General features: G+C 32.9%; 3 protein-coding genes and 1 pseudogene across 3 annotated transcripts; 2 read left to right on the forward strand and 2 right to left on the reverse strand.

Annotated features, from left to right (window-relative positions):
• Positions 1-6,986: 6,986 nt before the first annotated feature.
• On the reverse strand, positions 6,987-10,387 carry LOC105141781 (uncharacterized). The gene has a single exon (XM_011049136.1). It carries the CDS (start codon positions 10,369-10,371, stop codon positions 7,237-7,239), a length of 3,135 nt encoding a protein of 1,044 aa, XP_011047438.1. The 5' UTR covers positions 10,372-10,387; the 3' UTR covers positions 6,987-7,236.
• Positions 10,388-11,426: 1,039 nt separating this feature from the next.
• Positions 11,427-23,958, forward strand: LOC105141780 (uncharacterized). The gene is made up of 7 exons (XM_011049135.1): positions 11,427-11,513; positions 19,642-19,816; positions 21,024-21,130; positions 21,598-21,686; positions 22,287-22,325; positions 23,250-23,275; positions 23,397-23,958. Exons 4-7 carry the CDS (start codon positions 21,676-21,678, stop codon positions 23,789-23,791), a joined length of 471 nt encoding a protein of 156 aa, XP_011047437.1. The 5' UTR covers positions 11,427-11,513; positions 19,642-19,816; positions 21,024-21,130; positions 21,598-21,675; the 3' UTR covers positions 23,792-23,958.
• LOC105141779 (alpha 1,4-glycosyltransferase family protein) lies at positions 23,822-25,668 on the reverse strand. The gene has a single exon (XM_011049134.1). The coding sequence runs from the start codon at positions 25,441-25,443 to the stop codon at positions 24,166-24,168; it is 1,278 nt and encodes a 425-aa protein (XP_011047436.1). The 5' UTR covers positions 25,444-25,668; the 3' UTR covers positions 23,822-24,165.
• Positions 25,669-36,956: 11,288 nt separating this feature from the next.
• On the forward strand, positions 36,957-40,431 carry LOC105141782 (probable LRR receptor-like serine/threonine-protein kinase At3g47570; annotated as a pseudogene).
• The last annotated feature ends 13,626 nt before the right edge of the window (positions 40,432-54,057 follow it).

Here is a 54,057-nt window from a genome sequence, read left to right on the forward strand (position 1 = left end):
GTGTAGGGTCATGGAGAAATTCAAATGGGAGTGTGAGGCTCGATTGAGTTGCTTAAACTTATTAGAAGTAAAAAATTAACTTGCCTTGGACCCAAGCATATTGGGCTCAGGCATGATAATACTATCCCACGGTGGTGCTGGATGGCATGCCTAGCACTGGCTGGGCTTGTCACATCTAACATGGACGTGCTCCTAACACTACCCACCTTGAGCTGAACATCCCGAGCATGTTCCTCTTAACAAGCAGTATGCCAAGCATGGACCAATATATTGCTTGAACCCACGTGTTTATAAAAGCATTTTTTAGGTATTTTAAGGGGCTTTGGGTTCATTAAATTTAGATTTATCAGTTTCAAGCTATTCAAATTATAAAATATTAAATTTAGATAGTTTACTTAGAATTTGCTATTCTTTCTTTCCTATGACATGAATTAAACATATTATGTAAAATTCATACAAACCAAGTAATAACATGAAATTTGATATAGTTTATCAAAGTCTATCTTATAAAAGTTTTATCATCAAATATTTAAAAAATAAAATAAAAGGCATGATATTTTCTCTCTAGAAACTCCTACAAATATAGTGTACCATGACAATGTTTTTCTTCTTAGGCTATTATATTTTTTCCATTTTGCTCCTTGAATTTTTTTTTCTTTCTTTTTAATTGACTTGCTGTGAGGTGCTTGAGATGACAATAACACACCTCAACATTATTTTTCCATTAAATTAAAACAGACAACAAGTAAAATTCAAATAAAAAAAATTAAAGCAGGCCAAGCACAATTTATCATTTCCCCTTTCCTTGTTTTTTTCCTTTGGTTTTTATTTTGACACTCTAAAAAAAATAATAATCAAATTTACTTACTTTATATGTTTCTTATATATTATTATAAATTTTTATTTGAATCTCAGTAACTTGTTTTTCAGTTATTATGTACTTGATTCAAAAATTAAAAAACTAATTAGTGCATTCGAAAATTAAAAAAACTAATAATAAATGGTTTATGAAATCTCAATTAAAATTAGTTATTTATTATTAAAATGTTTAAATAAATTTGAAATATGATTTTATCATATTTAGAATTTCTTTTTATCTTTCAGTCACATTTAATATGGATATATTTTTTTTTGTATCTTGCTTTAACAATCATATATATTAAAAAAAACAGAAACAATGCTTTTAATTTAAAACATTACATTAGCTAAGATGAACAAGAAATAAAAACCAATTGTATTTTCAAGTTTGAGGACAATGCCAAAAAAATTCATGAGACCTGAAAATTTTATTTATATTTTAAAAAATTTGGTCCCTCTGCATCATAGCACAAACTAGTTATTAGCTTATTTAAAAAATAAAATAATAAATCCCATCTTCATCCTCTGCTTTCTTCTATTTGTTTTTCATCATAATCTCTCATGTAACCTGGTATTTTTTTCTCAAGAAATAACAAAAATCCTATCCCTTACTTTTCCTTAACGAAAACCTTTTTTTCCTGTAAAAAAAGTAATCTAGATTTAAACTCTTTTATTTAAACTTTTTATCTAGATTTGTGTGTTCAAAAGGAGATAATATATAATTTTTATTTTTCAATATTTGTCAATATTATTCTTTTACTTTACATATTTTTAATGTTATGTGGTATTTTGTTTTGTTTATTCTAGATGCACTCGAAGCATTGTTAACCAGGTTTATTAAATAGATTTGCTTTTGAAAATATGTTTCTCTTTCTCTAAGTGAGTGAATCTAACTTCTGATAGACCCATAAAGCATGAATAATAGTTTTTAGATCCATCTTGCCTTAATAATAAACCATATCGGAATAAAACCTACTCACTTCATGATCTAGACCATTTTAATGTTATTTTTTTATGGTTTTAGATTACTTTAATGTACTGATATTAAAAAAAATAATTTTTAAAAATAAAAAATATTATTTTGATCTATTTTTGAAATTTTTTTTTAAAAAATAATCTTTACTATATTTTCAAACATCTTCAAAGTAATAAGATATTTTATTTTCCTTTCTTTCGATCATTTTTTTTTCTCTATCTATTATGAATTTTTAATTTTTTGATTTATTACCACGGTTTGAACTGTGTTAAGAAGAGATGTTCTCTATTTTTTCTTCTTCTTATAGACAAGGGTGAAAGTTTAATGGAGCTAATGCAAACTTAGAATATAAAAATCCTAGAATTCACACTCATAAAAAAAAACCTAATAAAACTAAAATTAAATTTGGTTGATTAAACCTAGACGCAACAATTACCTAAACTGCTCAAAAACATCTTCACCTAATAATTATAAAGAATTGAGAATAAAAAGTATAAAAAAAAACTAAAAAGACAATTATTCTTTGAAAAATTAAGATAATTCAATAAAAAATCAAAGATTTCAGAATTCTCTTTTATACAAGCAAACAATATATATATAATCTCCTATAGTACTTACATTGTAGTTTTTAATTTTTAAAACTTATTTACCTTCAAATTTTACTTGATTAATTATTTCAATTTAATTTATAACTAATTATTCTTATATATATGTGATGTATTAGGTTCTGGAATTAGTTAAACTGGATATAAATTACAATTCTAAATAAAATAAAATTAAATAAATTAAACAATTTAACTTATTATAATTCAACAAATTAATTAATTTATAAATCAAGTAAAATATATAGTAAAGAATCATAATCCACAAAATATATTCTATAACACTATCCTAAAATGTAAAACAAATTCTATACACGCATATATTTTTTATTTACAAAGACAACAAGAGACAGGAGACACCATTTAACAATATGATTATTATAAATTATGATTTTTATAAAAATAGTTATAATTTGATGTATTTTTTATTTTTTTGGTGGGAAATCTTGTTTTTTATTTTCAATAAATAATCATGTTTTTTATATATATATATTTTAAATAGAAAACTGTAAAATAAAAGAAAAGAAAATAATTCCATGTTATTGAACACATCGTAATTTGCCCTTTCAAGTCTTCCCTTAACCCCAACTATTTATGAGGTTTCTTATCAATTAGGGCTATTTTAGTGAAATTATTAGATGTGTTCGATTCATTAATAAGAATATAAATTTCTAAGATGTTGCTTGTTCCAGTGCCTTGAGTACGATTAGACCAGTAAAAGAACTCAACTCCTCATGAAATCCTTAATCCCACAATTCTTCAATGTATTTTACTTGAAACTCCATGAAAAACAAGTCAAACACAACTCATCCTAAATTCCCCCCTATGATCCCTTTTCAGGGGTCTCATCAACTAACATTTGACTTTATAAAAGTAGTTCTATAAAATTTGATTTTTATGTTTAGTTAAATTTAGTTTTATTATCACGATTATTTCATCAATTAAACTTAGTTTTATTTAAGTTAGGCAAAAAATAACTAGTTTTTGCATAAAAATAATCTATTTTTAACAAAAATAAATATTAACTTTAGTTAATTTATTTTTTTAACAAAAACAACAGATGGAATGATCATAATAATAAAACTAAAATTATCTATATAGAAAAATCATAGGACTAAATAAAGAAATGAGCTACAAAAAAGAAAAGGAAGATTTTTCTTATCCATAAATTGCATAGGTTAGGCTTTTGGGTCTCAAGTTACATACATTTGAGGCTCTGTTTATTTATAAAAACGCTATTTTTTTTAGAAAATAAATTATAAAAAAAATAAATTCCTGAAAAATGAATTATTTTTTGATGTTTGGTAATATTATAGAAAATAAATTGAAAAACACTTTCAACTGTTTGGTTATGTTATGAAAAATAAAGTGGAAAATAATTTATTAATATTTTATTTTTCTCAGGTTTATTAAAATAATAAAAAATAAATTTTACAAATTAAAAAGTTGAATAAGAATGAAATTGAAAAAAAATATAATTTCATAAATTATCTCAAATAAAATAAATAATAATCAAAATAGTAAAGATCAAATCTAAAAAAAAAAAGATGAAGAAATTAAAATAATAATAATTAACATTTCATAAAGTATTTCAAATAAAATAAGTAACAATTAAAAGAATGAGCACCAAATTTGATAAATAAAAAATTTCAATAAAAAATAATAGGAGAAAAGCAAATAATAACTATAAAAATGAGGACCAAAGTTAATATAAAAATTAAATTTTAAGAAATTAAATTGAAAAATAAATATTCAAAACAAAATATATATAGCAATCAAAAGTTTGATGATTAAATTTGATATAATTAGCAAATAATGACATTTCTAAATTTTTCACAACTTTCAGAAAATGTTTTTCGCCTAAATTTTTCAAGAAAACACGTTCCTGAAAACCAATTCAAATTTTTCTTTAACTGAAAAGTGTTTTCCGTTGATTAACTTTCTTAACAGCAAATAAACACAAAAAAGTTTGAAAAATGATTTTCTATAAATCACTTTCTGAAAAACAAATATAACAAAAAAGAAAAATACTTTTTTGAAAACCAAGTCAAATTTTTCTTTAACTGAAAATTATATTTCGTTGACCATAAAGTATTTTTCATTAACTGAAAAATATTTTTTATTGATTGGAAAATATTTTTTGTTGACTAACTTTTTTAACGATAAACAAATATAAGAAAGTTTGAAAAATGATTTTTTAGAAATGACTTTTCAAAAAATAAATATGGCCTTAATTATAAAACTAATAAAATTGTGTTAGTTTGAGAATTTTTTTTTTCCAGCGTGTTATTATGAGAAATATTTTTTTTTGGTCATTCCTTTAGTTTCCTTTTATATTTGTAATTGTAAAATGTAATTGCAATATCCTGTATGTAGATTGGAAAATGCTACGAGGCAAGTGAATTATGCAGAATCCCACTGGGCGTTTCTTTCCTTGCAAATGAAAAACAGTCATGCACACGCAATGCTAACAAGGTCGGGCAAAAGAAAAGATTTCTTTTGTAGATTTTCTTTGGCCTTTGCAATATTTGCTCCCATATGCTTCTGACGTAGGCCGAGGTACTCTCAAAAAGCAAATGATTCCTTATCTCTCATCTTGCTGTTGGCAAAGAGCACAATCAGGATCAGTTTTTCTTCTCCATCTAAGCTGCTTAGCTTCAGTGTAAAGCCTATCCGACGCACTGTGTTTTGGTATGAAAAGAGAACCCCACAACCAATCTACTTTTGTAGCTTCGATCCTCAAGCTACCCCATGTACTTTTGATCGACAAATTTCCCTTCGAGCCCAGCTTCCAGGAAATTATGGAGTCCTCTTCGTCGCTGTTAGGATAAATTATCCCACAAGCTGCTGCTATCGTTACTAGCATAAAGGCTAGCTATCCACAGGAATTTCCTATTATGATACTGCAGCCTTTGCACTATAAGATATACCAGTATTGAACATGATGCTACTCTCATATGTTCTCCTGGCAAGTGGTAGGTATGGATGCTCATTGTCCCAGAGAAATTTTTCCTCTTAGTGCATCATGGAATTCGATTCCCACTAGAGACTGAAGGTGGCAGTACATTTGTCCAGAAAAATTCTTCTCCCTATTAAAGTCTTCATCAATGCTTGGCTTTTGTCACTCCATTAGAATTCTGCACAACTGACTGTAAACGAAACCTCACATTAAGTGCCAACAAGCAGGCTAAAACGGATCCAAGCAAGTCTGATCAACCCTTTGAAAGATGAATTCTGGACGTGCTTAGATTTGTGAATAAGCTCAGTCATTCATCAGACTGTAGCTTTTATAGCCAGGAGAATCAACATTGGAGATACAGAACATGAAAACAGATCTTTACCCGAATTGTTTGCACAGATGATTCCAAGTAGAAATGTAGTCAAAAAAAGAAAATTCAATAACCAAGTGAACTAAGACAGCCCTCATTTTGGGTCCAAGAACATGAAGATCTACCTTGATCCCCGTATTAGCTGCAGTGCCTGTATGATTCTCAATGCTGGTCCAATGGGCGGTGCAATTCAAGTCTAGCAGTTTCTCAGTAGCTATTACATAAAATTGGTAAATCTTGAACATTTTAGAGCAGGGATGGACTCACATTCACCAAGACATGAATGCCATGCTAAGCAAAATCAAAAGTGAATTTAGTGATGACTGCAAGTCACGTACCCTTTGGAAACTGGAGAAAAACAGAACAAAGGGCAAGAGAGAGAAAAAAAATATATCAATCAGTTGGTGACAGATATTATACAAGCACACACGCCCGCAGCCTCAAGCAGCAAAACTGAAGCAGGAGGTATCTTTAAGGATTTTATCCTGAAAATAACACCATAAAAAAATAAATCAAAACAAGAAAAACACCATGTACCTCAAGCCAACAAAAAATCGACAGAAAAATGAAACTGCTAACATCATAAACATTAATCCTAACAGGAATGACAGGACTATCTTTACTTACCATACCATCAGTTCCTGCATTACAGTCCTTACAGTACAGTCATAATGCTTACAGTTTACACCCTCCGAACCAAGTGCTGGGCCTCCTGGCGGTGCAGGAGCTGCTTTCCCTTCCTCTAAAGCCAGTTTTGTCAAAAATTAAAAATTTACAAAATGAAAATGTAAAGGCTTTGCCATCTGACTTTGGAAGGGGCCATTGCTACAAATGAAAGGCTGATGAAAGAAGTGTTGTACACAAAAGTCCATCTCTTTTCAAAATTACTGTCAAGGCTGTCAGTTGACAGACTTGCCTCTTGACCTTGATTTTTTTGTGTTATTTTCATGGACACATTGGTTTTTATGTATTTTGATGATCCTCCATGGATACCTTGTTGAGAAGGCAAAATTCATGGCAAGTGATATACTGATGGAATTTATCATCAAACCAAAAACCAGCTGAGAACAATGATAAAAAAGATGTCGATGAATTCTTCTGTTAAAGAAAATTTGAATGTTAATTACTTTCCGTAACATCCATTACACAAGAAAAAACCTCTCACTAGTGTCTCCCGTTCGACTCCATTTTCTTGCCCCTCCAAACTCTTTTCTGCCTTGGCCCACCAACCCCTTTCTCTTATTTCAAGTTTTCAACCTCAATCGGCCTATCCAATCACTTAAAAAAAAAAAAAAAGACATACCTTTTACTCTCGTCCCACTTTTCACTCAAAATGTTTATTTGGGACAACTTTTTTCGACATCAAACAGTTGTCTTCACATTCCCCTCCATCACACCAAATTTCGGTGCCCAAATGGGGCTGCTCGTACTATTCTATTGCTATAGCTGTAATTTTTTTACTCTCCGAAACCTACATTAACCGATCTGATAAGCTCGGAAGCCGGCGGAAAAAGTTCAAGCTAGCCGGAGGCATTGGGTCTCTAAACATTGGGTGTCGTAAAAAATAGAATCCTAAGGCCACAGCTACCATTTTTGGTGGAACCACATATAGTATCAATGTTATAGCCAAACACACCGCTATGAACAATTTTGTGGCTCTCGGATCTCTCCAACTCACCAAAGCTTGAACCCTTTCCCCTTGGGTTGCAAAATCACCCAAAACTGTTTGGACTCGGGCTGCCAACATCCTTAACCTGTCATAACGGGCCCTTATAATTTCGGGTGGTTTCATGCTTGGTACTGTGTCGAATTCCTCATCTAGTTCATCCGAGTCAACGGTTTCTGCTTGTGATAACCGGATATCCATGCCTGCCGGTATCTTAGGTCTGAACCTATAGTACCAAACACCAATCAAGAACACATATAAGAACCCTGTTGGGACTACCAATTCCGGATACCAAACAAGCACCAAATACAAAAGATGAACCAATACAGTTGTGACCGAGTTTCTCCATCTTCGAATATCATCCAACCATTTAGCCAACCCGACAGCCCATGCAAGAACCGCTACGATTCGAAACCAATTGGCTTTACTCTTTCTCATGCTCCATGCATGAGAATCCGCATCCAGCATGTACCTGACCACCTCCGGTCCCAATGGTGGCTCGGACCGCGCAAGCCACAAAGAAACCATTTTGGTGGCGGCACCACGCAATGCCTCTTGCTGGGCTACCCCGAGTGGCCGAAGATAGTGCATTTTAGGAAGCAATGGCTGCCCATAAACTGCACAGGTATCCGGTAATAAACTGGGGCAAGCAAACCGAACTGCTAATTCTATCTCACCCATTTTCTTCAACCCGGTTCTTAATAAAACCAACAAAGGATACGAATTCATGTACACCTTGTTGCTCTCCAATGTAGATACTCGTATACGGATTTTCCCTATACGGCAATCAGGTTTATCATCAGACATTTCACCAAACATGTGCCAATTGTCGAAAACGCCAACGGTGAGAACAGTGCTAGGATCATAGACCTGCCAGGTATACTTCTCGTTCCAACGTGGCTCAAAGCTATCCCTGATAGTTCTTGTTCGGACCCATTTTTTGCCATACTTAGCCACACAATAGGCATCGGTCGAACCTGAGCCCCCTCCTTTGGGTTTCATGGGCAGTAACCCACGAGCCCCTAAAATCCCCAGCTCCAAAACCCCAATAGCTGGCTTCCATAGCTGCTTAGCCGTGGGTCTAAAATCACTGCACACGTGCGCCGCTTCATCAAGCACGTGATACCCTCCTTCCAAACAGAGACGCAAATGGATTCTCCCACGGCAGGACCCGCCAGGAGCACATCCTGCTCCCCCAGTGTCACCACCTCCTTCCAACGGGAACCATTTGGATGCCACGTGGCGCTCATCATACCGTTGCTCGATTGAGCTCACGGGAATTATGATGTACCCGAGGAGTACCGCTTCCGTGGTGGTACGGTCCTCCACTAGCAGAATCAATGACTCTTCCAGCGGCTCGCCGGCGACGAAAACTAGGTCATCGATCCATCGGAACGACGTACTATGATTGCTCATGGACCCTCGCCTCGTCCTCGCCGATTGGAATCCCAATTGAGCGTTGATTCTGATCTCCGGAACAGTCAAAGGTGGCAGATTGGACGAAATGTGAAGATCCTGAGCTTCAATGACCGTCACTCTCAAATACCACAGCTTAGGGGACTGGTAAACCTTTGAGCGCGTGTGAGCGACGTAAGGCGCGTCTGAGCTCCACGCTTCAGGAAACGCATCATCAGCTTGAGTCCCAATCCAGACAGAGAGCTGGATATCACCAGAAACCCTATTACAGCTCTGATCAGCGGCGGCGTCACTTTCCAATCGGTACCACTGAGGAGCAAGCGGACTGTCCGGTGGATCCCTCACCGGAACTTCAGAGATATCAAAGCAAACACCGCCGAGAAACTGCTCCGAATGTGCGTCCCAAACGGAGATCTCTAGGTTGCCAGCTGCATTGGGGAGCTGTCCGTCAGTCTTGTTATTATGACCCAATGCAAAAACCTGGTGCCACTCAGGCGAATCCGGTGAGGCACCAGGTCGGTAACTCGCTGGTTCAGACTTCATACGATAAGTTGTTGTCCTTACCTCGACGATAGGACTCTTGTTTTGCGATAAACCACGCGCCTTGACAATTCTGATGAACAAATACTGCATTGGTTCGACAAGATCGTAAGGATGGATCCTCTCCGTCGATTCCGACTTGAATCTGCCAGAAATTACTTTAGGAGAGAAATCTCCGATTGGCCTCCTCAATGTCTTCACTCTGTTATCACCACTGGACGCGACTCTCGTAGTCTGCATCCTCCTCACTTCTGGATGGTACTGAGTGTGGGTTTCCACGTAATGCGGCTCCTCTGGAAGAGGTACTTGTTGCGAACCTAGTGGTGGTTCCGAGTTTACCTGCACCACCGGCGGTGGAGACTCCTCGATAACCACAGAAGGAGGCGAGTGAGTCCCATTATGATGAAGATGTTGGTGGTGGGGGTGGTGATAGTCGTGAACTTCAAAAACTCTGCCTTGCTCCTCAATAACTGCCGGGGATTTTAGCAGCTCTTGATGTTGTAACGTATCTGCATCCTTCCCCGATGGAGCTGGAGCTTGTTGCTGATCCTCTTCAACTAACTCATCGTAATAACAAATTCTCAGACCGATTTCTCCCCTTATCCAGCTGAACACACTTTTCTTCTCAAGAGGGAAGTAAACAATCCCTTCTTCACCTCTTTTAGAAAACTGAGAGCCATACAGTTTAACCCTTCCCAAGAAATGGTTTTTACGGCCGCTACCATTGCCGAATCTCTTGTCATTAAAAACCTCGACTTCTAGCTCTTCGAACTCCATGTTGTTTGGGTCAGAAACGATGAACTCCAAGTTCTCGTTCCACACGGGGTTGAGGTCACGATATTTTGTGGAGGTTCGTTTTCTTTGACCGTCGAAGGTGGCGATGACATAGGCACTGGAGCTTCCCTGACCGTCTTTGGGGAGAAGATCCCGTGCGTCGAGTACTTCTACCAGTAGTTTCCGAACGATATATGGTGGTTGGGCCATGGCTTTTTAGTTTTGTTCTTTCATGGGGGGGCAGTAAATCAAAAACTGTCGTGGTCTTTTGATGGGAAAGTGAAGAAAAGAAAATGGCTTCTGCGGTATGAATTGAAGGAAGTGGACTGGAGAAAGGAAGGTAGAGAAGCGATGATAGCGGGGAGAGCAGCGAATGGGTGCCGCCTCTTCTGTAAGTGAAGGTATTATTTTATTCTTTTGAGGAGTTGCTTTTTGAATTTGTGTTTCTTTCTTTTGTTGCTTATTTGGACTTGTGTAGTCATGTTTACCCCTTTTTTTTATTATTATTCTATTCTGCTTTGCTTTAAGATTTTGAGAGGGAATGTTGGAGGGAAATCGCGAGAGAGAGAGAGAGAGAGAGATGGGGTGTGAAGGGTTGGGGATGAGATTCTTTATTTTATTATCTTTCGCAAGAAAGGGAATGGGATTCTATCCTCTCTTGCCAAGTTTTTTTTTTTTTTTTTCCCGAAAAGGGAATGAGATTTTATGCTTTCTCGCGAAGGTGTTTTTTTTTTTTTTTTTGCTTACAGAATAATTATAGCCCTCGATTACAATTATTCCTTTTCCTTTTCTTTTACCATCTTTGAACCCTAAACTCTCACGTTATTCGTGTCTCCTTGCATTTTTTTATCTCTCTCTCTCTATTCTGTACATCTTTGTGATCACTTGTTCTGTTTCCTTCAAACCCTTCAATGTCTATCCAAACCCACTAACTCTTTACTTTCTTTTCTTTCGGAATTTGAATGGATTTAGCACTGTTTGATTGGAATTTAAATGGAGTCAGTATTGTTTAATAATTGTTCTGGTTTTTTGAGACAGATTATTGATTCTTGTTCAATTGCAGACATGACAGGTCAATGTTTCTAGTTATTTTTCATATTTTATATTTCTTTTCTGATGTTCTGCTTTGGTATCTGATATTGGTATTTTTATCAAGGAGAAGCTATCAAGTTTATATTCTGTGAAGGACCTGATTTGATGTTTGTGTTCAAGTTCTGTACTCATTGTGGAGATTGCATGTCAACTGGTTTGGGACTGATTTTGAGTCAAGAAACTGCTTATCTTGGAAGAGAATCTCTACAAAGGATCCATTGGGTGTTGGTTCATACAATGACCAATGATGCATTCATGAGGTATCCAGACTGCTGATGTCCTTCAGTGTTTATTCAATAACTTGCCTTGTATTTTAGATTTTTCAGGCTCATTTTTAGCTCACTTGGACAAGATAGGAATTACTAGTCATCTAGAACCAAACTGTGTAATAGGTGAATTTGAAGGAGTATCCTAAAATGACTATATATTGCAATCCGTACACGCATTTCAGCTCCTTTACCTGTTCTACTCTTTCACTGTCCAGATATGCTTGGAGTGATGCAAAATATCCTCAATTCCTTAGGAAGGAATATGAATTTAACCCTTTGGAAAACTGGTTTTCAAAATAAAATTTGTTGTGGTATTTATCTCCTTTTATTAGACTTATATATGAATGTTACAGTATGGTTATTACTGAATTTTGAAGAGCTGTTCATATAATTATCATAGTGACGGCAAATGTGCAAACTGATACGGGGAGCATTTTTATATCTCACTAACTAGACTATAACATTATTCCCGATGATAATTTTGTTAATTATGTTGATTATGTTGTTACCAAACTGTAGATCAGAAAGAAAGAAAAACTTACTCGTGAGAATTTACTTTTTTATTTTTGGATTAATTATTTCAGTGCCACTTCAATTACTAGAACCAAAATAATATTCCACAGTATTTTTGTAAATCTTGTCAAGTCAATGCAGAGAATCAAGATGAGAGAAGAAAAAGACAAAACTTTGTTCTTTCAATAATGAAAACTTATCTTATTTCATATGAGTCATGTCACTTTATATATAATTAGAGGAGGCAACTCCTCTAATAACTTGGATCAGGCCCATCCATCATGGGCGGACTAGGCCTAGCCCAATAACTAACATCTCCCACTCACCTATGAAGGACTGAATCTCTTTAATACATTATACCTCAAACTTGCACAAGAATTTCATACTTGACAAACAGACCATGCGACCTGAAGCACACAGTGAAAGGAGCTCCAATATATAAACCTAATACAGGTCATATAGGAGACATCAACCTCATAATTAATTATTCCTTAAAGTGTACTAATATACCCCAAGCATTTTTAGTTACACATGACTGAATATAATTCAATCCCCTAAGAATTTTCATACTCAATCCATCCTTACAATTACAAGTATTCTAAATCATATCAAATCTATTCAAGTGATATGATCTCGACTGGTGAATACAAGTAACAGGTATAGAACTAAAATTACTTTTGCTTTCACTCTCATATCAATCAAATCTGAATTAACTCGCTTTCCTAAGAGTATTCCTTTAAGTCGAATAATTCCATGACTATAGGATATACTTCTAAAGTAGCGATCATTAATACATCACCTCATGATATAGTCAAAAGTCATAAAAGGTAAGACTTTTTTAGATCTTAGATATGATCTTTAGGACTCACATAATAAAGAAGCAGGAATCCATTTTTTTATTCCTGTAATGGTCGCTAGCACATGTAGTATGAAATACATGCTATAGTGGAGCTTACTCTTTTCTTTTCTTAAGACAAAGAGTGTATGTCGTTGCTCTCCTTGTTAGAGAAATACACTATACGAGTCTTAGTCTTGTTGCTAAATGCATAGACTTCAAATCAGAAATTCTCATTTGCTCATTTTTTATTAATGGCAAATGAATAATTTCATACTCGGCTTCAATCATAATAAACACATGAATGGCGGGAATTCATTCATGCCGATTCTTTTATTTAAAAACCTCATCTCGGTCCTAGTCAAGGTGACTTTTTAATAATCATTTTGAGTTAAAATTGCTCCCACTACACCCAAGTTGTTTCTTAAGCATTAAAACTCAAATAGTCTCATTTCTACTCACCTTACAAGTGCTAAAGGTGATTGCTCATGTGAGTGAGCCAATCTAAATCTATCGACATACTATAACAAATTATACTATACGATACTCATAATATATTCATGAAACAAATAATGAATAAAATGATATTCTAAAAGCATTTATTCATTACTTAATCACTATAAACTTTTTGTATGATCCTTAAAACTAATTACATTCTACATAGGCCAAGGGATCTCACATGTCTAACAAATGCATCTCTTGCTGTTGGTTTTATGAGTGGATCTGCAATAATAGAATTTGTAGAAATGTGTATTGCTTCTCTAATATAGTGATATCTTATTTTGATGTGTTTGGTCTTTCCATGGTATTTTGGATCTTTAGCTACAGCTATTGCAGTAGTGTTATCACAATAAATTGTCACTAGGTCTGATGCTGATTTGATAATTTTCAAATGATACATGAAATTTTTTAACCAAACAGCATCTTGTGTTGCTGCGGAACAAGCTACATACTCAACCTCCATGGTAGATAAGGTTAGGCAGGATTGTTTCTTGCTCCTCCATAGTATTGCACTATCATTAAGTAAGAAAACACATCCTAAAGTTGATTTGGATTGGTCAACATCTCCTTCCCAATCAGCATCAGAGAAACCAATCAATCACAAATCTTTCTTTCCTTTGTAACATAGCATGTAATTTGAAGTTTCTTTTAGATATCATAGAATCCTTTTGACTGCCATCCAATGTTTCTCACCAGGGTTTGATTGATATCGGCTAACCAATCCAACAGCATAACATATATCGAGACATGTGCACATTATTGCATACATCAAACTACCGACAACATTGGCATAAGATACTGTGGACATTTTCTCCTTTTTTTCTAGAGTCTTGGGACACATATCACAGCTTAAGCTCAAACTTTTATCAACAGGGGTGTCCATTGGTTTGCTATCTTGCATATGATAACGCTCTAACATCTTTTTGATGTAAGTCTCTTGAGTTAAACCCAAAGTTTTTTAGCGCGATCTCTTATAATTTTCACACCAAGTACATAGCTGGCCTCACCCATGTCTTTCATTTCAAAGTTTGATGATAACCATATTTTAGTAGTATCAATCATCACTTTGTTATTTCCAGCTATTAAGATGTCGTCAATATATAAGGACAATATTATAAAACTATTGTTAGAACGTTTTAAATACACATAATGATCTTCTTCCATCATTGTAAAACCATCCTTAAGGATAGCTTGATGAAACTTAATGTTCCATTGTCTAGAGGCTTGCTTAAGACCATATATGGATCTTTTAAGCTTGCAAACTTTGCGCGCTTGACCTTTAGTCTCAAATCCTAAAGGCTGATCCATATAGATCTCCTCATTTAGTTCTCCATTGAGAAATGCAGTTCTAACATCCATTTGATATAACTCTAGGTCTATATGTGCGACTATAGCTAAAATGAGGCAAACTGAAGTAATCTTCACAACTGGTGAGAATGTATCTTCATAATCAATTTCCTCTTCTTGTGTGTAACCTTTCGCTACTAGTCGAGCTTTATAAAGATCTATTGACCTGTTCACCTTACATTTAATTTTAAGAACCCATTTATTTCCAATGGATCTTCATCTTGATAGTAAATCAACCAAGTCCCAAACTTGATTAATTTTCATTGACTCCATTTCTTCTTCCATAGCTTTAATCCATTCACTTGCTTTAGGACCAGATAGAGCATGACTGAATGTTTTAGGTTCTTCATCATCTTGTGGAGTAATCATGAACGCTTCCCCCTCAATCTCAAATCGACAACGAGGAATTGGTTCATGAATACTTCTTCGAGGTTAAGATTGCTCATGATCTTGCTCCATGAGAGTAGGAATAGATAAAATATCACTCCCACTATGTTTAGGAGGATTAAAAATTTCATCTAAGTTCTCTATTTTATAGCTTGTTATGCCATAATCTAGATTTTTCAATTCATATAATTGAAAATCTTTTTCAACCTCACCTGTCTTTGAAAAAACCTTTTCTAAGAATACAACGTCATGCGATTCAATCTCCGTCACTCTTTTATCAGCTTTTTCACCAATAAATACAAATCCTTTGGAATATTAAAAATATCATATAAAGATACACTTCTTCCCTCTAGGATCAATTTTTCCATATTCATGAGAAGTATTGTGAATATAAGTTGCACACCCCCATGGATGGAAATAATCTAGATTAGGTTTGACATCATTCCATAGTTCATATAGGGTGGATAAGATAGATTTAGAAGGCACACGATTAAGTATGTAAGCAGCAGTTAACAATGCACCATTATCGACCTAACCATGTCAAATAGGGTTCTATTCCTCCTTTCTGCTACACCATTTTGTTGTGGAGTATAAGGAATAGTTAGCTGTCTAGCTATACCTTTTTCATAACAAAAGTTTTTAAATTATTCAGACAAATATTCACGTTCTCGATCAGTTCTTAAAGTTTTGATCTTGACACTTAGTCTATTCTCCACCAAATTGGTGTATCGAATGAAGCAATCCAATGCTTCAGACTTATATGAGATCAAATAAACATGACCAAACTGTGTGAAATCATCTATAAATGTGATGAAATAATTTCCTCTATGTTTTTCTCTAACATTCATTGGACCACAAATGTCTGAATGAATAAGTTGTAATTGACTACTAGCTCTTTTAGCTTTGCCAAATGGTAATTTAGTTGCTTTTCCAGCAAGGCAATGCTCACAAACGGGCAATTTCTCTTTAGAAAGTGATCCTAAAAGACCAACTCTTGCTAATCAATGTAATCGATCTTGCCTAATGTGTCCTAATCTAGTATGCCAAGTTATGATATTACTATCATTAATAGTACTAGAATTTTAAATAATATAAATTGAAGCATCATAATTAATAGATACATTAACGGTGTCTAACACCATAATACCAGAACCATAGAAAATATTATCTAGATGTATTTTTACACAACAACCAACAAACACAATTTTAAAGCCCAATTGGAGTAAAGTAAGAACAAACACAAGATTCCGTCGAACTTCTGGAGCGTAGAGCACATCATGAAGATAAAGTGTGCAACCACCCCGCAAATCCAGTTTGTAGGTACCGATCCCAAGCACAGCAACAGAAGCATTATTCCCCATATATATATATATATATATCTACTTCCTTTTGGAATTCGATGGAATTCCATAAAAGTTGTTCGATCCCTTGCTATGTGGTCAGTTGCTCCTAAGTCTATGGTCCAAAAAGGAACAGATTTAGCAAGCAATAAACAACTGCTAACGTATAAGTTAGAGGGATGATTGTGGTTAAACATTACCTTTGACTCAGTACAGTTACGAGCAAAGTGACTAGGTTTACCACAATTGAAACAATTCATATTCTTGTCTTTCTTACCGCCGCGTTTCCCACGCTTGCGTTTATGTCCACTACTACTTGCTTCTATTCCTCTCTTGCCATATTTGGGACCTTTAGCCTTACCCTTTTTATATTTAGAACCATATGCTTCACGCATCTTTATTTCAGATATAAAAGCCTCGTTTATAGGCTTTTCAGCTTGAAGTCGATCTTCTTCAACCTCGACATGACGAGCAACATCGTCAAATGTTTTAATGTTGTCATTGTGGGTAAGGTTAACATGTATGTGTTCCCAATTACTTGGCAAAGAGCGGATAACTGCTTGGACTTGTTGTTCATCAGTCATCTCATGCCCAACACCCCTTAATTCACTAATCATGTTAGACATGACTGTAAGATGCTGCCTCATCGTTTGATTTTGACGCTTCTTATATCCATTGAATTTGAGGGTTAACTAACGAAGTCTAATAGTGGAGGTTCCTCCATATTGAATCTTTACTGCATCCTAAACAGATTGAGCTGAACAATGCCTTTCAAAACGTAGCATTATATCATTTCTCATGCTGCTCAATATCAAAATGCAAGCTACACGATCCTTGCGTTTATAGGTTTGATATGCTTCTATATCAAGCTTGTGCTGAGCAGTGTTTCCTTGCTCAGGTTCAGTCATCGGTTGTGTGATTGTTTCCAGCATTTCTTGCTCTTCCAGGAGATACTTAATTTTACGATGCCAAACATCGTAATTCTTTTCACTTAGTTTGTCTCCATGGTTCAAATCAGCAATAATACTCTTAGATGCAGCCATATTAAGCTTTATTGACAAGAATTACAAATATTAGTATTTAGTACAATTTAATTGATATATTTTGCCACTCAATTCCAAATTAAATAAATAATAATCTAACACATACAATAGAAATGAAAAGAATGTTAAACACTTAATCAATTTCTATTTGTATGGTCTAATTATTATTGGAAATTTAAACGAGTGCAAAATTATAATTATTAGTTTCAACTAACAACTCCCACTAATATGGTTGCAGATATTATCATATATATGCATATAATGTAATTAAACTTGAATTACATAAATATTCAGTTCACAATTAAATAACCAATCATTTTTTTAAATACAATATTAAGAATAATAAATTTCAGAATTATTTTATATTTTAGGCACATAAGTAGTGTCTCCAATTACGTCATCTACTTCATAAAAGTCATCTCCTCCAAGTTCATTTTGCTCAAACCATGGAATGAATTTAGCAGCAGCATCCAAACGACCTGCGCTTCTTCCAGTGAGTCGTATACCCTTTTTGGCATACTAACATTCCCTCTCAAGTAGCATTTCATCTGCGAGATTGTTGAAATCTAAGGATTCCAGCCTATATTCCAACGATAGTCGCATCAGCATTCATTCTTCAGGTAGAGAATTGAGAACGATTAACATTTGATATTCTATGTAGAATTTATAAACACCACTTATAGCCAGTTTGCTCATTCAATGATACATATAATCAATGTGCTCTTGAATTTTGTGAACAGGATTAAAGGTATAACCCAACAAATGATACCAATGTTGATTAATTTGTTCTTGCCTATCCACAACAACAAAATATTCTAAAAGCACATAAATATTATATTTAATATTTAATTAAAGCATGTATCATCATATATATTAAAAAAATATGAAAAAATTAAGTAATTTATTTTAACAGTAAATTGACACTACTATTTAACAATTTATATTAATAAAAAATATTAATTTTTTAAATATTATTGTTAATATTAATAATTATTAATATATACTAGCTGCCACACATCTTTTAAAAGATGTGTTCATTCAATTTTTTTTTAATAACTGCCAAATGGCAGTTATCATGTAGCTAAATGGAAATTTACAATTTCCATTACCAAATCATTACCTGATGGGAATATCAAATGGAAATTAGTTTTCATTATCAATTCACTTAATTGCCGAAAAATAATTATTATTAATTTTTTTTAATTATCAAATGACAATTAATTAACTATCAAATAACTCCAATTGACTACGTAAATTGAAAATGAAAATGAAAACATTCCTATCTTCATTTTCATCGTCAATTTATACAGGAATTGATAAGAAAATTATTCAGTTACCATGCAAATTTTTTTTTCTAATTTATTATAGAAAAGACAAATTTATTATTAAATTACTTCATAAAATTTTATAAATTCAAAATTCTCAATAAAAAGAATTTTTTTAACACAAAATTTACATCTACCGTTCATATAATAGTAGATATACTGCATAAAAGCAATATTAAAAAAAAATATGGCTATGATACCAATGTAGATCGGAAAGAAAAACTTACTTGTGAAAATTCGTTTTCTTATTCTTAGATTAATTACTTCAGTGTCTCTTCAATTACTAGAACCAAAGTGATATTTTACAGTACGAACGTCTTTGTAAATCTTGTCAAGTCAATGCAGAGAATCAAGATGAGAGAAGAGAAAGATAGAACTTTGTTCTTTCAATAATGAAAACTTATATTATTTCATATGAGTTATGTCTCTTTATATATGATTAGAGGAGACGGTTACTTTTTTCAGTAACTTCTCTAATAACTTGGATTAGGCCCATCTATCATGGACGGACTACACCTAACCCAATAACCAACACAAACAAATCAAAAGGAGAGAAAATTTAAATGAAAATTCAATACCCTTTCATTAAAGAGATTAGTGCAGGAATAGAGGTTGTGCTTGTTCTCTGAACTAGAGGCTTCTATGGATTGGTCCACTGCTCTGCTTCAGGCGAATACTGTCAACTACAAAAACTTCATCTTGATTATTATGAGAAAAAATTTCTTCCATAATTTTATTTGTGCAGGTAGAAGACACATTGATCTGAATTTAATCTATCCACGAAATTTCCTTCATTGATAATTAATCTCTAGTTTTCTTGTTTCACAGGTGTAATGCCTTTCAGACTGCACATTGTCCCCCCATCCACAGTCAGTTCCATTGGCTGGCACGCAAAAGAGCATCCATATCTAAATCTGGTTAGCTTGATAAAAAGCCGTAGGTAGTTTATGGTACCATCATAACCCGGCACGCTTCATATTCTTTGAATCACTCTAGAGGTCAGGTACTGCCCGTCGTGGCCCTTGTTTATTTTTATTAATAGTTGCAGCAAATTTGTTGGCTAGGAGATCTGATTTGTAGCAAGGATCATATTGCACTATTCATTCCTGTCCACTGAAACCTTTATCTATGCTTTGAGCCCCAGCTGCATTCTTCAACCCCACAAACTCTTTCAGAATGAGTAATCTATGTCCTAGTAAAACCCCTCTATACTTGTAAAGCACCACTACCCTGATTAAATAGGAAACATCGATAGATAGTGGAATGATAACCAGTATCTTTCCTCCAACTTATCTCATCAAGCCAAGCTTCTACTATGTTTTTTCTTTCCTAGAAAGGGCAAGTCTAAGTAGGAGCTAGTACTTTGATCCCAAGATCTTGTAGCGAGGTTTTAAGAGCTTATAGCCATGTATGGAGTCCGTATATATCTTGACACAACAATCAAGTCTGCATGAGGGTTATTTTTGAACAGAGCGTCCACGACTGAGAGTTCCCTTGCTCTGAAGATTTTTGCTAATGAAAAGCCACATCCAGTGGAACTTTATAGTGCACTTATTGTCGAAAATTTCCAGATCTTGAGCATGAGATTTCTTGCTCAAGTCGTTCAAATTGAGAATATTGAGTTCTGGCAGCTTTTTTTTTTTTTTTTCCCCTGAACCTTCCAATCTTTTCTTGTGACATCTAAATTTACCAATTTCTTGCTTCCTGGCAACCAGTGGTATGCTTCTAAGTGGTGGTTGGTGTTGAATTTTGGTTATAAAAATACTTTGGTGGTTGAAAATTTCTCCATTTCTTAGGTCTATGGTGTATATAGAAAAAATTAGTGATGATACTGTCAGCATAGATCATGAAGAATATAGCATTAAATCAAGAGGTTAAGATTTGATTTTTGGCAGTATGGCTGCTTAGCTGGTAATTAGAATTTCGAGATAAATTTTTTTCAATGTCTTGAAAAGTAAATTGGGATAGAATTTTCGTGGAAGAGAAATTTTTCTTGAGGAACTCCAATGATAATTACACTGAAGTGCCAATACATGCATAGGATGGAATGGTTTTAATGGCAAGAATTTGTGTAGCTTAATCTGAACAAGTTGTCTGGGTTTGAACATTCTAAACGTGACAAGTCATTTAATAAAAATCATAGAGTGGTTGATCTGCATAAATGTGGAATATAAACATTTGTTTATGATCGTTTAAGCCCTGTAATGCAGGTTACAGAATGGATTGGTTGGGGACTCCTTATGGGGGTATAAACCTGCTACAATTTGACAAACTATATCCGTAGTTGCGGGTTTCAAGATGATATTCTGGTTTATTGGTATGCTATAAAACCTCATGTTTCATCCTGTTTCTGCATAAATTTGATGATTTTATTGATTCCATCTCATCTTCAAAAACCTCGGGAAATGATATCAGTACATCTTTTAGATTTTTATCTTGGTACGATTGGTTTAATGATTTTACAAGTTTACAACTTCAACAAGGGTGATTTCCGTTTAGTGAAGTTAAATTATATTCTGGTTTTTCTAAGTTAGCATTCATATAAATTTATATTCTGGTTTTTGTACCCTAGCATTCATGAATTCTCTTTCTTTTTCGTTGAGGTATTCCATTTCTTTTACTGCATTGTATCTTATTTTGCATGCAATGGTACAATATCCTGTTTAACATTTTAATCTACCAGTAAATTCTTAAAATCAGTCGAAGGATAATATGACATATGACTGCGAAATTTATACATTTGGTTTACGTGCTTACGAGATTGTCACCGTTATTTGGTTCCAGGATCAAAATGCTACTTGCTGTTCCTAGTGATGGTCAATCACGGAACTGGTTGAGCCTAGAAGCTCTCCAACCTAGTAGATGGCTTTCGGGTGAATCAACGAATTTTTCAGCCATTAACATTGATGTACTGATAAGAATTACCTCACAGACAAGACTCGCTAAAACTTGATGAATATCTAGGAACAGAGATTCAACATCCGGATTAGACAATTATTTCTAACAAAATCATCAGATTTATCCAATTTGGACGGGTTTTACCAGGAGTTTGTACATTTGTCTTGAGGGGATTGTTTATTAATGCATCTTTAAAATGCCTGAATAAGTTGTTATCATCTCGTTTCTCTTTCGAAGCCAAGAGTAGTTACTGTAAGCTTTAGTTCCAAACTGAATCTATTCATTCGAGCTAGCTTATGCATTTCTGATCTGACTGCCATTTAAATCAAGCAATAACTTGGAGATTAATACTCTCATAACCTCTGGATGATGATGTTCAAGACATGGATGTTATCAGATACCATAATCCTTCGAAAGACACGAATAATCTACTATTGAAGTCAACTGGCATGGTATCCTCTTCTGGAACTACCTAATTAATAATCAAGTCCAAAACAACGTAGGTGCACAAATGCAGCTTGCTATAAAATATATCCATGTTCAGCTCCTTTCTATAACCTGCAAATTTTCGTCAGGTATAATCTGGGTATGCAAACTCAAGGCATCGACAGCAGGTATGATTCTATCCACAGATCTATGGACAGTCAAGTGCCTGGATTATACCATCCAACTCTTCTGTCAATTTGTATCTGCTTCTGGATTTGTTTATTTATTTCCTTTCTAACCTCCACGACATTATCAATTACAGAGGTCATATTTTAGGGGTGTTGTTGTATCCCTTGTTCTGACATCGTATCTACTCTGCCAGTGCAATCTTGTGGAAGCCTCTTAACTTGACGCCCTAGGAAGTAACTTTACTCGGTGACCAAGCCCATCTTATGGCTACCATAGTCATTTCTTCTTTAAGATGATGAAGTAGGTTCGGCCACGGCCGTTGGTTTTTGAGCGAGGATTTTGAGATGAAAAATGGTAAAATGACTATCAGAAACGTTTCTAACCAGCTAAAAGGACACCCCAGGACTTCTGAATTCTCCATTATGTTTTTTGCGTATTTCTTTGGTCAAGAAGGAGAATGCATTTCTCATTAATGGTCTAAATGTGTCAGCATGAATGGTCTTCTTTTGACGGGACGTTTGATTTATATTTTTTTGGTCAAAGTATTATTGTTTTAATTTTTTAATTTTTTTTTAATAATTAACTCAGGTAAATTCAGGCTTTACTCCAGGTTTAATAAGTATAATTTTTCCTACCAGATTAAAAAAGAAAAAAGAAAAAGAAAATCCTGTTGTGTTGATTATCAGTATTGAACTCTGTCATATGAGCGAAACGCGTTGAAGATGGTATTGTTTTCATCTGGACGCAACCATTCATCTGCCTTTATTTCTGATTTTCTGCAATTATTTTCCTTGTGTTCGTGGTTTGACGAATACTTTCGATGGCTTGGCTTGTTTGCGAAGTAACCCTTAATAATTATTTCGTATTCAATTACGTTTCCAAGTTCAGGAGTGATTAATTTCAACTGCGGCTGTCTATTACAGAAGTGTCAAGGATTTGCTAGCGTTAGGCAAGTGATCTCTGCTCTTGTATTTTTATGCCCGAAGTGCCCACTTTGATTTCTCAAAGATACAGAATAGGAACAACATTTTGCTATGGCCGGCTTTCCTAAATCTCTTCATGGATTTTAGAATTAGCGGCATCTTGTTCTTCATTCTCTGCCTCTCTCAAAAGTAGCAGTGTGCCGGACTTGATGAAAGTTGAAAGCCTATCTCTGAGGAGATTATTTGACATGGAGCACACTAGTTTGGCAACCCATTTTCAGGATTCCAGTGGCTCGCCGATAATAAATCCTATCCCTCTATGGGGCAGTGATACTGATCCATGGGCATCCATCAGACAGACTGGGACTTCTGGGTCCGATGAACCTAGTAACTTTACTTCTGGCAGCAGCAGGCATGGCGACTACGAATCCAAGGATGGAAAGGCAAAGAAAAGCAATCGCAAGTTAACCAGGAAAAAATCGTTTCGGAGTTTGCCAGGACTTCGTTTATGGAGATTCAGGCGGTCTAGTGAAAAGGCTTAGGATTATGATTTGTGGTAAGATTTCCTGAAATTAGAATGTAACCTTAGTTCGTTTCCTGTTCAAGAAAAGAAAAGATCATAACCTTTTTTTACAAAATCAAAATGTTGAACGAAACAATCAGCTGCCCATAATTTGGAAGAAAGAATGATCTTGCAACTTCGTTGCAAGAGATTTGTTTTTATATTATTTACGTTGGAACAAAAAAATAATGAAAGATAATTAAAAGGGAGATAAATGGAATCAACATAGAAAACAAGTAAAACACCGACGAGTGTGCTCGTCTTTTAATCAACTGGAGGATCCTGTTGATTCTGCGTCTGATGATTCTGTACCGGTGCAGCCATACTCTACACATTTCTGTTCATAGATTTTCTTCAAGAACTGTATTTGTATTCGCAAATTACACAGTGATCTGATATCAATCTACCCATGACACTTCCTTCTTCAATGCTGAATTTACTGCTCTGCCTGTTCCATAAGTGTATCCCATAAGTCTCCCCACTTAGCTGAAGTAGCTTGGCATTTACCCATCTTGATTCTACTTTGTTTTCTGGTTTCTTGAAAAAACCACCGATCCTGTTCCAGCCAACTGGATAGAATGCCATTGGAGGCAAGATTGTAAAGTTATACCCCGGTCTTTCAGCCACTTTCTGCACTACTCTGGAAACCAAATAGGGCCCATTATGCCCCCATTTGTTTCCATCAAAAGTCGAAGCAAATTCTTCTATGAACTTGAGTAGAAGTGGATGGTTCATATCAAAGACAAGAACCGCATTGTTCAATCTGGTCCAACTCCTGGACACATCAATGCTTTGTGCTCCAATTGCGTTCCTCAAGTCAGCAAAACTTTTCAGGACAATGAAATCTGTATCCAAGTAAATCCCTCCAAACTTGTATAAGACTGCAAGTCTAATGAGGTTTGATAGATTCTGAGCCAAAGGAATTTCACCAGGGTCTTTGTTCCCACTCTTTATCTCCTCAAACCAAGTTTCAGCTGGGGTGTTCTTGAACAAAAAGGACAAGTCAGGTGTGATTGCAGCAACTTTGAACTTGCGGTCAAGAAGTGGTTTCAGAATCCTATACCCTTGTATGGAATCCAGCTCTCTTGATAGAATCAATAAGCAACCATGAGGGTGGACTTTGAACAAACTTTCCAGGGCCAGGAACTCCCTTCTTCCAAAGGATTCTACCGGCGAAATCCATGTCATGAAGAATTGAACATCGCACTCACTGTTGAAAAACTCAAGAACTCGACCGAGAAATTCCTTGGTCAGGTTGTTTGACTTCAAAATCTCAAACTCCGGCACCTTCTTCCGAAACCATTCGATTCTTTCTTCTACTGTGAGGCTAAAAGGCGGAATTACAGAACTCTGATGTTCACTACGATCAACTTCCTTAATCTCTTCTTGCATAGAACGAAGTGGTTGCTTAATGACAGTAGACATGATTTGTCTTTCAGTTATGCGAACATGTAGCTCCCCAGAAATTTCGTTGGTGCTAGCAGAAGATGATAGTAAGGCAATGGTAGAAATGATACCGTTTGCATAGACAAAAAAGATCGTAGCAGTGAATGCTATGGCAGACAGGATAGGGGTTCTGGCACGACAAAGTTGCTGGTGATCAAACATCTTGTGAGAAACTTTTCTCATCATGGCTGTTGTTGAATGAAAGATATGGATATGAATATCAGGGATATAAATTCTATAGAAGAAATGTCAGATGTGAAGGATCTTTCCCAGTGGTTGTGAATTACATGAAGATAGAAGTTCCAAGGAGGCTGCGACACAAAGTCTGTTGAATATTCGTGGCTAGTCTAAAATTTTGTGCTGTGGTCTGAGTTTGAAATATTCTTCTAAGCCTGGTTTATGCCCCCAAAAACCTAATTAATTACTCTAATTGATTTATAAATAACACAGAAGCACAAGAGGGATTTTAGTCAATTAATTACTCTAATTAAGTCATCCTTATGATAATTAAATATTATAAAATAAAAAATATTCGGCTGAAATTCTTTAACTTGGAGAAGCTGCCAGCACCAATGACACAGCTCAAGACTTTCATTAATTTTAAGTTTTGGAAGTGATTATATTTTAAAGTATTTTTTATTTTAAAATATATTAAAATTTTATTTTTAACATTAACACATCAAAACAATATTTTATCCTCAATATCAAACAATATCCAAGACAAGAAGACGAGATGATTAAAATATGTGTCTCATCGATCTTGTAATCTCAGGCAAACTACAATGTTTTACATGTCCTTAATTTAATCAATATTTAATTCTTGGTTGCAGATTCATTTGATTGGATGATCTCTAGCATGATCTGACCCCATGTTCGGTTGATCTTACCTTAATTTTCATATAATTCACCTCGAAAGATGGCCTCCCAGGAAGGCACAATTAATAATTACGGAAAAAAATATATCAAATAAAGTAAACATATATTAGATAAATCGGAAAGTATGATTAAAAAAATCAGATGTAGTAAAAAAAAAATTCGATCTAAGATTAGTGAGAAACAGAAGAAAAAGTCTTGCCGCTGGTGATTAATCCACTAATTTCCATTGAATTTGTTCAATGAATGAGTTTTTCATTTTACAGGTTATTCTTTAGTCTCTAGATTTTAAATACAAGTATAAATTAATTTATTGAAAATCTATAGTTTATTCTTATAATTTTCGTTGACCATTTTTGTTTTATTAAAACATCTAGATTTTCTATGGAATCTCTCGTTATATGATTTTCTTCATGAATTTAAATTGTCAAATGATATATTGGGATTTAGAAAAAAAAAACTAACAAATATTTTAATAAATAAAAACCTAAGAAACAAACAAAGTTTAAATCTTTCAAATGTATAGTTCAACCCAGAGACAAAAATAATAATTTTTACTCAAAATCACATATCCTTTTCCAGTCGATTCGCCGTTATATCCATTTAATGGTGTGAAGACAGGTTGGCCTCTCAATCTAGGTTTAGAATTTCGGATCAGCATATATATATATTATGATTGACCTGCACCATTTTACAGATAATTAAGTTTTTGTTTATTTTTATAGTTTATTTTAAAAGTATAGTTAAAATTTATTTTTTTTATGTTTTCAGATGATTTTAATGTACTAATATAAAATATTATTTTTATAAAATAAAAAAATAATATATTTTTAAATAAAAAACACTTAAAAAAAACAGTTAACAGATATCCCTTTAAATCATTTTGGTCTCCATTATTTGGCAGAGGAAATGTCACCAACACCAATTTCATAATATTATTTTTTTCGAAGAAAAGTTAATTATCAAGTGGATTAAGAAAAATAGCGAGAGGACACCATATGAGTGTCACACACTCTCGGCATCCCATTATAATTAAATCCAAACACACCGACAAAGTATGTTCTGAATGTTTTATTAACAAGTTGAACCGAAAAAGGACTTAATTTTGTTCTAAAATGATCTAAAAACAACTAGCCACCTTCCTAGTACGTGTTTTGTGTTTGGTTGTGGATAGAATTAAAAATTAATTTATAATATATAAAAATATGTAGATGATGTTTATTTTTTAATATAAAAAATATTAATTTGAAGTGCAAATTGAAAATTTAACGTGTGTTTTTTTATAAAAATAAATCAATAATTGAATAATAATTAATATATCTAATCTCGTGCAATGTGAACATATTTAATTTTTCTTATTTACTCTAATGAAACAAAATTTAGCTATTTGAAATGAGAAGAAAAAATGTATTTCTCCTATCTAAATATTTTTTTTATTAATGCACTCCAAATTGTTTTTAGTAAAAACATGCTTTAAAATGTGGTAAAGTTATATAAAATTGCAAGTACTGTTTTTTAAATAAAAATCCATCTTGGTTTAAAAAAATTAATAACAAAACATTCAAATAAAGTCTGAGTATTTTATATAGGATTAAAGTGAAAAACAAATGTGATAATGTTATTTAAAAAAAGCCATTAAAAAATTTAAGAGAACTAAATTCTATTTTAATTGAATATTCATTTGTTTTTTTCATATTAAATATATAATAATTGAAAATAATATTAATATTCCCATAAAAACCCATGAAAAACTTGAATAATGATTTAAATATAATGTTAATTTTTCATAGTGAGTTCAAATGTAAATAAAAAAGTTAAAATTAAAAAATATCATCAAAAAATCAAAGTTGATTGGGGTGTACTGCACGTGCCAACAAATAAAATCCATAATCTTTTGGTATATGTAACATCACTTGACATCTAAACAATAATTCTCATGATGGCAATGTAAGAGTCGAGACGTCTCATTTGGTGTGTGGTGACACGTGTAATTATTAAAAAGCATTGTATTACTTATAATTATTTTTTTCTCTCTTTAATCCTTTTAATATTTACATTGTTTATTTAAAATTTCAGAGTTATCCTCTCATTTACTAATATTTAAATTTTTATCATTGTTATTTTATTTCTAATTTTTATTCTTAATTCTTTAATTAAATTTAGATTTTTTTTTCAATTTCATCATTGAATCCATAACCATAATTTATTATTGTTTTCAAATATAATCCTTATTATTTTGATTTTGATTTCTTTTTTTTTTTTAATATTTTTGTAAATTTATTTTTTCTTTTCAATCCCTTCCTTCAATTTAAAATTTTAGGTTGGCCTCTTATTATTATTTTTATTTCAAATTTGTTTCTAATTCTGTTAGTTACTTTTTTTTTCTTTGGTATAATTATTTCTTTTCAATTTTATCATTTGATATTTGATTTGTTGAAAATTAAGTTTGGTGGTTTTTTCAGATGAAACGCTATAACATAGCGATTCAAGCCATGATAAAAAAGTTAACATGGGTTACATTGTTTATTTTTCAAAATGGGTTTCATGATTTTCTTTCAATCAAACTATCTTGATCTCATAAATTAAGTTACAAGTTTGATTGGTTGACTTATATATTTTTTTGAGTAATTTTTTTATATTTATTTTTAATTTCATCCTTCACAATTGAGTTCTTTTTAAAATTAACTTTTATTATTTTTCTCATTTTACTTTTTATTAAGTTATCTTATTTGTATGATCTGACTCACAAGGTTTGACGATCTTATCTATATTTGTAGGTGTTTTATTTTTTAGGCCATTTTTTGTAACAAATTTTATTTTTTATTTTTATCATTTTATATTTGAATTGTTGGGGATTGATTATCATTACTTTTTTCAATTTGCTTTATATGAAGTTGACCCAGCCTTACGACCTTAGTTATGAGTTTTTCATACTAGCTCGAGTTGACTCAAGACATTTTATTTTTTATTATTTTTTTTAATCTCATATTTTAACATTAAGTTATCTTGAAATTGAACTTTGTAATTTTTTCATTCTTGATAAGCATTGGTTTCATGACATGGTTTTGAGTTTGCCATACTAGTTCGGGTTAATTCAAAACACTTTATTTTTTATTATTTTTGTTCCAATCTCTTTTAACATTAAGTTATTGTGAAATTTATCTAGCTTTGTAATTTTTTCACTCCTTATAAGCATTTTTTATTATCTAGCTTTGTAATTTTTTCACTCCTTATAAGCATTTTTTTAATCTTTGTTATCACCTTTTTTTTTAAAATTTGGTTTATTTATTGTAGTTATTTTTTTCCTATCATATATATTAACCACCTTTTTTGGAATAATAATTAAGAATATTTTGGATATAAAAAAATATTTCTATTAAATTTTAAACTTTGGGCAGGAGCTCAAGGAAGCTGTTATAATATGTTTATAGCTTTTTAAATAACTCGTCCACGTAGACCTTCAAGATAGTTTGCCCCTTGAGCAATTAAATGTATTTGGGTTAATTAAGATATGCTAAATGAGCCAACTTCTACTTATAAAAAAAAAACCTGCCTGTACACATGTTGATATATATATATATATATATATATATATATATAGATCTTGGATTATGGTAAAATTATGTCAAGTATTATTGGATAGATTATTTGTGTGTTGATTTTGTGAAAATTCTCTCTGAGCACGCATCCACAAGGTTTGTGAAGGCCACGACACGTTATGTTGAAATTGATATATAGTGATGATGACTCTTGAATATAAGAGCAAACCATGGCTGTCATCACTTAGCTACAGCGTTCTATACTCTTTTATTTTTTATTTCCTTTTTGAGACCATTATTGCTAATTTCCTAACCTAATCTTCAGACCCTACAAGTTTCTTTTTATAGTTCTTCTTGTTCCAACATTAGGTTTTCTTCTTCTTCTTTTTTTATTATTTAAGGTATATTCTATAGTCGTATCAAGACCAAGTCCATGTCTGTAATCCTATAAAAAACAAAGCATCCACGTCTGGACTTAGATAAATCATAATTATTTCAGAAAACCAGGTTTGAAGTTATCCAAGAAGCATAGAATAAACGAGGAATTACATCACCATCGTCTCAATCATTGGTAATGGTCTCATCATTCATGTACGAAAATTTCAATCCGTATTTCTATTAATAATTTATTTATAATTATTTTACCTATAGATCACAAATGAAAAATATCTATTAAAAAACACTAGTTAGTAATTTCTAATTTATCAATAAATCCATTATTAATAAATTTATCATCATTAATGTTATAAATAAAAAATTAATGCTAAAAAATGAATCCACTTCATTTCATAGATAATTTTTTCAGTATAATGTAACATATCATTGATTATAGAACTATATATAATTTTATTATTAAAATTATATATTATTGATAGAATATTATTAGTAATTTTATCAATGAGTTAATAATAATAATAATAGTATATGCAGTCATTCTCTTATAACTTTGCTTATAAAACTTACATATTATTGTAGTGTTTGTTTTTTTATGTTAGTATTTACTAAAAGATTTAATTAATTAGTAAATATTACTGTAATATATTAATAAAACAATTCTATCAATATTTTTATTTTTATTTATTAATTTTCTAGTAATAAATCCCATCCTTTCGAACGCAAGTTTCCTCGGCAACGTTGTCTTATGGGATGATGAGTGCTTGCAATGTTCAACAACATCTCATAAATTTAGGTGTCCTCTCCCATAGCCTCTAAATCTTAGTCCATATTGGTTTGCATTATCAGTGCTTCGACACAAATTCACTATCAGTTTTTAAGGCTGCCATGATCAGTCGGGCAGCTTTAGAATATTAAGACTAAATGACAACCACTTTGTAAAGGGATTGCAACAAGAAAAAGTTGATTTTTTTCTAAACTCTTTTTTGTCTCTTTGCAACTTATAACAACTAAATGCATTCGGTCGCAGAAACAAGCTGTAATGGAATTGCATTTTGAAACAAAAATTTCGTTTGCTAAATTAAATTGCCCGCCAGGAACACTTGTTATTGGACTTTGGCTACCTTCGATTCGTGGACAACATTGAGGTAAGATGTGGTTTCTTGCTTTCATTTCAGCTATATTATGATGTTATTTGTATATGTGTGTATGTATTTTACCCTATGAATGTTGCTTGAATTAATTTTTAGCTGCCCCTCTTTGTTAACAGTATTGATTATAATGTATAATAATATTTAATTTAAGTAATAATTGGTTGAAGTTTCTCATGTTAAGTTTGAAACAAAATAATTTTGCTAAAACATAACATTACTATTTAAAATACCATATAACTTTGTAAGAATAAACACTACAACCTTAAGAACAATGCAAACATTAAACTAATCATGAACAATATATCTCAAAATTAAAGTGAATATTTAATCTTAAACATAATATTTAGTATACTTGCTTAACTTAGGATGAATAACAAAGATTTAAAATCATATGTTACCAAGGATTATATTCTTTATTCTTAAAGTTTATTGCCCACCACTTGGTGCAAACAGGTTGGATGAAATTAGCCTTCTAAAATTCTAACAACACTACCTCAAATAGTTGCACTGTTGATTAAGGTCTGTGAACTTAGTAAAACTTATAAAGATTTCTCTATAAAATACAAGAACCTAAGCTCTAGAATAAAAGAAAAAACAAAGGAAAATAAGGCAGAAAAAACAAAAGAGATAAAGGCAGAGGATTACAACTTATAATGCAAAACAACACTCTTTTTTATATTGAGTTCTAAAACCAAAACTAATGAAAAATTAATTAATTATTGATAATAATTTTCCACTATTTTTATCCTTAATTACCTATAATAAAATAAAATAAAACTCGATAATGCTTGCCTTAAATACAATTGTTTCCCTTTAAAACAAATTGTTCAGGTAGTGGAAAGAAACTAATCATACATGTTATCAATGGGCTAGCTAAAAATTATTTTATAATAATATGAGGCTTGGACCTTGGCTCAAGTCCATGTTGAGTCAAACCAAGAGAATGAGCTTGTATGGCCTAAGCTTAAAGCATTTAGCCTAGAAAGCTTCTCTCATCTAAAATCTTTGGTGCTTCATCGATCTAGTTTTAACTTTTCAACTTTATTATATAAGTCATGGGAAAATTTTATATATAAACTATAAGAAAAATTTATAATCTTTTAATGTTGAATAAGGTTTTTTAGGTTTGTAAAAACATACCAATAACCAAAGGTTCATGAGATCAACTTCTTATTCATTCATAATTGGTTTGAGTATGTTAATGTTTTATGTTATCATAGTTGTGTTAGAGAATAATTTCAACCAAGTATTAACCCAAAATACTAGTGGATCCTATTTTTAATTTGGCTTCAAATATGATCATGTTTTAAAACTAGATTCTAATAATCCTCTGTATAAATGAAAATTGTTTGACCAATATGCAAATACTTCAAGATTCATAAAGACAAAATGAATTGATAGAACACTACATTGAGATACACAACTTTTGGTTTTGAACCTTTTTTTAATAAAGTATCATTGGATTTAGTTAACTAATTAGTGAACATGTTATCGTAGAACTATTTTAGCCTTTTATGTAAACCAAGACAACAAGAATCATATAGTTTTGTACCTAAAGGTTTTTTTCCCCCTAATGATTGTGTTCATTATGGTCATGAACAACTTTTGGTTTAATAAGTAATTAGAGAATTCAACCTTTCAAAATTCTAAAAAAAAAGGTTACATTTCTCACTAATATTAATGATCTTTTATTATAAATATTCTATATTTTACTTAGTAAACCAAAATATAAAAATCAATAAGAGCACATTTCACCTTTATCATGCTGCAACTAGAACCCTTTTTATTATAAGAATAGACATGAAATTATTATTTATAAATGTTATTAAAAATGCCACATAACTTAGTTTTCTCTTAAAACTTATCATAAGATCTCTACTCAATTAAAATAAGGTTACTATCATGACACTCTTTCATCTTTAAAAGCTTTAATCACATTCTTCTTGATGAATATGTATAAGCTCTCTTGTTAAATATTTAGTAAGCAAATCTATAATATTTTTCTTTAACCTTACATAATCAATGAAAACAATTCCACTAGAAAGCAAGTTTTTAATAGTTTATGTTTATGATATATATGTCTAGATTTATATATACACTAGTTTGTATCTTTCAATCATTATTTGACTATTGCAATGTATATAAATCATTTGCATTGGCTTTGACGAACATTGAAATATCCTCTATCAAATTGTAAAGCCACTTAGCTTTTTTATCCATATCAAGAACTATAAACATTGATTTCATCATGGATCTTACTTTTTACTTTTTATTTTTGCTTGGAGGACTTCTAACATAAATACTTCTTTAAGTATGAAAATATATCCATTAATGGATTTTAAATCATTAGTATTAGATATCTAATTTGCATTATGATAACTTTATAAAGTACCATTGGATATCTTGTATGGTATAGCTTATAATGTAAGACATATCTTAAATATTGAAGTATTGTATTTATTATTTTCTAATGATCTAGACTTGAATTATTATTTTTTTCTCATATTTTTTAAATTTCTTTTCAAACTTGAGCTATAGTAAGAAATATATAACTTTGGTAAAAAAAAAGTTTAATATATATGTAGATAACTCTACGTGTGTGTGTGTAGAAGATAACTATCGTGTTGTTTGTTTTCATAGCCATCATTTTATTTTGTACAAGTATTCTTCATTAATAATAAAATATTTGAAGACTTTTACCTCATGAGAAGAAAACTATTTTTTACTATTGAGTTGATTATACACATGTTGTAACTTTTTTTCCAATATAGAAAGTAAGGCTTATGTATAATATTGATATAAATATAATTCAATATTAAATAAATACTATTATTTTACTTTTACACATATATGCACTAAAACAATTAGTAAATTTCATGAAGTTTCAGTGATTATAAGAATAATGAACTCTTTTTTTTAGTTTTTTTTTCAATTATATCTTTCCATGTAGCTTTTTTTTTTCCTCTAAATTTTCTTACTCTTTCAATCATATCCTTTTATAACCTAATTAGATGAAATTAGGTATGGAATTATGGTATAAGTACTAAATTAAATGTTAGAGGACTAAAAAGTAAAACACAAAGAAAATATATTGCTAATTCATTAAAAAGTTTATTTTTATACAAAATTTTATTTTGACCATTTTTAGTCCCTGAATTAGAGAAAAGGGAGAGAAACTTATCAGAAAATAGCAAAAAGAAAAAAAAACCAAGAAAATAGTCGGTTGTCACCATTCTAACAATTGAAAGTATCAATTCATTTGTATATGACATCCATGTAACCTATCAAAACATATGAAATACTTATATTAGATAACAAATTCAATCTAAATAATTTATGTTTAAATAATTTTTTTTTATTTGTAACACATACCTAATATGATAGCTATGCATCAATCTCATCCTAGTAAAAGATGTGGTCACAAGTGAGATTTATCTTAAAATGTCTAGCCCTATTCCATCTAGCATGACAAGCCAGAAAGTTAATACCCTTTTTACATCCAATTTATATAAATAATATGTTGATTTTATTTTATTATAACATGTAACCAATGGATAGTGGCATCTGAGTGATATTGTTAAAAATATTATTACCCTAGCTTTCTGGATGTTTGATATGAATATGCTCCCATGATAAGAGCTATATTAATCAACATTGATAATTATAAGTTTGTATTTAAAATGCCATTAATTTTAATAATCAAATAATTTAAAATACATATATTAGAAAAAAATAGTTGGCACTCAGTAATTTCTTTTCTTTTTTAGACATATTATAATTTGAAATTGTCTAAAAATACTCAAGTGGTGTTAGAAAGAATAACGACATTGCATTACTAGCAACACTCATGAAAATAAGACCTTTAAACATATGTAATATGCATGCTCGAGTATACATAATAAATTTTTTCTCTGTTGCATTTGCTAGGGGTCTTGAAATTAATATCCAACCATGTTAACTTAATGCAATTGCCCTTATATAGATAATCAACTCTAATATAGATAATCACATAAAGTATCTATATCAATCAACCTTCCACGACCTGTCATAAGGGTTCCATTTATCGGAAGACCGATCAACATGGTGACATCCTGGAATATAAGTGTCATCTCACTAACACTTAGATGAAAGGTGTGTGTCTCATGCGTTCATCGCTAAACTAATACAACAATCAATGCGTGGTCAAGATGTATGTCATATAAGTTACAAATATTATAAAAACCAGTGTCGATAGCAAATAAGCAGACATGCTTATACAACTCTATAAAAGTATGTTGTCGAGGTGTTATAAGATCACTGCCCTGAAAATCAACCAATTTATCTATTTAAGAAATCATTAAATTTTTTAATAATTTCAAAGCTTCATTAAAATATTTATATGACCTCTTTACTCAAAATATCATGGGAACTATATTGATCCTGCCGCATATCACTCGTGTGGCGTTCGATGATGATTTTTTTTTTTATTTCAAGTTTTTATGTTTTTTGTAAATAAAGGAGTTGCCACCTAGTATTATGGTCACTAGAAAACCTAACTGGTCTTTCAGAGATTTTAAGGCAAGGAACTGATTGCGTAAAGAGAAGATATTAGCACCCCTAATACGCCTTACCTAAGGTAAGCAGCTTGATGTTTGGTTTGCTTTATAATTACTATGGTGTTGGTGTTTTCCTAGGATACGTTTTGTTATGATGAACAAACTTAGACTGAAATTATAAAAAGAAAGAACCCTTAGTCAATGTGGAACATACCCTTAGATATGTCTACAAAGTATCAAGGAGAACCGAGGCAGATCTCTTGAAATCTGTGTTTGATTCAGAATAAATTTATTAAGATAAAAATTCAAAGAGATTCCATGTGCTTTAAAAACTTATTTTTTCCTTAGTATTTCAAGCGTTTGCGACTTGTAAATCACAAGAAAAAGGAACAAAGATTTAGAAATCTAAGGAAATTCAGAGTGCTTTAAAAGCCTTTTTTGCCTTTAGTATTTCATACTTTCACGGCTCGTAAACCGTGAAGTCAAAAATTGAAATGTCCTCAATTATAATTAAGACTTATTTCAAGGATATGTAATGATTTATTATTCCTATAAAATTATTTTGGATATTTACCACTTAAGGTTTTTTTATCCAAATATTAATAATGAATAATAACAAACTATTCCCATTAAATATTTTGGATATTCATCGCTTTGGGATTTTTTATCCAAATATTAATGGTGAATAATAGATAATTTCCCCCACAAAATAAGATTTTAACATTTTTTTTAATATTTGTACTATTTATTTTTTGTTTGAAAATCATAATCTAACCAATAAAAAATAACAATAATCATTGAAAAATAACAATAATCATTGAATCCCTGTGAAACCTCAAACCAAGGTTAATACTTTGAGTGGAAGGGTAAAATAATCATTTCATTATAGTAATCTACAATAATCCATGTCTGTTACTATGAAAAGCCTAATCTAACCAACAAATAATAATAATAATCATTGAATCCCTATGCAAAGATGATCCAACCCTTCAAACCAAGACTAATTTTTTATGGGTAGAGGGGAGAATAATTATTTTACTATAGTAATCTATTATGATCTAGTGCATTAAAATGGCCATGCCCTTTAAAGTTTCTTTTAATTTTAATATCATTTAAAACTTTTAATGAAAACTCTGTACCACACTATTTAATTCTCTGGACCACACCATTTAATTTTGGTTTCAAACTTTCACCTTAAGGGGCATTAGATTATTTTTTTTGGCCTCTGCATTTGCATCAACATGAAGCATTCTTGCTTGAATTCCAAGATGGCTTTGTGTAATCTTTTCTATGGAATTCTCCTTTTATGCATGAGCTTCAGCTCGGAAACTGCTATAGCAGCTACTTTTTCGAATGTGTCCGATCGACTTGCTTTACTAGACTTCAGGAGACTGATAACTCAAGATCCACACAAAATCATGAGTTCATGGAATGATTCAATCCATTTCTGCAATTGGGTTGGTGTTTCATGCAGTTCATCTAATGGAAGAGTTGTAACTTTGAACCTGGAGTCTCAGATTTTGGTTGGCTCTATGCCGCCTTCTATAGGAAATCTTACATATCTTACAGGCATCAACCTGCGAAACAACAGCTTCCATGGTGAACTTCCTGAAGAGCTGGGTCGTCTATCGCGCTTGCAGCATATCAACGTCACCTTCAATTCCTTTGGTGGGAAGATTCCCGCTAATCTCACTTACTGAACAGAACTTACTGTATTTAGTGTTGCTGTCAACAAGCTTACTGGGGAGATTCCACACCAGCTTAGTTCATTGACAAAGTTGGTCTGTCACTTCCACTGAATAATCTACGAGGAAGCATACCAAATGAACTTGGCCAGCTAACTGGATTGGGTTATTTTCAAGTTTATGGCAATTATTTGTCTGGTACGATTCCAACTTCAATTTATAATATTTCTTCTATATACTACTTCTCTGTTGCTCAAAACCAGCTGCACGGGCAGTTACCACTCAGTGTAGGTGTGACTCTTCCTTCCTTGGAAATATTTGCTGGGGGTGCTAACTATTTTACAGGACCCATACCTGTATCACTGACAAATGCTTCTGGACTTCAGATTCTTGATTTTTCTATAAATGGTCTCACTGGAACTATTCCCAAAAATCTAGGAAGCTTGAAAAGGTTGGTTAGACTCAATTTTGGTCTAAACAACCTAGGAAACGGGGAAGTGGATGGTTTGAATTTTCTTAGTTCTTTGGTCAACTGCACCAGCCTAGAGGTGTTAGGTCTTTCAGAAAATAATTTCGGAGGAGAATTGCATAACTCCATAGGGAACCTTTCAACCCAGTTAAAAAGTTTAACTTTAGGACAGAATCTGATCCATGGAAACATCCCTGCTGAGATTGAGAACCTAGTTAACTTGAACCTCCTGGGATTGGAAGGTAACTACCTGACTGGCAGTGTTCCTGATCTTATCGGGAAGCAGAAGAAATTAGAGGGTTTGCATTTGAATGTCAACAGATTCTCTGGATCCATCCCATCAGCCCTTGGTAACTTGACCAGATTGACTAGGCTTTTCTTGGAGGAAAACAGATTCGAAGGAAACATACCGTCAAGTCTCGGAAACTGCAAAAGTCTGCAAAATCTGAATCTTTCGAGCAACAATCTGAACGGAACTATACCCGAAGAGGTTCTTGGTCTTTCATCTCTCTCAATTTCTTTGGTTATGTCTCATAATTCCTTGACTGGTTCCCTATCATTAAAAGTAGGTAACCTACACAATCTCGTGGAGTTGGACATATCAGGAAACAAATTGTCAGGTACAATTCCTAGTACACTCGGTAGTTGTATCAGTTTAGAACGCCTTCATTTAGAGGGGAACAAGTTTGAAGGGCCGATTCCAGAATCTTTGGAAACTTTGAGAGGTTTGGAAGAACTAGATCTGTCAGAAAATAATTTAACTGGGAGGGTCCCTGAATTTCTTGGCAGGTTTTCAGTTCTCAGGCATCTCAATCTTTCTCATAATAATTTAGTGGGGGCAGTGTCAAGAGATGGTATATTTGCAAATGCAAGTGCCTTCTCAGTAGTTGGAAATGATAAGCTCTGTGGAGGTATCCCAGAATTGCATTTACCTCCATGCTCCAGGAAAAAACCCAGAGAACCTCTTTCCTTCAAGGTAGTAATACCAGCAACAATTGCAGCAGTATTCATTTCTGTTCTATTGTGTTCTGTGTCAATTTTTTATATCAGAAGAAAGTTACCAAGGAATTCCAACACACCTCCCCCTAAGGAGCAGCAAGTAGGTATTTCATACTCGGAACTCATAAAATCAACCAATGGATTCGCTGCTGAAAACTTGATTGGTTCTGGAAGTTTTGGATCTGTATACAAAGGAATTCGTTCTGGTGAGGGAAGAATTGTTGCGATTAAGATTATGAACCTTCTTCAGAAAGGTGCTTCAAAAAGTTTCATTGATGAATGTAATGCTTTAAGAAGCATAAGGCATCGTAATCTCCTGAAGATTATCACTGCTTGCTCGACCGTTGATCATCAAGGTAATGATTTCGAAGCTCTCGTTTTTGAGTTCATGTCTAATGGCAATCTAGACCAGTGGCTACATCCAACAACTGAACAGCAATATCGAACTAAGAAATTGAGCTTTACTCAAAGGCTGAATATTGCCATTGATGTTGCTTCTGCATTGGATTATCTCCATCACCATTGTGAAACCACAATCGTTCATTGTGATTTAAAGCCAAGCAACGTGCTCCTTGACGACGATATGACAGCCCACGTTGGTGACTTTGGATTAGCAAAATTCCTTTCTGAAGCATCCAAGAATCCCTCTATAAATCAAACAATTTCTGCAGCTTTAAAGGGTTCAATTGGCTACATCCCTCCAGGTATGGGTCTTAACCTGACGAATCATCTTGAACTCATGATTGCTAATTTTATCCCTAAATTGCAACTACTTTTGTATAACTCTCTGCTGAAAAGTTTTGTATCCTTTAAAAAACTTGCTAAAATCTATGAAACATTCTTTTGTACATTACAGTTCATCTGCTTTGTTTATCTTAGTGTCTAAATTAGAATTGCATATGAATCTCTCAAAATGATAGTATACTGCCACTTGCAGAGTATGGGATGAGAGGCGAAGTTTCTGTACTTGGAGATATTTACAGCTATGGAATACTACTGCTAGAGATGTTCACAGCAAAAAGACCTACCGATGACATGTTCGAAGGTGATCTAAATATTCACAAGTTTGCTGATATGGCTTTCCCTGGCAATGTCATGGCTATCATTGACCCATCGATGCTAGCTGAAGAAGAGATTTATGAGAATGAGGTAAATGAACATGGCATAGAAGAAAGAGCAATAATCCACAATAATGATTTTCAAGTCAACAAGACAAGCAACATTGAGGAATGCCTAGTGTCTCTTATGGAAATCGGACTCTCATGCTCTAACAAATCACCTGGGAAACGGATACCGATGAACATAGTTGTGAATAAATTGCAAGTAGTAAGAGATTCATTCTTTAGATCTATTAACAGGTTAGGTAAGAATGTTGCTGTAGATTTTAAATGAACATAGTGTGAACTCGTAGCGTAGGCTGGACTGTCAGCTTAGTTATTACGAGGCCAAAAACTCTCATGTTGTAATTATATTTCTACCACTATGTGATATTGCTATGTGCCTCACTATGATTGGCGTGATCTAAGGGTCATTGAGTAGCCCACTTTAGATTTCCTTAATATGATAATAATGATCCATCTACTTGCTATTATTAATGGTGTTGTTACTTATTTTTTATTATATAAAAAATCAAGAAAAAAAAATTCCAAATTATAAAAGAATATACATGAAAAAAACTTAGAAGATTATCCAAGTTGATGGTGAAGAACTACAACGAAAAATGAAAAATGAAAAATTTACAGAGTTATAATGTATAAGATTAACAAAATTAACAACTCAATTCTAATTGACAAAGGACCTCATTAATTGACAAAGGTCTTATTAATGAAAATATTTTTATTTGGGATGAATAAATACAAATTTGGATAAATAAGTATTCAATGAGAATTTTAAATGGCTTAATTAATCTTGTTGAGGACTTGATTGCAAGAAAAATCAATTTTTGAAGTCAATTTGTGTTAATTGGAATAAATTAAAGTCTAGGGACTTGATTGGTTTTTTGAAAGGTTTAATTGGATGAATCAGGGGCTTAATTGTAATAATATTAAAGTTTGATGGACAATTAGAAACTTGATTAAAGAAATCTAAAATCAAAGACTAAATTGAAAAAGGCACGAAATTGTATGGGCTAAAATTGATCAAACTAGAAGCCAAATTGAATAAAATTGATAATTTGATACAATCAAGGGTCCAATTGCACAAATAAAAAACCATGGACCAAAATGAAAATGGCGATGAACTTTAAGGATGATGATTGAGTTTAATAGGAGTGAAATTACATGATATTTAAAGCTTGGGAGGCAATTACGACTACCATTAAAGGCAATTGGAAGAACAAAGACTAAAGTGAAAATTTTCAAATCCCTAATTAAAAACCCTAATTTCTAGGGTTTAACCTAAATGATGTGTTGTTCGGCTACTGTTTAGCTTCTTCTTTGTCAATTTTGGTTGATCGAGTGGACACATCCAAACGAATAAGTGTGGCGTGCTTAACCACCTTTGTGGCTATAATCACCACCATTCAACTGAGAAACACCCCATTTACAAAGATCAATTACTCTCATCAAACGTTTACATTCCATTTTCTTCAATGAACTCAATAACATCTTATCCTTGATCACCCATCATTGAATTTTAAGATTGTTAGCTAATCAAGTTAGCACCTTTGAACAAATAAATGTGAAACTAAAGACCTCCAAATTGAGCAAAAATGGATCCAATCTAAAGGTATGCTTCTCTTATACCAAGTTTAGGTGGTCTCCGACAATATTTACATCGAAGTTGCTTTAAGTCTCGAAATTGCCACAGACCTCCAAATTGACATATTTATTTGTGCAAAACCACTCAACTTTTTCTTATATTCACACTTAAAAATTCTTAAAGGGTTCTTATCAAGGGTCATAAATCTTTCATCCAAAATCAGAAAGTGAGGGATGCATGCCTTTGTCTCAAAGCAAAAGAAAACCATCTAGGCAAATTTATTATAAAATCTATATCCCAAAACCATTGAAAGACATAGGTTCCAGCTATTAACATTTGTCCAAAACTCTCTTATTTTGATCAGATGACTAAGCTTTGATCAATTTATGGAATCCATCAATAACCCTAGTGAAACCCTATAATACTCCCTAGAAAATAAAAAAAGAAGAGAGAGGAAAAACATGAAGAAACACACTATAAAAAAGATTATTGTGTAAAGGTTTGAAAGCTTAATATAGAAGGTCTCACAAGCTTTTGAAGGAAAAGATAATGAAAGGAAATAAAAGAGAAGGAAAACAATAATCCATAACCAATAAGCTTAGAGAAGATATAACTATGTAAAAGTTCAAGGGTGGAGTCCATATAGCTTGCCTATTCATGATTTCTTAATGTTTAAACATCTTTTGATGTTGTTTGATCTTATCTTGCATTTTTTAGCTTGATTTTGGTGCTGGAATAATCTGATGTTTTTTGGGAGAGTTTGTTTTGTTTTTGTTTGTTAGGATATTGGCATGCAAACCTGACAAGACAAAAGGTAAGGAACAAGATAAAATAAGAAATGGAACACACAAGAATTTACGTGGTTCATCCAATTAGGCTACGTCCACAGGTAAGTATAGAAGAATTTTATTAAGTAATGTGGGAATACAACTTCTCTCTAATAATAGGAGAACAACCGAAATCTCTCTATTACTAGGAGAAAAACACATCACTTACTATCTCACAAATACCTCATAATTTTATGGGATTACTCTCTCATTACCCTCTCTTCTTTCTCTCTACTTGCTCTCAAGTTTCTCTCTTGTGATGTGTTTATAATGCTTGGATGCATTGTCTATTTATAGGCAAGCATCCATGCAAAAGATAAGGGATAGGACAAGTAGCACTAATTTGGTGCCTATATTTTTTTTAACTATGGTGTAAAGACTGAAAGCACATCTATCTTCCTTCTAATTGGATACACCCAACATCTCTTAAAGAAGTCATCTATGAATGATATAAAGTATCTTTCTCCTTCCAAGGATACAACCGGTGCTTGCCATACATCAGAGTGAATCAGGTCTAAGATGCATTTGCTCTTAGTTGTTGATGTGCCAAACTTCAACATGTGCTGTTTACTTGTGACATAGTGCTCACAAAAAGGTAAAGTAACCTTTGTAAGCCCAGGGAGTAACTTCTGATCAGAGAGAACCTTTAAACCTTTTTCTGACATGTGACCTAGTTTTTGATGCCACATCATCGTCTTATCTTCTGAAGAACTGGCTGATGCGATTGACGTTTCTGCCTCATAATGTGTTTCTCCCATTAATGCAAATATATTTGCAACTGTCTTTCTTGCCTTTAAAACCACCAGCGCTCCTTTGATGATTTTCATAATTCCATTGTCTGTTCGGATCTTACAACCAAGGCTATCAAATTGTCCTATGAACAAAAGATTCTTTTTAAGTTTTTCACATGTCTCACTTCTGAAATAGTACAAAGTAGACCATCATATATCTTCAATTTGATGGTGTCAATGCCAACAATCTCTAAAGCATGATTATCACCCATGAACACTTTGCCTCCAGAGATAGGTTTATATGTATGGAACCAATCTCGATTAGGAGTCATATGCCATGTTGCTCCTGAATCCATTAGCCAGACCTCAGTGAGCTCTTCTGTATCTGTAGAGATTGTCGCTGCTTCACTATATAAAACATCTCCATCTTCTGAGGTGCTCGCAACACACCCTTGAGATTTTGATGACTCTGCAGAATTCTCTATACCCTTTTTAAACCAACAATCCTTTTTGAAGTGCCCCTTTTTGCCACAGTTGTAGCATTTCACAGCCTTCTTACTTCTTGATTTGGACCTCCCCTGCCTTTGACTCCCACTAGAGCCACGCTCCGTTGATCTTCCTCTTGACACCAATAATGCCTCTGCTTGGTTTGAACTGTTTCTGTCTCCTTTGTTTTTGCGCCTATTTTCTTCTTCCACATTCCATTTTGCATTATCAATGATCTCCGCGGGTCAATCCCCAATTGCTGCCAAGCAATTATCTTTCCTTAAGATTGCCTTGATTCATAAAACCTCTCAATCTCGTACTTTGTTGCCATTGTATTCACCGAGATCTATTCAACTATCACCATTTCACAGATCTGTAACGTATATAGAAATAGTATCGTGTGAATAATACTTCACTAAGTAAATCCCCAGAAAAGATTGGAGGGGTCACAAACGGTCCCGCTTAAAACCCAATCTCTTTAGATAGAACTTCCTAGACTGTATTTAATCACTGCACTGACTTTCTATATACGCCAACAGTAACGTATGTGAACAGTACTGTATAGATGAATAGTGTTGTATACATGAATAGTACCGTATACACGAATAAGTTTTGTGTATTAACAACACCAACCATGAAGCTCTGATACTACTGTTAAGATACTGGCATGTAAACCGGACAAGACAAAAAGTAAGGGACAAGATAAAATGAGAAATGGAACACACAAGAATTTACATGGTTCACCCAATTGGGCTACGTCCACAGGCAAGTATAGAAGAATTTTATTAAGTAATGCGGGAATACAACTTCTCTCTAATAATAGGAGAACAACAGAAATCTCTCTATTACTAGGAGAAAAACACCTCACTTACTATCTCACAAATACCTCATAAATTTATGGGATTACTCTCTCCTCACCCTCTCTTCTTTCTCTCTACTTGCTCTCAAGTTTATCTCTTGTGGTGTGTTTATAATGCTTGGATGCATTGCCTATTTATAGGCAAGCATCCATACAAAAGACAAGGGGTATGACAAGTAGCACCAATTTGGTGCCTATAATGTTTTTTACTATGCTGTAAAAGGATGGCTTCACCTTCTCCCACCATTGTTGATTATGGTATAAAAGGATGACTTCACCTTCTCCCACCATTGTTGGCTTAGGTGGTTGGCTTCACATTGTTATTGTTTTAAACATGTTTATATTGTGCAAGCTTTCATTATGATAGTTTTGTTTTTGGTTTTGTTCATTTTTAGGCTTACACTAAAGGCATGATTTTGTGTTTTGATGTTTGTTTGATTCTATGTTTTTAGCCTAATAGCGTGTTGATGATGTATTTGAGGTATTTTGATTGGTGTTTAAATCTATTTTGTAATAAAAAAGTAAGTTGTTTTTGTTTGTAGGTTAGAAATTTTGGAAGCATTTTGATCAATTTGATGTATTTTAGTGCAAGTCCATGGTTCATACAAGTATGTTTTGCTATATATATGTTAAAAATATCAAGTTTTGAATCCAAATAGTATGAATATATTTGTTATTTAGCTTTGATAGTTTTGAACTTTAGAAATTCATGCATGTTATTGAAGTTTTGATATTATTTATTACTTCTTTGGATTCAACTATGCTTATTATAGGTAATATGGTTTGTTAGGACCAAAAGCAGCATATTTTAGAAGCCTAAAAGGCTAGTTTTGGGTTTAACAATAGGTTGGGAATTTCTGGGCTGCTGGGTTTGATTTCTTCATGTTTTTTTAAAGAACATTGTCTTAGCCCTATGATTTGAACTAATTTTGGTCCAATTCTTTGAATTAAACCATTCAGGTAACTTGACTAGTATATAATGTAGAGTTTACTTGCATCAATAATAAGTTTATGAGGATTTTAATCATAGAGTTTTTGTTTTGCACCAAAACTAATTTTGACAAAATCATGTTGGTTCTTTGATAACTGAAGTGAATGAATGCTAAATTATGTATTCTTGCATTATTTTGAATAAAACTCTGCCCTTGATTGCATGAAAACTTGTCTAGATTGAGATTTGTGTTTGTTGGGTTCTTGATGAATGTTCTTCGTATTCTTCACGATTTAAGTATTAGAACCATTGTTTTGTTAAACAAATTGTGTTAATTTTCAACTTTAATTTTGTTTCAATTTAAACCTTTGTTTTAGTTTAGTTTTTGGGTCAAACCTTGATTTTTGGTTCTATTCATGGTTAAACCAGTGTTTTTTGGTTGACCTATTTGGTTTTGTTTTGGGTCAAGCACTTAAAGCTTTTTGTTAAAGATTTTTATAGCAAGGGGTGTTTAGCAAACACACCTTTAAATCCATTTTGGTAATTTTCTAAGAAAAAAAATAGTTTTACCAAACATGACCTTATAGAAATTTAAAAAAAAAACCAAAAAATAATTTTGTTTGTTGAATATGGCCCAATTCTTACAAAAAAAAAAATTGCATTTTATTTATAAAAAGGAGTGAATAATGTTTTTAGCATTATTTTAGAAAAATTTTGTGTTTTTATTCTGTATTTATTTTTGGAATTTACAATAATTTTATAAAATTCCTTATATATTTGACCAATATTTTAACTATTCCCTAGGCTTTACTTTTTGATAGATAGACACTTATATTAATTGGTTTTTTCATAATGGTATTGTGACCTTTAAAAAACTTATTGAGTTTTCTCAACATAGTGATATTGAGACAACATTAATCAATCATATATCCTAAAAAAAAATTATTCCTAGTATAACATTTGTAATATCTAATTTTGCCAAACTTATTTGTTAACATTTTATTGGTTGACTTTATCATGTAGTTGTTACTGCTCAAAATAAGTATATCATCTATAAAGAGACAAATAATGACATAATATTTATTTGTATTTTTCACATTAACAGATTTATTAACTTTGTTCATTTGGAACTTATTTGATAACATAACCTTATCCAACTTTTCATGCTATTATTTAGATGTTTGTTTTAAAACACAAAGTTTTGGGGTTCTTTTTGCTTTAACTTGAATTTAGTCTATCTTCTGTCTTTTTGTGTCTGTTGTTATTGTTGTTACTCATTTTTCGACCCCATGTGCTAGAGACGATGTATACCTTTTTTGAACTGAATGTAGGAGTTTAACTCATGTTTGTTGGAAGATTGACAAAAGTAAAGAAAATTTTTTTTTTTGAAACCCTGTTTGAGTTGTTTTCTGCTCTCTTTACCCTTCCCCTTTGCCGCCAAAATCGTCAAGGTTTCTTAGATTGATCAGGATTCTTTATAATGCTAAATTCGTGTCTTCTTTATCTAGTCTTTAAGGTTGGATAAATCTTTCAGAATTTGCACTAAAAAAAAGGGTTATGCTGCTGTCGTAATTTTTTATTCTAACTTAGACTCTGATTCTGACTTGGTTTCGTATGATATCTAAGCATCCCAACTATATTTTGTCACTCATGACATGTTAAAAAATTGACCTACACCTTTATTAGGTCATAGGGATCATTGTTCTTAGGGCAGATTCTCATGCAGATTTGAATGTTTAGCATTGTCAGATCAAGAACCTTTTTGACCAACTAGAGTACTCCCAGAATCTATTCTCTAAAATAATTTTATCTCCCCTTGAATTCTTCATCAAAGTTGTAGTCCTAAATATGTAGATAAATTTAGGCTTTTGAATCGCATGATTTTGATATCAGAAACTTAAGATATTCTTGTTTGAATATCTAACATGGAGGTAGAGAATTCTACCGCGAGAAGGATCCTGACTCGAGTTTTGCACTAAAAACTCTATTTCTGTCGTAAATTTTATTGGTTTGTTTTTAGATCATACTCTCTATCATATCAGGATTCTCGGCATTGTCAGTTTCTAGATTAGACCTAGAGATCCTTTTTGACCAACAAGATTACTATTAGAATCTGTTCTCTAAAACGATTTTATCTCACTTCGAGTCCTTCATCAAAGTTGTAGTCCTAAATGAATAAATAAATTTGGGCTTTTGAATTGCTTGATTTCAATATCAAAAGCTCAAGATATTCTCATTTGAATATCTAACAGGGAGGTAGAGAATTCTGCCGCGGGAAGGATCTTGACCTAAGTTTTGCACTAAAAAAACTCTATTTTCATAATAAATTTTGTTGATTTGTTCTTAGATCATACTCTCAGTCATATCAAGATTCTTGGCATTTGTCAATTTTTGAATAGGTTAGGAGACCTTTTTGATCAACCAAATTAATGCCAGATTCTGTTCTCTAAAACGATTTTATCTCACTTCGAATCCTTCATCAAAGCTGTAGTCCTTGACGCATAGATCAATTTGAACTTTTGAATCACTTGATTTTGATATCAGAAGATCAAGATATTCTTGTTTAAATATCTAGTGTGAAAGCAGGGATTCCTGTCGCGAAAAGGATTTTTGCCCAAGTTCGCAGGCTTGATTCAAGGGATTTTTTTTTGGACCAAGGATTGAATTGAAAAGTGATAAAAAGAGGGATTTAATTAAAGATTGAAATTAGATGGAACCCAAAATTAATTACATTGCATGCAGAACAAACCAATGTTCTGTACGTAACAAACCAGGCAATATAAGCCCCGCCAATTTTTTCTCATCTTTGGTCTAAAGGCAACAACTTTGAACACCTAGACTAGCTGTGGAAGAACGTAGAAGAGAGCTGCACCATCATTTAATGCTTAGGATTCTACATGTGGAGAATAATTACCAAGATCACAAAATCAATCAGAATATTTGGCTTCCTAATTTGCTTTATTCGATTGCAAGCCACCTGCGATTGTGTCCCTAAATTTGGTTTCCTAAATGGAGCTGCATTTAGGCTATATGTAAGCCTCCTCTACTGACATAAAAGAGAGTAGGAAAGAGAGGGGAGAAAAGGAGGGCAAGAATAGAAAAGATAACAGAGGCGGAGGGGAGAAAAAGAGGCCTCTTCTACTAACCTAAAGAAGTAAAACAAGAGGGAGGTAGGCTAAAAAAAAAAAACTAGAGAGGAAAGAAGGGGAAAAGGAGGGGAACAAAAGAAAAGGAGAGTAGGGAAACGAAAAAAGAAAAGACAGAGAGGAGAAAAAAACATAAGAAAAAAAAGGAGACAGAGGCAAAACAAAGAGAAAGAAAGGAGGCTTTTCTTTGATACTAATAAGCCTTCACTAGAACGTGAAAGAAAAAAAAACAAAAAAACAAAGAGAAAAAGGGCAGGGAAAAATAGAAAAGAAAGATAAGAAGAAATGAGAGGGAGGCAAGGCAGAGAAATCCATAAGAACGATGTTGTCAAAAGCAAGGAAAACACTGAGGCAAAGGCGACAACTCCACCAACACAACACGCCATCATCGTCGTCATCTCTAAAAAAGCATCAGCAGAAGGAGAGAAAATGAACAGAGACCAAAACCGGCGTGGCCATCATTTTCTTTGTCCCTAAAAGTAGCAACCATTGGCTAAGCGCAGAAGCTTCAGCACCTGTCATCTTTGTCCGTCTTAGAGCCAGATTTTAAGAAAAGGAAAGCAGAACAGAGAAGAAGGGAAAAAGAAGAGAAGAAAACAGGGAGAAGAAAGAAGAAAGAGGCAAACAATACAGGAAGAAAGCTGGACGAACACAGACAGTGGAGAGCTAAAAAACCCAGACCCAAAAAAGGATCGTTCTAGCAGTGTCAAGCAACGACTTCGGCTATCGAGTTTGAATCAAAGTAACGGGCAAGGCTAGCAAACCAGGTAAGCTGCCTCTCTTTTCTTACCAACTCTGCATGTATTCTTGGTAGCATTATTACTGTTTAAGTGAAATTTAATTTACTTGAATAGTAACCAGTCGAGGCATGTGTGAGGAAAGTCACACATGCCTTTGTGCCCAGCCGTGTCATTGGTTTGGGCTAGTGATCCAGCAAGGCATGCTGGGTTCAGCCCAGCCACATGGGCCGAGCTGGACCCAGCCCCTAAAAAACGAGTAACATCATTTTTTTTTATATATTTAGAATACCCAGTTTTCAACGCAATGTGACAAATATACATATATAAAAAAAAATGTTTTCATGCATACGACCAATATCCAAACATGTTTTGAACGTTCTTTTTATATAAAAAAAAATATTGGAAGTTTAGAAAATGTGTTTTTGCATGGATTTCTTACGCACAAAAAAAATTATTTTCTTGCATTTCTGGATTTTACAAATGTTTGTAAAACTTCAAAGGGTGTTGGCCCATATTCCAAAAAATATAAAAATCTTATTTTTTAGGGGAATCCATCTATTATTCACCGTTAATCTTTGGATAAAGAAATCCCTAAAGAATGAATATCTAACATATTATTGAAAATAATTTGTTATTATTCACTGTTAATGTTTGGATAAAAAAACCAAGTGGTTAATATCCAAAATATTTTTCTAGGAATAATAAGTCATCACATATCCTTGAAAGAAGTCTCGATTATAATCGAGAACATTTCAATTTTTAACTTCTTGGTTGATGAGCCGTCAAAGTATGAAACACTAAGGCAAAATAAGGCTTTTAAAGCGCTCTAAATTTCCTTAGATTTCTAAAATTTTGTCTCTCCTCCTTGCGATTTACAAGTCGTAAAACTCTTGAAATACTAAGGGAGAAATGAGCTTTTAAAGCACATGGAATCTCCTTGGATTTCTGTCTTAATAAATTTAGTATGAATCAAACCTAGAAAAACTGATGGGATTAGAAAACACCAACATTATAGCAATTATAAGACAAACCAAACACCAAGGAGCTTATCTAAGATAGGGCATACTAGGGGTACTAATATCTTCCCTTTACGCAACCAATCCCTCATCTTAGAATATCTGAAAGACCAGTTAAGTTTTGTAGTGACCATAATACTAGGTGTCGACTCTGAAGAACCAATCAAGCAAAATAAATGAAAAATTCATCATCAGACGCTGCGCACGGGAGGGTGTGATAGTTGTCTTATTATGCTTTTACCTGTATTAATTGGTATCAAAGTCCAACGATCCTAAGTTCATATTGCTTGTTGTGTAAATTTCATGGATAATTGTTTATAGCTACCAACCATGGTAAAAAAAAGGTCATGAAGCAAAGTGTGGTCATAGAGGGGACAAAAAGGCTCTTTTTTAGGACAAGAGCATCTAAAAGCTCATTATGAAGGATACGTAGAGTTATATCACAGAATTGACTCGTAAGTTAGAAGAGAAAGAACTACAGGAACAAAACTAGAACCAAGATAGTGATTATGGGTCTCTAGACAATACTGAAAATCAAATGCATGATAAGATGGAATGAATTTGACTTTCACATTAAAATCCCCGAATTTATAGAAACTTTACAAGTGGAGGAGTTCATAGATTGAATTGTTGAGGTGGAATGAATTAAATAAATAAATAAAAAAGGTTCTTGAACAAATCAAGTAAAGTTGATTTTGATTAAATTAAAAGGTAGGGCTTCTGCCTTATCATAAACTAATTTTAAGAATTAAAGGGCAGAGATTATACCTTATCATAAACCAATTTTAAGGATTAAAGGGTAGGGATATTGCCTTGTCATAACCCAATTTTAGACCCCTCCTAAAATTTCTCACCTTCATTTAATAAATATTTTTCTTTTGAAAATTCAAAAAAATTTAAATTTTAAAAATATTTTGGATCACAAATAGGCAAGCATTTAATCCACAACTAGTTTGAATATCATTAGGATGGAAAATTTAAAAGTCTTGCAGAGGAAAAGGCTGAAAATGGACTAAATTGGTTAGAATTGAACAAATTAGAAGTTAGAGGACTGAAAGTGACATGATGGTGAAGTTTGGGAGTTCATTTACACCAATGGAGAGCTTAATTAAAGATCAAGGGTCCAATTGAAAATGCCAGGGGTGAAACTAAAAAGGTTCTTAAGATTGGGATTCAAATCAGGACTTGACTGATAACTTCTACAAGATATGGTTTGAAATTGAAAGGGGGCCGAGGCACTAAATTGAAAAACCTAATTTTTTCAAAATGCAAAAATTGCACCGTCTAATTTACAGTTCATTATCTCTTTCGTTCTTCATAGCCATACCACAACAGAACCAGCGTGAGCATAGGTCTCTTAGCTGCATTATCCTCCACACATCTCACCAAAGAGGACAACAAACATGTCTACCTTACAGCCTTGCATTCGTACTCCAGCCTCCAGCCATAAAATATAAACTTTGCGGACCCTTAAATGCTTGCCAAAGCATGCTGCCCATACAGCCTTTTTGACAGGTACACCATAGTACCATTATAGCTGGAATTTAATAGAGGGCAGTGACGCAGCACAAGATGCTGCTGGATCGTGATTTCATTCACGAAGATGAATATTGTTGATATCGTTCAACAAGACGAAGAGTAACTCCAAAACATAACAGGTATTTTGAACTGAATAACTTTTATAAAATCAATGTGTGTCCCTTTTATGATTACAGCCAACTAAATATAGCAACAAGCTAATACTACTCCCGATAACATTAAAATGTATGAATAAAGAAAAATGTCTAGATTCGGTCTATGACCAGATTAACTTTATTAAATTCAATAGGCTTTAAAAGATCAGATTCAAAGTCTCTGAAATCTTCATTAATGATAGCTAGTTGCAGCTCTCCATCTTCCTGTAGTTCTTGATTTGGCTGCAACTCTTCATTATCCTGCGGTTCCCCATCATTCTCCTCCTCTTGAAGAAAACTCACCCCTGAATGATCATATAAATTGCCTTCGGGATGATAAGCAGAGATATATGCTGCATTAAAGGTCTTGGATATGTTCATATTATCAGGTAAATCTATCACATAAGCGCTGGCATTGATTTTTTTCAAAATTTTGAAAGGTCCATAACGCTTGTCTTAACTTGCCATGATATCGCGCTGGCAACCTTTGTTTTCATAGATAAATCATCACCTGATCTCAAACCTTAAACACTTGATGCTTCCGGTGTTTGTCTACAGCTGTTTTGTATTTAAGATTGCTCTGCTCCAAAGTCGGCTACACTTCTTGTGCTCTGCTCCAAAGTCGGCTACACTTCTTGGCACGTCTGTAAATAGGAATTTGCGAGATCAATGTTGAACGCTAAGCTGATTACTTGTGGTTGAAGTCATAGAAGAAGATTACGCAGACTATAGCAAGAAGAATGAAGAAATGGAAGGAATTCTGTTAAATCAGTTAAAGAGACAATTAAAAATGTTATGGCAGTTATAGTCGGTTTTTAATGTTACAAACTGTTTTTTTCATGTGTAAGAATCGTAACCCTCTATTAATGGATGGATGAGATGATCTTGGTTCCTAAAATAATGGAATCAGTTACATGCAATGTGTATAAAAGCAGAGCTTATTGCATTAATGAAAAACATAGAAAAATACAAGAATTTCTTCTCAATCTTCTCTGCAAACTTGTTTACAATTTTCTTCTCAATGCCTCTAGAAAACAAACATGGTACCAAAGCTCTAGAACTGATTCCTAAGAGGGGCGAAAACTATGAAAACAAATTGATTAAACTGTTAATTACTCAAAAATGATAGGATAAAGCTCTGCTGCAGGAGATATAAGAACTCCATAGTTCAATGACACAAATTACGACCTTTGGGCTGTAAAGATGGAGACAATCCTTATAGCATTCGATCTATGGGATGTAATAGAAGTTGGAATACAATCTCATCAATCACCTGAGGTTGCAATTAGATTAGGAGATGAAGAGAGTGAAACTGAGCAAACTACATTGCAAACATCCACTATCTCTAGAGAAAACAAAATCAAGAATGCAAAGGCATTAAGCCTCATACAAGGAGCATTAACATATGACCTTTTCCCAACGCATAAGAAACAAGAAGACTGCAAAAGAAGCATGAGACATTTTGAGTAGAGAATTTAGAGGAGATAAAAAGGTTAGAGTTGTACAACTTCAAGCAATGAGAGCAGATTTTGAATACTTGAGAATGTCAAAAAGTGAAAACTTAGATGGATATCTGGCTAAATTCTTTGTAACTGTGAATAACCTGAAGTCGTTAGAAGAAGATGTATTAGAAAACAGAATTGTGCAAAAACTGCTAATAAGTCAACACATGGATCAAATCAAATCAGTCATCACTCTTTGTAATGGTAAGGTTATTCAAAAATCAATTCTTGAACCTTGTGAAAAAGACAATGAGTCAATCTTTGAGGGTAAAGAAGGGGTTGAATCTGAACATTGCAAAGAAAAGACTAATTCCCTACTAGCACTTCCATTTCCTTATGTCATGACCAGATAGGAAGAAATTGAGGATGAAAAAGGCATCGAAAATATTAATGCGGATCTTTTGTTAAAAGTGACAATAGATTCGACATTCAACATCACACCAATCGATGATTACTTTCTTAAAGTTACATCCTTACATTCTCTTAGTTCAATGCCTTGATTTGCTAAAAATATCAATTTTCTTGCTTCAGGATTTTTGCCA

This window comes from Populus euphratica, unplaced genomic scaffold, assembly GCF_000495115.2.
Source record: "Populus euphratica unplaced genomic scaffold, PopEup_1.0 scaffold130.1, whole genome shotgun sequence".
NCBI classification, from domain to species: domain Eukaryota; kingdom Viridiplantae; phylum Streptophyta; class Magnoliopsida; order Malpighiales; family Salicaceae; genus Populus; species Populus euphratica.

Coding starts and splice junctions, on each gene's coding strand:
- LOC105141781 (XM_011049136.1), bottom strand. CDS start 10,371: ATGGCCCAACCACCATATATCGTTCGGAAACTACTGGTAGAAGTACTC.
- LOC105141779 (XM_011049134.1), bottom strand. CDS start 25,443: ATGATGAGAAAAGTTTCTCACAAGATGTTTGATCACCAGCAACTTTGT.
- LOC105141780 (XM_011049135.1), top strand. Junction 22,326..23,249: donor ACTCAAGGCATCGACAGCAG/GTATGATTCTAT, acceptor TGTCTATTACAG/AAGTGTCAAGGATTTGCTAG. Junction 23,276..23,396: donor CAAGGATTTGCTAGCGTTAG/GCAAGTGATCTC, acceptor CATGGATTTTAG/AATTAGCGGCATCTTGTTCT.